General features: G+C 46.8%; 4 non-coding genes across 4 annotated transcripts; 2 read left to right on the forward strand and 2 right to left on the reverse strand.

The window, feature by feature from the left end:
- The first annotated feature begins 8576 nt into the window (after positions 1-8576).
- On the forward strand, positions 8577-8650 carry TRNAN-GUU (transfer RNA asparagine (anticodon GUU)). Its single transcript has one exon. It is a non-coding gene; the product is annotated as a tRNA-Asn (tRNA).
- A 28727-nt stretch (positions 8651-37377) lies between these two features.
- TRNAN-GUU (transfer RNA asparagine (anticodon GUU)) lies at positions 37378-37451 on the forward strand. The gene has a single exon. It is a non-coding gene; the product is annotated as a tRNA-Asn (tRNA).
- Positions 37452-49612: 12161 nt separating this feature from the next.
- On the reverse strand, positions 49613-49686 carry TRNAN-GUU (transfer RNA asparagine (anticodon GUU)). The gene has a single exon. It is a non-coding gene; the product is annotated as a tRNA-Asn (tRNA).
- Positions 49687-60546: 10860 nt separating this feature from the next.
- TRNAN-GUU (transfer RNA asparagine (anticodon GUU)) lies at positions 60547-60620 on the reverse strand. The gene has a single exon. It is a non-coding gene; the product is annotated as a tRNA-Asn (tRNA).
- Between the last annotated feature and the right edge of the window lie 11469 nt (positions 60621-72089).

Here is a 72089-nt window from a genome sequence, read left to right on the forward strand (position 1 = left end):
TCTTAGTTGAAATCAAGAAAAAGAAATTGGCATGGGCTGGACATGTAATGAGGAGGGAAGATAACCGATGGTCATTAAGGGTTACGGACTTGATTCCAAGGGAAGGGAAGCGCAGCAGGAGGCGGCAGAAAGTTAGGTGGGCGGATGAGATTAAGATGTTTGTAGGGACAACATGGCCACAATTAGTGCATGACCGCGGTAGTTGGAGAAGTATGGGAAAGGCCTTTGCTCTGCAGTGGGCATAACCAGGCTGATGATGGCTGCAGCTACGCCGTAGCCTTGGCAACGCATCACGGTACTCTCCGCGCCTAGCTCCGGTGCCGCCGTTAGCGCCGGCTTGGCGCATGCGCTCTCCGCAGCTCGATCGCCGCCTGACCACGTGACTCGTAGCGCGCCTGGCTAAAAGGAGCGACGCACTCGCCTAGTCAGTGCGAGCATAGAATAAAGAACCAATTTTAGAAAAGGGAAACGGTACCGTCTACAGTGGTACGAAAATAAGAAGCGGCAGCGCGTGGAACTTACCGGGGGGCCCGAGAGATTGCGCTGCTTAAACAAAATGCGCAAATGCATTTTTTAGTGCAGTATCCAATAAGGCCGCTTTTTACCGGTGGCGTACACTGGGTGCGTGGCGTGCTCGCCCTGCTGGCTCTGCGGCAAACCTCAGCTGCCGCGTTTTAATTGCCAGGAGACTAAAGAGTCTCTACTGACAGCCACAGAAACAAGCCACAAGTGAGTGAACAGGACGTGCGACTTTATTGGCAGAAGAAAAGCAGTGCACCTACTCTTGGAAGAGCGGAAATAAAAATTCGCATGTTGAGATAGAAATAAAATTTGCCTGTCGAGATACGATGAAACCATTAACGCGAGCTCGTAAACTGCTCACATTCGTCACCGCACATGGCGGTCTGGTAACGAGTAACAACCAGCAGCGCAAGCAGATTGGAGAGTGCCCGATCTGTTTACGTCGACAGTCGCCGTAACATGCATTGCGAAGCAATCTGGTGACGCAGGCATCTGCTGCCGCAGCCAACACAGCGACATGGACTACCCGGCATTTTAACGTTACCACCGTTCCAACCTGCAAGTTTCTTTTTGTTCTTTCGCGTGCCTCTAATCTGTAACTCACACTTGGTGCCCCACCTTCTCTCAATATGGACATGGTTGGATTTGTGGGAATCACCATTTTGCAGCCACTTTTGCAGCCCTTTCCACCCATGTGGATATCAACTTCATACACTTCAGACAATGTAAGCACGTATATGCTAGTCTCTGTTCACGCCAAATCGCGGCCGAAGAAGGCCACAAGCACACTTTCCCCACGGCTGCAGCAAGAAAAGACAAACAGGGAGCACCAATCACGGTACATGTAAACAGTGAGTCTATGTTGCTGTGCAGACTGCAGGAGTAAATGCTTACCTCGAGAGGCTGTTGCCAAATGCAAGTGACCAGGCCACCACACCCGAGAAATGTAAGACGGCAACCATGACCAAGTGGCATAGCATTGAAACGATACCCTGCAATCAAATCACTTCAGCATACCTCGAACATAACGCTCAGTCTATACATTGGCACTATATGCTATACATTGGCTACGATTTACATGACAACAGTGAGCATACACACACACAGGTCGCTTACGGCACATTCAACCGTCCGGTTACAGGCATAGTGCTTGCCTTAGTCGCACATGATAACAAGCGACAACCAGCAGCGCAAGCAGATTGGACACATTGTCCCACAATTTTGCACCGACATTCACCGTTGAAGATGAGCAACTTGCATTGCGAAGCACTCGGGTGACGCAAGCACCTGCTGCTGCAACCAACACAGCGACACGGGCTACCCGGCATTTTAGCGTTGCCTCCTTTCCAACTTGCACGTTTCTTTTAGTTCTTTTGTGTGCCGCTAATGTGTGATTCACACGGGATGCCCCACATTCTCACATTATGGGCATGGTTGGTTTTGTAGGCATCGCCTTTATGCAGCCACTTTTGTAGGCCTTTCCACCCATGTGGATATCAACTTCATACACTTCGGACAATGCAAGCACGTGTGCTAGTCTCCCTTGACACCAAATCATGGCCGAGGAAGGCCACAAGCAAATTTGCGCATGACTGCAGCAGGAAAAGACGGAACGGGCAGCGCCAGTCACGGTTGTTGGGTTTGTGGTAGGGGTTGTGGTAGGGGTTGTGGTAGGGGTTGTGGTCGGGGTTGTAGGGAGGACCTGGCTCTTCATCAGGAACTAGGAGTACAGGATTTAATTACAATATTTACATTAAAACATGAGATACATTTTAACAGTCTAGTATGACTCCCAAATGGAGCACGCAAGACGAAGCACACAGCACACGAGCTCGAAGCACCAAGCACCACCGCTTGTCAAGCACACAGCTGTTTAAAAACACTCTGTCCTCCCTAGATCTATAGGTGAGGGAAAACTGCTGTCCAACCTTCCTCCAATCGGACCATCCACAGTCGCTGGAGACGTAGTCGACCTTCCTTTGAGGGGGAGGGCTCACACACTCACATACGCATTTTGGATTCCCAGAACCCACCAAGTTGAGTGGGTCCTCGTAGACAGTATGTCACGCTTGACCCCAGCCGGCGCCTCTTAATTCCAGAGCTGACTTCTCCGGTAGCCGCCACGAGTGTCAGCAGACTGACGAATTCTGGGGCCCGAGGAAAAACGCACCGCAAGACACCCTTTTCCGAGAAGCTCTCATGCTGCAAATAGACTATGAAGGCGACAGCGAACCAGGTAACAATACACGGTCCGTCAAACGTGGCTTGACTTGCAGGCGCCGTCGACTCGACGAAGGAGGTGCATGGTTGATTAACTTTGCTGTGGTCTCCAGTTCTCCGAAGCAAGTGCATGGTCGGTTAACGTCGCTGGCGTCGCCGGTTCTCTGAAGGAGGTGCATGGTCGGTTAACCTAGCTGGCGTCGCCGGTTCTCTGAAGGACACCACCCCCGCAGAACGATCGAACCTACTGCAGCGGGCCGAGAAAGGTTCGCAGGTCAGTACCCCTGCAGGCCGATCGTAACACGGTGCGTGTAAATTCAGAGTCTATGTCGTTGTGCGGACTGCAAGAGCAGGTGCTTGCCTCGAAAGTCTGTTTCCCACTGCAACTGACCAGGCTCCCACATACAAGAAACGTTACACGGTGACGAGTACCCTGTAGCCCAGCAGCGAAACCAAATTCTGCAATCAATTGCTTCAATGTAGCTTGGCAGATACAAAGGCTATCGAGGAAGAATAGCAATCCTGAATGAGACTAGGAATTAAGTATGGGAATGAGAAAGCTTGCATTCAAGAAAGAAGCCACTATGCTCTGCTACCACTTAAAGCCAAAAACATTAAGAAAAGTTTAATGCTACATAGCACATGGTGCAACGGTTAATGCAAGACACACGGCGAGTTCAGAAAAAATGAAAAAAAAATTTAAGAAAGTAAAGAAAAAATGGATCAGAGATGCATACCATAATTTGGTAATGTAAAGTGCGCACTACCTTGCTGCTTTGAGGAAGTTGTATAGGGATGCTGAATTTTCTATAAACAGTACAAAATTCGCGTAGAATGCTGCAATAATTAAGTTCAACCACAATTTGGCAGAGCATGTGTAACGCCAGCGAAACCTTCACTATCCCTAAACACACATGGTTTGGTGAGTGCCAGTTCCCCGTTGAAAGGAAGTTTGCGCTTCTTTCAAGTGCAAAGAAAGTTTCGGCGTATTTCGTGCAAAAGTGTGGCATTGGAGGGCAATATTAAATCAGTTCACTGCAGTGAGCGCGTTTCATTACCATAAAATGGAGGCAAATAATTCCCCTGCGGAGCGCACTGTGTACATTTCAATGCGTGGCGCCGACCATGTATAGATCGACATTAAGGCGGCGACGGTGTCGCCACCTGTAGCTCCATATCGCGGCGAATTAGGGTTCGAACGAAATCTTCAATACTCCAATCCATACGCCTAATATGCTGAAAATATCTCACGAGCATAGTATACGTTAGAGTGTCGCGCCTTAGTGGTAAAACGACAGAAAACTGTTCATACGTTATCGAACGCCGCTGGTAATTTTGCTTTAATATTTGATTTCACGATCTGAGCGCAGTACCAGAATGGAGCGTGCAGCCATGCTGTATAGCACACCACGGCGTGGCTCCCCTTTTCTGCAACCCAGCAGCGCAGTGCTCCCGGATGCTGCTAAGATTACAGCGGTTCTCTTTGTCTAAAATTAAAGCTTGCAGTCCACACCCGCGCCAAGGTTTTCGCTGACGCGTTATTCGCTCGACTTAGCGGCGCCTGCCGACGCACGAAAGGAGACGGTACACGTCATGCAAAATGCAAAAGAGTACATTCAGCTTCTAGTTCCATAATTATTGAGAGCATTTATAAACCTTATATATATTTACACTGGAGCCAGGCAGCCAGGCTGACACTGGCTCGTGCCAAGGGCACCGACCAACTTCTTCGTCGTTCTCGCGGCGGCTCGTCTCTTGAGCATCGCTCAATCATATCGTAATAATATAAACGAAAAGAAAGGGGGTTAACCGAGGGGCCCGATTTTTATAAGTCATATCATGAGAAGCCAACAAACACTGACACCAAGCACAACATAGGGGAAATTACTTGTGCTTAAGAAATGAAATAAAGTAACGATGAATTAATGGAAATTAAAGTGTATGAAAAAACTACTTGCCATAGGTTGGAACCGAACCCACAACCTTCGAATTTCGCGTGCGATGCTCTACCCTGGGAGTGTTAGCCAGCGCCACCACTCACAGACCTTGACGGCGGACGTGGAACGTCCTTTTTTGCCGCAGGCGTCACGAGAACGTGATCTTTTTGGGTGAAGGCAACTGGTCAATAAACCCACATAAGCTACCTGAAGGCATCAATGTTGCCGGATTCGAGACCCTCGTTATGTAATAAACGGCAAGAAAGGGGGTTAACCGAGGGGCCCGATTTTTATAAGTCATATCATGAGAAGCCAACAAACTTTCATCCACTTTAATTTCCATTAATTCATCGTTACTTTATTTCATTTATTAAGCACAAGTAATTTCCCCTATGTTGTCCCTGGTGTCAGTGTTTGTTGGCTTCTCATGATTATATATATATATATATATATATATATATATATATATATATATATATATATATATATATATATATATATATATATATATATAAGGATAGCAGGGATGTTAAGTCAAGAGCCCCGTTATTTTCTACTCTCGGCTGGGAGAAGGGAGAAGGGGAATAGAAAAAACGGAGAGAAAGAGAGAGAGAGTTGGGGGTAGAGAGATATGCACGAACCGCACTAAAGAGTCAAAGCGCTCGCACAAACCAAACGCTCTCAGAAAGCACAAAAGTGCCTTTAATGCCTTCTGAGCCGATGACCGGTGGGAACGGTGTTCTAGTATTCTCTGTTCACTCAGAAGACGATCATTTACTTTCCTGAATGCGATGGACATATATTGTCTTTGGGCTTCAAAGTGAGGACAGTGGCACAATAGGTGATCAGTGTTCTCCTCGTAGCCACAGAGATCAGGACTGTCAGCCATTCCAATCAGGGGTGAATAACCTTTCGTGAAGGCAACTCCCAACCACAACCGACACAAAAGAGACGCTTCGCGTTGGGGCAGTCCGGCCAGAGGTCTGAGTTGCAGCGAAGGGTTGAGTGTGTGCAGTCTGGTACACCTTGTTCGTGCGGTGTTCCACTCAGCCAACGAGAGTGAGCGTGCTAGAACGCAAACCTGTCTCGCAGCGTCCCTCCTTGAGAATGTAATGGGGACGCAGTGGTCTTCTTGGTCTGACGTTCAAGCTGCCTTATCTGCGTCATCATTTCCTATCATACCACGATGTCTTGCTATGCATTGAAAAGTGATATTATGGCCTTTTTCTCTCAACTGATGGATGAGATCCGCGATTTCGCACGTCAGTTGATCGTGAGTCCCATGTCGGACAAATGACTGTATACATTGTAAGGCCGGCCTTGAATCACATAAGGCTGTTCATTATTCAGGATTCTCTGTATTGATCACATGAAGCGCACCGCGGAGAGCAGCGAGCTCTGCAGCTGTAGACGTAGTGATGCGGGAAGTCTTGAACCGTTGGGTTATTCTGCTTGTTGATATATCTACAGCGCCACTGGAACTGGTCGATGTAGTTCAGTCATCGGTATAGACGTGTGTTCAATCGCTGTTTTTCTCGTACAAGAGAAGTAAAGTAAGTTGCTTGAGGTCGACTTTTCCTGAAGACCTGGGATTGTGAGGTTAACTTCAGTACTGCTCACACACTATGGAGGAATCGACTGTCCTGCAGCAGGTGCGTACCCTGAAGTAAGAGAGGCACGGTGCGCGGAGACAGTTACACTGAATGTCGTGTGGGGCCTTTCTACGGGGAGACTTGCGAGGTGGTGAGTAGGGGTCCGGGCGAAGTGTCTTATGGGCACACGCATTGCTTCCATGGTAATGTAAATTCCGATAGTGCAAGCTTGAGCTATTGCAATAACTTCTGCCGTTGACGCGCTCCGCGGTAGGCTAAGGCATATCCTGAGGTCTTGGGGTTGGATACCTTGAATTGCATTAATTCAGGTCAATTATCCAGGTATTGGAGATGACCGGTAGGCAATACCGCAGGAATCAAATGAAGAAGACCCTGTACAGTTGCAGCATAGAGGATATTGACACTCCTTAGGTCTTTCCTGCTAGGAACCTAAACATATGGCAAATTCCCGTCAGTCGTTTTTACATATAATTCACATGAGCGTTCCAGGAGAAATTTCTGTCAATAACCACCTCCTAAAATACATGGCTGGTGCTGTACAAGATCAGTTGCCCGTGATAGCGTCTCGCGCTATCACGTATGGAGGTATTGGTTTCCTGGTAAATGCCACCACTGCACACTTTTAATTCACATAATACTTGACGTCCTTATTCTCGAAGGCACGATGATGTTAAAGTGCCAGCCTTTTGAATCCGCGCTGGAAGCTGAAGTCGTGTCAAACCCGACGTCCAAATACAAATGTGGTCGGTATAGATGGAGAGCCGCACAGTCCATGGAAGGGTGTCGGCGAGTCTAATGAGTGTTAAATTGGAGAGCGTTGGCCTCAGTACTCCATCCTGAGGGACCCCACGGTTACTGTAATGCTGAGAGATTGGGCTATCCTCGGTAAGTGTGAAAAATGATCTCCTTTGTCGGCAGCTAATATTCCAGAAGTAGGTCAAGCCGCCAAGTCCTACTGCCTCTAACGTGCTGAAGATCGCTACGTGTGTTACGTTTTCATATGTTCCCTTAACATCCAGAAACCTGAGTTGATGGGAAACTAGGGCGACGACCTTGTTATCACAGCGCACGCCTTCAGCGTGTCGTGCTTTTTTCCACTAATGTACATAGCGCACGGTCACATGACCACAATTCAGGGCCCGCAATTCGTTGTCTTTCAAATAAATCCCAACCATGATGTCTTTCCTCTTTCTTTCTGGCGAATGTGTTTCGGATTTTATCGAAAAATCGGAATCGCCACCCACCCCTAGCTATAATACATGCTATTTGAATTTCGAAAAACATTTTTTTGAAGGGCAATATGTAATTTCGGTGATGCTTGCCATTCTGATTGTCATTTACAAATATGTCACTTGTTAGTAACTTGCAAGTAGCGAGTTCTTTATTTCTGCAGTTTTCTACTCAAATACTCTTCGAACTGGAGTTTTCACTATATACAGCTTATAGTTGATTTATTTGCCCGGTTGTCAACAACGTATCCTAATTGCGTTTTGTGAGCAACTTGCACAGCTCTATGCCGCTTTAAAAGAAAAAAACACTTTACTAGTATACTCCGGCGCCGATTGGCGATCACATTTCGCACTAAATCCTGCAGGATAGCTTTTCACCCGCGAATATTCCTATGGGGATTCAGGTTTTCAGCTTTTTGTTTCCCAAAAAGTTTAAGGAATGTAAAGTTCCGTTCGAATGAGGTGTTCCATTTAACGGTGGCGCGTACTGTACATGTCTGAAGCTTTGGCGTACACACGCGACGTTTCCTTCGGCGGTGATAGGAAGCAGATGCTACGGCACCTTATCCAAGGGCATGTTATTTCGTAGCGATTTTTTTCTTTTCCCTGGATTATATCTCTTTTATCGTGCTAAGTGACTACGGTCTCGGTGAAAGCGACCGCGAACATGGAAGAATAAATTTGTTCGCGCCGTTGACAAAGGTCGTTCGAAGAACAAGAGTATCGTCACATCCCATGTCATATCGGTAGGCGTTCGCTCTAGCTGTCATCACGGTATGCATCCTACAGATCCAGAGAGGTGAGGACTCGGTACTCCCATCCCCCCCCCCTATCGCATCCCCCCTTGACGTCCTTGCCCCCCCCCCCCCCGGGGAGTTTCCTCTAGGTCTGCTCCCGCGCCCAATGCTTATCGAGGGTGGAGAGTGCGGAAATATCACGTTGGAGAGTGAACAACAGAACGAATGCGCAGCTGCAAAAAATAAAGCGCGCCTCGCTCGCAAAATGTCAGCATGGCTTTTTGTTGGACTATTATTTATATCCCAGCTTGAACGTCTGCCTCCGTGGCGCAATCGGCTAGCGCGTTCGGCTGTTAACCGAAAGGTTGGAGGTTCGAGCCCTCCCGGGGGCGACAATGAGTTATTTTGTTTAGGTAGCGCTTTTTTTTTTCTTTTTTTTTTACGAGCACTCTTGATGTAGGTTGTCGCATTGCTAACCAAAGATGTTTGAGACAGTCGCCCTGAGAGCTAAGTTGCGATTTCCTTATTTCGGAACGGCAGTTCATACCTCGCCCAAGCTGAGTTGTACAACAATGCATATTGTCACTCTTTGAGAGTTCGCGTTCTGCACGCTTGCTGTATTCCGAAAAAAGAAAAGAACAAGAATTTTATTCACATGATAAAAGCAGCGTTAAAAATAAGTTCGCTAACACCACAACGCTCTGCGTTCACGGAATGCCAAGACCAGGCTTTTTTTATTACCAAGTGCTAATGTTCTTTTCCATTTCTTTCTTTCTTTCTTTTTTTCTCATTTTTCACGAGCACTCTTGGTGTATATCGCCGAGCTCCTAACCAAATATATTTAATACAGTCATCCTACGAGCTGAAGTTGCGATTTCTTTTTCTCTGAACAGCGGCTCATAGATTGTGTTCCACACGCTTGCTGTATTGTGACAATTTCTTTTTTTTTTTCACGTGAGACACGCAGCGTCAAAACAAAGTATTTTTTTATAACACGCGCATACCACAACGACGCTCTGCGTTCACGGAATGCAGAGACCAGGCCTCTTCAATGTATCCCATAAAACACCTGACACCATGGCGAGTACGCAGAGACACCGGCTGACGTCAAGCGCGCGAAAGTTCATTCTAACGGCATACTGATGATGATGACGAAGACATTAAAAACAGCGTGCTGCATGTTGTCGACTAACACGCGGTGTAAGGTATGTGGATGGTAATGCATAAAAAACACACTCCTGTTGTCGTTAGAGGGTGAAAGGCGTAACTAAAGAATAAAAGAAGAATGGGATGAATAGGTATTGGAAGCATAAACACAGAAATTGCAATGGAATGGAAACGACAGGCAGAAAAATAACGCAGGAAACATCGATACTTGTTTATAGTGAACTCTAACTGAGGAAGGAATAACAATCAGAAAACGTGCCGCTCTGTTATATTTTTAGACGTTATAGTGCGCAGCAAGACTATTCATCTGGGTGAATGGAAAACATTCTGCGCATGGCTGCGTGTCTTTTATGCGACGTCACTTGTATCTGCTTTCTATGGCCTCTACACAATTTTATGATCGGTTAATGTGTTTTGGCGCGTTGTTCTGAATACTTAGTACTAACACTAATACAGTTTAATATACATTGATTGATTGATTGATTGATTGATTGATTGATTGATTGATTGATTGATTGATTGATTGATTGATTGATTGATTGATTGATTGATTGATTGATTGATTGATTGCAGTGCCGTATCAGCGTGTAGTGCTGTACTAATGCGTGATTTGTTAATGCCGAATGTGGCCTCGGGGATCGCAACCACGCACCTTAAAGGTGCACCGTTGCACTCTCAGAGGTCATGTGTCGACGCTATTAGCCGCGATATTAACCTGGTGGTGGGAGCATCGTCACTGCATTATGTAATTAGGGGGTCAGATGCGCGAATTTTAAGCTCGCTTCAACGGTAGCGGTGCTTCGCGGTGAGGAATTTGCCGATTTTCTGGTAACGAAACAGTCTGGCAGAAGCAACCTGGTAATATATGCCGTCATCTAAGGTCATATATTTGCAAGAAAAGCACAGAATTTTAGATTACAGGGATTTACGTGCCAAAACCACTTTTTGGTTATGAGGCACGCCGCAGTGATTTAGATCAACTGGGGTTCTGTAATGTGCACCTAAATCTATGTACAGTCTTGGTCAAAAAACTTGAACCCGCTGTGAACGGCAGGGGAGCGGCTGCGCCCGGCTATCGCGGCGCTGGCGCCGAGGATAAAGAGGGCGAGCGAAGCATGTCTCTCAAGCATCCTATGATGACAGCGCTCGTGAAAAACTAGTGCGTCCTTCGTCCTGCCAGCTTCGAGGTCGTCTTGCGGCCGCTGTGCTACGGCGCTTCGTGCGAGTAAATCCGCTCGCCTGGGCAAAGCTGCCCAGATTCCACGTGGAGCATTATACCATAAAAATTCTCCTAATAATTGAAATTTCCTATTACAATTTTATCCTACGCATTCAAAGGCGAGAGCCTTCGCATTATGTTTCTAGATACACATTTTGAATGTGGTTCTGAGTGCAATGTAAACAAAATATAACATATGAACTAACATCTCTCAGTACTGTTTAGCGTTGTTCCAGGTTTTTATGTAATATGCGGGCAATTTACTCATCGTTCGTTTAGAAAAGGCGAGACGCAGTAATTTTAATAACACAGGCTCCCTTCGGAAAGGGCCTGTAACCGGCGTTACAATATTTGAAATACCGCAGTTCTCCACTAAGGAACGACCACACGATTGCGTTTGGCGTTGAAGTTCCTTAAATAAACCTTTAAATAAACTTTTCAGGACTAGAAGACGTTTGCCCTGCCTGAGTAGCCGATTGAGTTCGACCCATTCTCGCGGCATTACGGAAAGTGCCCACTGCCTGTAGCCTTTTTGATATCTTCGTGCCCACTGCCTCAGTGTCGTTAGATCCCACTTTCAAGCACACGTGAGGCCAGTGCAAGTTCATCCCGTTTGCATTGAGCATCACGCGTTTGAATCGTGTAGACCACGGCCACGAGATTATAGGATTCTCGCACAACGAAGGCGTCACACACCGGCGGTGCTGTCGCTGTCACGGGTTCACTCGAAGAAGTATTTTGGATATAGATAACTGAGGTATCGTTCATCTCTACGAGAAAGGGCTTCACAGGTAGTTTTTAAAAATGGGTTATACGTAGGGTCCTTATAACCAGAGACCTTGGCTAGTTCGCAGTCAAACACATGGGCAAGCTGCAATTGTTCGAGGTAACCACAGACCAAATCACGCTCATTGATGCTCAATGCGTTGAAGGCAGCTCCCCCTTGTGATTTCGTCAAGAGATGCAGGTACCACCCCGGAGCTTATGCTTTCTTGATTGATTTGCTACTTGTGACATTCATGATGACAAATAAGAGATGCCATTGTGGCACATTATTTAATATAGCATTCAGCTGCTAAATCTGATCTTAGCTACGATCCTCACAAGGAGCCCGTGTTCGACCATGCGCAGGACTATTCATAGCGTTGTTCCTTTAATCTGGTCCCAAAAAACATTTGCTCTTGATTACGATACTCGGAATTGCGAAATTTGAGCGTATCGCGTTTGACAGCGGTCGCCAGAGGCCCCCGCCCGCTCATCCAGCACACCCTGCAAACGGTATTCTAGCCTGTCGTGTGGCTTCCGTTTCGCCACCGCCGCGTTCGCGCCGCACTCGTCGCACTAGCTTTTCACGAGCGCTGTTATCAAACGACGCTTGAGAGTAAGAGACACGCTTCCCTCGCCCTCTTCTTCCTCGGCGCAAGCGAGCAGCGGCGCGCGCCGACGGTGGCAACGCCGCGATAGCGTAGCGCAGCTACTCTCAGGCCGTTTACAGAGGGTTCAAGTTTTTTAACCAAGACTGTACACGGGTGTTCTTGCGTTTCGCCCCCATCGAAATGCGGCCGTCGGGCCCGGGATTCGATCCCGCGACCTTGTGCTTTGCAGCCAAACACCACAGTCACTGAGCAACCGCGACGGGCCACAGAATTTTCCGACTTCTACTGAAAACAGAGTGAAATGTCACACAGCTGGGTCTTACTCGGCCACACAATCTCTGTTTTACTTGGTACTTTCTAAACGGCGGTCGCATTTCATGCTCCCTAAAAATTTAACATTGGTGTCAAATCACCCACTCGCCAAATGCCACATTTGCATCGAACCTTGAACAAGTAACAAAAAGCAGCATTCCTCTATAAATAAATAAAAGGTAGTGAGGAAAACCGGGACAGAGCCCGGTTGGCTCCCCTACACTGGGCGATGGGAAAACGGAGGGAAAGATTACGAAGAGAAAGTCCGCTGTGGATATCGGTCACGTAGCAACAGTTTTATGTTATCTCTGGCGGTGTGCACTCAGTCTATCACCGACGGTCACTCAATCCGGTGGCTTTCAAACATTGCAGCAGTGCCCTTGTGGCCTTTTGTAGCTGCGATATGCGAGGCCACGGTCCCAAGATCTTGATCAAGGCGAATCGTTCCCTATCCACCTGATTTAAGGCTGTGCAGAAGGGATGTCCTTGATTTTTCAAAGGTGGGCAGTAGCACGGTAGGTGTTCTATAGTCTCCTAGACACCGCAGGCATTGCACTCGACGCTATCAGCCATTCCAATCAAACATGTATATGCGTTGGTGAATGCAACGCCTAGGCGTAAGCTGCACAGCATTGATTCCCCACTTCGCGGAAGCCCAGTTAACAGTCGCAGTTTCATAGATGGGTCGAGAGAATGCAATCGATGCTGGGAGAATTAGGTGTACGCCACATCTCCGATGTCACACAGCTCGCTAACTTGCTTAAGTAATGGGCTGCTCCATTCCTCGATAAAGGCACAGAAACAATCTTTGTTCCTTCGTGGACTTTCCTAGCATGCTTGTCGGCGAGGTCGCTGCCGGAGATACCGCAATGACACGGCACCCACTGAAACACGACATCGTGTCCTTTCGCGATCATATGACAGTACGTTTCTCTTATCTCCAACACGATTTGTTCGCAAGACCCGCGGCGAAGAGCTCTGCAATGAAGATAAAGTAGCAAATCAGCTCGCATCATTTTACCCTATACACAAGTATATCACCGCTCTGGTTTACTTCTTGCATGCAAATCCTCGTTTTTCCATTGCGAAAACACTGTATAGCTTAATTAATTTAAGTAATATGCATCACTCTGTGCCACAACGTATTAGGATTTATTCCCGCAAGGTTTTCCTTCTGTAATCTGAGATTTATTGCCCTGTTGACAGTACAAACGTAGCACAACTGTCTAGCACACAGCTGATATTGCACGCTCTTGCGCTCAATTGGTACGTAAAAGTTTTTATTTCATTCTTTATTTTCATTTTGCTCATATGCCAAAATGAGCAGGCATTGTTATTTATTTATTTATTTATTTATTTATTTATTTATTTATTTATTTATTTATTTACGAAGCTATGCCACACGTAAAACCGAAAAGACGCAGGCGCTTCAGTATAAATCCTGCATCAGCACTCACCACACTGTCATGTAACGCGCGTTCATCTAATATTCATTTCGGCACGCCGTGTTGTTTGAGTGGTTACGAGGTAGTGCGTTTATTTCACACCATCCGCATTTTGATTGGAGTGAAATGTGAAAAAAAAACTTACGTATTCAGACTTATGTATACAAGATCTAGAGCTGTAAGTGATCGAAATTGATCCGGACGAAGGCCCCATTACGCCGTACCATATAGCTTGTGTGTTGACTCAGAAGGTTAAAGCCATAAATTGAATCAATCTAGAGAAATCAAAGAGAAAAACAGTTGCAGACGGTTAGGCTGCACCAACCGCTGAATTTCGTGCGAAAGAACATTTCTTTGAATCAAATTCGAGATTTTCTTGCGCCAAGTTAGGCATTCCTAGGTCGTTGTTTGGCCGGTTGCTAATTACATCCTTTGCAGTCGCGATGTCGTTCTTAAACTGTCGATTTATTGCACACACGATACGCTTAGTCATGCACACTGGGTTGCATAATGCGTACAGGGTTACTCGGTGGACACACGGGGAGGATTGCAAGCTTGTACGAAGACCACTTTGTGGTTTCACGCCGTACTGGCCAGTGTTGTAGAGCAGGCTTCGCACTTACATGAAGGGTATGCGAGGGGAAAGCATGCCGCGTCGCTGTACAGCTGATCTAAGTGAGGTGAGCAGGCTTGGGCGGATATTTTTACCCATTACTCACAGATGTATAGCAGGGGAAATTAGGGGCCCGTTACCTGAACAGACCGCAAGTGGAAGCCGTCAACGTTCAGTGAAATTAGAGACCCCCTCTGAGATGTAGTCATGTGTTAATGACATAATTATTTTTAAGCGGGAGATCAGACGAAAGGAACTATAAAATGAGACATAGTATACAACGGACATGCTGGACGCTATAATGTCAAGCTAAGCTTTGTGTGAAGCGAAGCCATCGCGTGAAGTGCTTAATTTATTGCTATAAAACTAAATGGTACGCGCATAGGTGTGTTTATTGTCATCCAATGCAAAATTAATCTCTTACAAAGCTTTATGTTTATGCATCGCACAGCTGACAACTTGGATGTCATGTAATGTTAGCAAGAGCAGTTTATGCGAATGGAGTCTCTGAGGAGCTTCAGTATCGAAAGCAAGACACTACTTGACTACCTACAAACAAGAGGATTTCCAAACTTGCGCGTGTGGAACAGATAATGTTCCCCAATGGAGCCGAGAATAGCTCGTAAGGGGATCTCACGCCTCCTATTCGAATATCTCCGCGACACTGAAATGTGGTAGCCGATTTCTGAACAGGGATAGATACGAATAGACGGAGCAATTGCCGGTCTAGGCTGCCAGAGGCCAGCACTCGACATTACAGACCACTATCCCATCTTTTGTCGCTTGTCTCATGCCTCACCACGTGCTGAGCGTTCTTTCCAAAAGTCCTTGTTTAACAAAGTTCAATTCATAGATTCCATCTCTTCTTTTGACTGGTCGACGATAAAATCTGAATCAAACGCTGAGCTAGCTTTTGTACGCTTTTCATCTGTAATACAGCAATGTGTACATGATGCAACCACTTTTGTTCGATGTAACAAGAAGTATCCAGCACCCCACAACCCGTGGCTCACAGATGCTTTGCTAGTGTGCATGCGCAAGAAAGAGAATATGTACAAGAAAATTAAACGTCGCCCATTTAACTTCAAATTGCAGAAGCAATATGCTTGCTATAAAAATGTCTTAAACAAATTGTTGAAAGATGCCAAAAAGAAGTATTATGAAATTAAAATTAATGAAGCTGAAGGTATCGCTAAACAGTGGAAGCTCATAAACTCTTTTTTGAACAGAAACTTAAAAGACTCACCAATAAGTGAGATTTCAAGCTCTAGTGGTACGTATCGAAATCCATCAGACATCGCAAATGAATTTAATAATTTCTTTTCCGATGATAATAAGCCCCTTCCTACCAGTCCTATAACAACACCCCAGAGACAACCACAATCTTTTTTTTTAATATCCTACCATTCCGGATGAAATATACAATGTCATACAACAACTAAAGCTAACAAGTGCAGGTCTTCATGAAATACAACCAGTGCACCTAAAATATGTTGCTTATATTGTTGCTGACCCATTTTCTTATGTAATTAACCTTTTATTTAAATGCGATGTATTTCCATCTAAACTTAAGAAAGCCAAAATAGTCCCTGTATTTAAAAAAGGTGATAGAGGGTTGATTTCTAACTATCGCCCTATTGCTATATTACCCGTGTTCAGCAAAATTATAGAGAAATGTTTTGAAAAGCGTCTAACTAAGTATCTAACAAAATTTGACATTCTTTGCACCACGCAGTTTGGTTTTCGTGCAGGTTACTCTACTAATCTTGCGCTTCTTTCATTCACTGATCGAAATAAACACCACATTGACGAAGGTAAATATGCAGGAGCAGTGTTTATTGACCTCACCAAAGCGTTTGATTCAATTCTTCATAATATTTGAATTACTAAATTAAACGCAATCGGTGTTGTGGGACCGGCGCTGGCTTTGTTCGCGATTATTTAACTAATAGACAACAGGCTGTTAGCATTTCTAATCACCTTTCTAACTTCAAATTAATTGATAGGGGAGTTCCTCAGGGGTCTATACTAGGTCCATTACTCTTCACTATCTACATTAATGACTTAACTGCCCATCTTTCACATTGTGAACCTTATCTCTATGCGGACGACACTACGATTCTAACTGCTGACATCGATATTAATAGCCTAATTTCTAAGCTCAATACCGATTTGGAAAACATTATTCGCTGGTGTCGTCACAATTCCTTAGAAATTAACCCTAGTAAAACAGTCTTCATGCTATTTCACCGCACTCAAAAGAAAGTAATAAATATTCCGACCATAGCTATCGATAGTTATCCCATCAAACCTTCTAGTCATTGTCGTTTTTTGGGGGTTGTCCTCGATTCCAACACTACTCATATTTCACACCTAAAGCAAAAAATTGGATATGGTATCCGGATTCTTATAAAAGCACGTCCATACATACTTTAGACTACCAACCTTGCTTTCTCTTTATCATGCATTCATTCACAGTCACTTCACCTATTGCATTGCGACTTGGGGCAACACATATAGCTCTCACCTTGTTCCTTTACAATACGTCCAGAACCAGGCCATCCGCATTATTACTTTCCAGTCACCCCTATGTAGTGCATCTGCTCTTTTGCAAGAGCATCGCATTCTCACAATTCATAAACTATTTCAATTAAACATGGCAATCCTTTTATATAATTCCCTTCACTCAAACATTCCCCAAACAATCTTTAACACTGAACAACTTGCTAATCATAATAATACTCGATTTGCATTAGCTAACAACTTCTTATTACCTAAAATCAGAACTAATTTTGGCAAATTCACTTCTTCGTTCACAGCGATGTCTTACTGGAACTGTATTCCAACGGACATAAAGCTGTCTCCTAGTATAGGCAGCTTTAAAAAGCATTTATTTACATATTTACTTAAGTTGTGAATGCTGTAATGTAATTGAACATGTTCCGATTGCTTCATTATGGGTAAACTGCTATATCTCTTTAACATTTCACATTTCACCACATTTCACCATTTCACCAATATTTCATAATATCTGTCCACTTGTTTCCTTGTGTCAGTTATTGCTGGAACACTGCCTCTGGGCTACATTTCACTTCCCATGTTTTGTTTTGTTTTCAATTCAGTACATGATGTAATTCTGTACAGCGTTATGCCATGTTTTTAGTTTACTTGTTTTCTTGCACTAATACATGTTAACAATTCTACCTCTTTGCTGTATTTGCATTAACCTGAATTATTTTGTTACTTTTATTTGTTCAAAACTCAATTCTGTGTACTATCAAATAATGTTTCGGTTCCTTTGGTGCGTTTGCTGTAACCTAACTTGTTTTGATCTTTCTAATTAGAATAGGAGGTCCCCCTACAGCCTTGAGCTTTGGGACCTCCTTCTGTATATCTTGTTACTATGATTTTATTTTGCGAGTGAATAAATAAATTCTTCTTCTTAAAACTGGCCGACCGACGTCGCTGCAGTGATGTCACGGGACGAAGACGATGCTTGAAGTTTGTCGACGGAAGAATGGCGGGGGCAGGTGCACGGGAGCTGAGATAAGTGCGACGCGAAAGAAAGCGGTGTAAGGTTCGCTATCATGTGACCCGTTTCTGTCTTGCGTCATTGATCCATGATGGGAACAGCGCACGCGCACGCACACGCTATATACGCGACGTGATGCACTCACCAATCGTTGGTACGAGTGAAGCATGGGTGCGATTAAGAAATTAAATTATGGGATTTTACGTGCCAAAACCACTTTCTGATTATGAGGCACGCCGTAGTGAGGGAATACGGAAATTTCGACCACCTGGGCTTCCTTAACGTGCACCTAAATCTCAGTACACGGGTGTTTTGGCATTTCGCCCCCATCGAAACGCGGCCGCCGTGGCCGGGATTCGATCCCGCAACCTCGTGCATAGCAGCCCAACGCAATAGCCACTAAGCAACCACGGCGGGTATGGGTGCGATTCTGGCCAACTTGTAGATTTAAGTCAAAGCATTAGGCTAAGATCTCACGCACACTTCTGTCACGCTACCGCCAACAGTTCGATATGTGATTGCGCCGCCGTTCAAGATGGCGTGCCCGTTAGTACATTCTTCACGATTGGACTACACACTTCATGGAGCAGACGAATGTATGGCCGAAATGCTGAGCCCATTGTTTCTTCTAGAGTATAGAGTTTGGTCGAATGATTGTTCACGTAAAGGATATGTACGACTAAACACAGTTAAAGACCGAACTGCTGCCCTTTATTTATATCCTGTCTGCTGTTGCCTCCGTTTAAGGGGCGACAATGACTGTTTAAATTATGCGTTGTTATATTTATAAATATGTATTTCGGGTCTGTCTAAAGTCATTAAAATATTATGTATTGCATTTTAACTGTGCCATATTCGAATACGATGTTACACTCGCAGCAATATATACCTCGCATGAAAAAAAGAAATATTGTGGCCGAATGGGTAGATCGTGAGGCTGCTGTACTGGGTACTTATCAGGAGTCCGAGGTACATTTGCCAGCTTTGGACAAGTGAATTCTTTCATTTTCTGTTTGCGAGTCATCGCCAAGACACGGTCAGCAAACGCCGGGAAAACTTCTTATGAAGAATGGTCCGCATTAGTGAAACACTGCACGCAAAAATATGGGGACTGAACTCCCAATTCCATCATGTCACGGGTTGTGCTGTACGGTGGCAGATGTGGCTCGTCAATTCGATAAGGCGTATTAGTAATTTTAGCGTAACGCCTTTCCTGGCCGTGGAAGCGGATGGGCAACATGTCTTTAGCTTCATTTTTACTTTTCCGTATTATTTTTCGACATATTAAACATATTACGTATTACATATTTAATTACATATTAAAATTATTAATACGTAAAAACATATTAACTTCCTGGATGCTTTCTTTGGCTTCATTGGGTGTTGGCTACAGGGCGTTGTAATTAACAACAAATCGAGACCTTCGTTTCCCGTTGTTCTTCTCGCCATTCCTTGCGACAGCTCAGTGGCCATGGGGTTCTAGCTCCAGTCGTAGTTTCAGTCGTGACCGCAGCGGCCCCGCATTTCGATTGGGGTCGAAATGCAAAAAAAAAAAAAAGAAATGCACGTGTGCTTCGGTTTAGGTTCGCGCTAAGGAAGCCGATTGGATATAAACAAATCTCATAATGAGATCCTGGTTTTGGCACACAATGACTCACAACTTAATTATTATTTTTTCCATTGCACCGCGATGGCCTTTATTGGTCAGTTGCTCCCAAAAGATGATGCACTACGTGACGTCTGCGGCTGAAAAGAATTTCCGCATCATCCGCTATGGCCGCGAGTGGCGCTGGCTAACATTACCGTAGGGCTACATCCGTAGACCACCCGAGAAAATGGACTGGAGCACAGTCGCCGCCAAGTCACACCTTCGAACGGCTAGGTGGGAAACCGCGAAGGCCTTGATACCACTGGTATCGCTTAACGTGCAGGAGCAAAGCAGGGTCTCGGACAGATGCAGTGGTGGGAAGCTCCGAATTAGTTTCGTTCACCTGGTGTTCTTTGGTGTTCACCTGGTGTTTTTCGAAGACCACCCAATCTGAATGCGGTCGCCGCGGCCAGAAAACGAACCCGCAACCTCGCGCTCGGCAGCAGAGCACTGTATCCGGTGAACCATCCTGGCGATTAGAAATCGTGGTGGTTAAAAATGACCGATCTCTTGACGGTTTTGACCCCCTACGCCCCACAGAGCAGCAGTGTGGTGAAAAACAAAGGCAATGCGACAGTTTGCAAAGTATACATAGAAACAGAATTCAAAATCACAATACCCGCAATCTATTGCTTAATTCTAATTTTACACGTACTCTGTTACATTGTCATGATTTTACCCAATTAACGCAATTCCACAATTTCTTCGGCAATTCCCATTGCACAATTCTAACGCCAACGTAGACAAAAATACAGATAAATAGAATTCATTTAAGTCCCCTACAATGCATTCTTAACAGTTACACAGTTAACAGTTAGGATTTCGTGAAGGCCACCCCTAGCCTTAAGCGATAAAGTAGGGTGGCCTCACTTCGGCGGAGTCGAGTTGGCATACAGAGATGCATCAATGAGGGCAGGTCGTGTTGATGATTGCTGCGGTTGGTCTGGCTGCTTGGTGTGCACCATAGAGAGAGCGTGATCTTCCGTGCAAGCACTTGAAGTCTGCTGGCTGCGTCGGACCGTGAAAGTGGTATGGCCTCTTCCTGTGTGTCTTCAAGAGCTGTCCGAGCGGCTTTATCGGCGTCTTCATTTCCTATGACGCCGCAGTGACTTGGCAGCCACTGAAACGTCACGTGATGTCCTTTCTCATGTGATGTATGGAGTAGGCATCTAATATCGAGCACGAGCTGTTCGAATGGCCCGCGACGCAGAACTGATAGCACAGATTGTAGGGCTGGCTTTAAGTAACTGAAAATTGACCATTGTCGAGGTGGTTCCCGATTGACGAAACAAAGTGCAGCGCGAAGAGCAGCTAGTTCCGCAGATGTAGATGTCGTTGGGTGGTCAGTCCTAAAGCTGATGGTAATACCTCTTGCTAGGACGACCACAGCACCGGACGAACACTGGATGTTTGTGGAACCATCAGTATACATATGTGCATTGTCCGCGTACCTCTCGTGCAGAAGAAGCAGAGACAGTTGTTTCAGCACAGGCGACGACAAATCAGACTTTTTCCCGATTCCTGGTACGCTGAGATGGACTGTGGGGCTGACAAGGCACCAAGGGGGTATCGATGGTTTAGATGCAGCGGTGAGGCCCGAGGGAAGTTTGTCGTTGTGCTTGACGATAGTTTTAGAGAATGATGCTTGGTGCCTGTCTGAAGGTAGTGTTGCAAGGTGGTGATAGGGGGCACGTGCAAAATGTCTGATATGCGTTCTCAGGGCTTCCACCGTGATGTGAGTTTGCATTGGATGGTCCCGAACAATCGCAATAGTTGCCTCAGTTGACGTTCATCTGGGCAAACCAAGACAAACTCTGAGTGCTTGAGCTTGTGCTGCCTGCAGAGCACGAATATTTGTCTTGCAGGTGTTGTTCAGTACAGGTAGACTGTATCTTAAAGAAACCGAGAAAAAGAGCTCTGTAGAGTCTCAGCATTGCGTCTACTGACATCCCCCACGTCTTTCCTGTCAAGTATATAAACAACTGGGAAGCTGCTGTCAGGCGCCGTTTCATGTAGGCCACGTGCGGGCTCCAACTCAAGTCTCCGTCGATAATTACGCCAATAAATCTGTGGGTTCTGACATAGGGAATGGTCCGCCCATTGCTTGAGATGACATAAGGCGTCATTGGTTTGCGAGTAAATGCCACTAGGGCGCATTTTTCTGGCGATATGCTCAGACCTTGTTCAGACAAGTAGCTCGCTGTCAAAGTAGCCGCTCTTTGAAGCCGTGCACGTATCTGAGGACGTGTGACTGCCGAAGTCCAGACACAGATGTTGTCTGCTTATATTGAAATTTTGGTGGTAGTTGGCAAGTGTTCAGCATGTCCAATAAGAGCGAGGTTGAATAGCGTCGGGCTGAGAGCACAGCCTTGAGGAACGCCCCTGCTGGTATAGCGTCGCGTAGTGGGGCCATCGTCAGTTAACACATAGAATGACCTTGCAGATAGGTAACTTGCAATCCACAAAAATACTCGACCATCTAGGCCAACCGTCACAAGAACGTCGAGAATCGCCTCATGTAATACGTTATCGTATGCCCCTTTCACATCTAAAAATAAAGCTGCAGATAAACGTTTACGGGACCTTTCGTGATGGACATACCAAACGAGATCAACTACATTTTCGATGGAAGAGCGGTCACGTCGGAAACCAGCCATGGAATTCGAATAAATCTTGTAGTATTCAAGGTACCATTGCAGGCGGCCAAGGATCATCCGTTCCATTATCTTTCCTACACAGCTGGCCAACGCTATTGGGCGGTTAGAGGTTAGCTCTAGCGGGGATTTGCCCTGCTTCAAGATTGGCACCACTCGGCTCACTTTCCATTCGTCAGGAACATTCGTCAGGACCCCCGCAAGCCGCTGTCTCACATTTGGAAAACGGTGCAAGGTCTGCGTTGCCTTCCGGAACAGCGTTTTCCATTCAAGGCGCTCGCGCTTTTCCAAGGGCGGCAAGACATCGATGTCGCAGAAGACTTTTGAGCGCGGATGGCAGACCAAGCGACACGTCCAGATCCTCCAGCCCGAGATGACGTCCCCCATTCCCGTGATTGCCGCATGGATCTTCCTTTTTCAATGGAGGAGCTCGAGGCGGCACTAGCTCTCTGCAGGCGCTCATCATCTCCGGGTCCAGGTGGTATATCATACCGAGCCTTGTGCTATCTCGGAGAATCCGCACGGATAGCACTACTGAGTCCCTACAACGGCCCTAAAATGCTTCCCTGTGGTACACCAGATAAGATTGGCTCAAAATCTGATAAGAGTTTCATTTAAACACACCATTTGTTTACGGTACTTTAGGTAAGACTATTAAAGCACGACTCATGCCCCTAATGCCATAGTGACTGAGTTTCTGAGATAATAGAAAGTGGTCAGTCAAATCAAATGCTTTGGATAAGTCTATATATATCCCGAGAACAAGAAGCTTTTCTTCAAAGGCGTTTTTGTTTAGTCAATGTCATCTCAGTCGATCTCTGTTTTCTAAATCCAAACTGGTAGTCAGAAAGAACAGAATGCTTACTTAGAAAGTTAGTCAACTGGCAATAAATAATGTTTTCTAATGCTTCAGACAGTACTGGAAGAATCAATATTGGTCTGTAATTGGAAAAGTCCGAAACAGAACCACTTTTATGTGTGACAACAACCTTTGCGATTTGCATTTCTTTTGGGAAGACGCCGGTACCCAAACAAAGGTAATAAATGTATACTAGTGTCGGGGCTAATAAGTCTATTACAAATTAAAATGGTTGGATTTAAAAACCGTCTTTATCCTTATATTTACTCGACCGGAGGTTGGAAAACACTAATATTATTTCTGATTCAGTAGTTGGAAACATAAATAAGGTTTCGTGAACGCTTCGTGCCGCACAGGCACAACCGACAGGGACACCTGGTGCGACACACAGCGATTTTGTAACATTAATTAAAAGCTATTAAACTCGTTGGAAAGTTCCTTTCCGCACAGAACTTCGCCTTCTTCTTCAATGGAAGCAATAGGACGGCGTGACCGGAAAGAAGCGATTTAGTTGGCCCCATTGCTCTCGGGCACTGTGTCTCGAAACGGGCTCGAAAAGATTGCTAAAGTATTCCAATTTCGACTTCTTCAGTTTTCGGTTTAACTGATTACGGTATTTTTATATGCGTCTAATTTTGGAGGGTCTGGAGATTTAATGAACTGCGTAATAACTTGTCTTTTAATTTAATTTGACGGATTAGTTCTGCCGTTATCCATGGTTTTTTTTTGCATTTTCTTGCGTGCCTCAGAGGAAAGGAAGTGTCGTAAATAGCCTTCAGTTTGGATAGAAAAGCATCTTAATCTGTGTCAGGATCATTTATTGATAAGACGTATTCCCAGTCAGTGTCGGACCTCGCGTTCCGAGAGTTGCTCAAGGTGTTCAGATCAATGCGGCGATACTTGAAATCATGTGGTCTACGAGCGCTATCTGGTCTAGCGTTGTTAACGAAAGCGAAGATTGGGAGGTGATGACTGATGTCACAGGCGACGGTCCGTGCATCTACGTTAGACTTATCTGCATTTGTCATGATAACGTCGATACACGTTGCCGTGGAGCACGTTATGCGCGTCGGGGCTTCGATAACGTTGAAAAACCCATAGGCATCAATTAAGACCACAAGTTCCTTTCCCGGCTTCGATAGGTATTTCATATATATATATATATTCACATCGCCCGACAGATAAAGCAATCTTCCATTAGAAGACGCGTAATCGAAAAGAACTTCTAGCGTTTAAAAAAAGTGCGTGGTCTTGCATTATTATTATTATTATTATTATTATTATTATTATTATTATTATTATTATTATTATTATTATTATTATTATTATTATTATTATTGGAAATAGCACAAGTTGACCATGAACGACGACATTAAAGTCAAGTAAATCTTTAAGTAAAGTATTTTTACAGCAAGCAACTATATTTGAAACCACTATAACGATTTCGTTGGTCCTCTCATAACGTTACGGCTTCTTTTCTCCCTAGAATTCAACGGTGCTGACTGCAGTTGTATTAACTTCATAACACAACACTGCTTGATGTGCTACATAATTGCATTTTCGTTATTGCCATTGCCGCGGCTCGTGAATTTACATACTGTGTTCTAAACCACCTTGTAATCCTATTTTATAATTACACTTGCTGGACCTCTGAACAGGTCGCCCAATTTAGTGAATAAATATACTGCAAGCAAGGTACTGCAGAGAATAGAAAAATGAATGCTACCCTCGTGCGTCTGGCAGCCACTTTTCTTTCTCACTGCACTGAAAAGGATTTTCTCTCAATGAGCTTCTGCCCTTGTTAAATAGCCTTCACAAGGGAGCCGGGGTTTCTTCTTTTGCATCATTTGTCTGCGTGTTCTTTGTAATGACCAAGCGAATAAAGAAACGTTGTCTCAGAACAGTACACCGTTCTTGGCGTGCAGGGGGTTCTGCCAGCCCCGCAGCCAGCAGTGCTGTTATCCTTCTTCCTTCGTAGCAAGATGGCGTCCAAAACGATCGGACCAAGCCTGCTGACGGGAAACCCGCAGATTAACAGACGGCGAATGTGTGGCACAGGCTTGTGCGCATATCAGGCAACCAACGGGGCGCCGTTTGCCGTGTATGGAAACGCGCTAAGTACCACTAGCTTCCTCCTAGGCTGTCACCGGGTGAGGAAGCCACGCAGCGGGAATTTCGCCGATCAACGCCCTCGCTCGCTATGCAGCTGCAGGTAGTCATTTCGGTGTAACTCGCGGTTGGCGTAACTTATTGCGGCAATGCGCCAGTGTGACTGCGACGGCGCTGCTTTGCGGTCCTCACGACGAGAGTTTCGACTTCAAAGAAAAAGTCACGCTGATCACATGCTGGCATCTATATGCGAAACGAAGGTTAAGTAAGGGGGTTAATTAAATGATTTGCAACAACTGATGATGCGTATAATTTGATTTTGGCAGGGGTATTCCGAGAAAACTACGAAACCTATCGGGCGATCTTTAGGGATTCTGTACCCGTTGTGTCACAGTGAGACATACCCATTCCGGAGCAAAGACAAAGGACAGGCACACCCGATGTGGCACACACCGAGCGGCTACATCAAAGAAAGTAAAAGAAATCAAAGAATTCCTCAAATATAAATTCACCGTGCTGTTAACAGATCAGTGTGCTTTGGATGTATCTGTGAGCCGACATTATATATTCAAATTTTTTATTAACATGAAAATAAAAGAGAGAGATGTAGCCACCCTACAATGGTGACATCTACTCCTTTTCTCATAACAGAAATAACAATATATAAAAAATGCAGTATTGAAATGAAAAGAAACGACGTCACAGGGTCAGAAATCCACAGCACATAGCCCTATACATCCATGAACATATACATGTAAAAGGCAAATAGCACCACATGGAGTTTGTAAACAAAGTCGCAAAGTCGCACAAGGGGGCTCCCATGTAGACTGGGACGAGCATGCGAACAGATGAGGAATTACAGATTCAAGTTTTATGCAGGAATCGTACGTAGGGGGACATTCTGAAGCATTGGCCAAGAACCCAGTGGCGTATACTGAGTGGCTACATCAAAGAAAATAAGGTAAATCAAAGAATCGATTTAATATATTTCACCATTCCGTTAAGAGATCGGTGTGCCTGTCAGTGAGCACTATACGCGCAAGTTTTATGGAACAAGTTTTTTTTTGCATCCAGAACACAGCTGGACAAATGTGGCCGGCATACAAGATGTACATCATTCACCTTGTAGTTATGGTTCCCTATATGTATATGTCAGTGAAGAGGTGTAGCCCACCAACCCCTCCTTAAGTTTACGGTTAATAAGAATTTTATTTATTTATTTATTTATTTATTTATTTATTTATTTATTTATTTATTTATTTATTTTACTGTCGATTCCACTGTGATTTCGAAAAACCCCAACTTTTATGTTCACGGACACTGATTGTGTAACAAGTGGTGCTCTCAGGCACGTTGGCGCTTAACTTCTGACTGCCGGTACTAAATCTGTAGATGATTTTCGTGGTATTAAAGCAAATGGGTTTTTTTTTTTGCTTCTTTCGCCAATTTTTCTGATCGGTTAGTGGTAGGACTCGGCAAGAAAAACGTTCGCTCGCTCGGGCTTGCATGAAAGTTACCGTCGAAGGTTTCTGCACAGTTTTTATTCCGCTATTTGTCAATGGGCTACTTCGAAGCTTACGGCCATGTTGCTTAGGCTCTCGCCAGGCAAGGAAAAGCAACAAACTTTGCATTTCAGAAGTTGTGATTGCACGGACCAGAACTTTGCCATAGGTTGAGTCGAGCCAATAGCTGCAGTCAACTCCTAACGACGATAAGGCGAGCACGATACTCCACGAGCCGTAGACAAGCCCTATAGACTCGGTTATAGCATTCGCCGAGTCAGGGACGTTATAGAGTGTGAACAGACAATATTAGCCCTTCCACGTTCCTTCCTATGACGTTCAAACAGATCATTTAGACTATCTCACTTCCTTCTTTTTTTCGTTGGAAAACCACGTTTTATCAAGGTAGGATGCCGTGTAGAAGTGCTTCCGAATAATTTGCACTATCTGGTGCATTTATTTTAACGTGGTGTTAGCGTGCCAGCGTTGGGTCTTGAACCCACTACATTAACCCACGTTAACGTGTCCTGACAACACGGGAACACAGAACTACCGCGTACTGCCGGACATCCGTCAATGTTTCTACTTGGGACCCACTCCGAGAAATATGCATACCGTCCACCACAGGCATCGACGATAAGCACGAGTGAAACACCTGCATGAAAAATTATGCTCTGTGGTAATCAATGTAAGCGAAGCTTTCTGTGCTGGTTGCTTTGATTGGCGATAATTAGCGGTGATGTTGACAGCGAAAGCTTAATTTCATCAACGTTTAGTCTGATGCGAGAGTGGCAAATTGATGTTAAACGTTACCTTGAGTACACCGAACATACAGGGAGAGGTGTTTGCTTGAAACTTTGTTATGCACCACATTTTATAACCTATGAGAGGGTTGAGCACTCTCATTGCCTCACATGGCACATTGCATTGTGGAAGAAGTATTAAACTTGAATTGGACTATGGGACTGTATGTGCCGAAACCACAATCGGATTATGGGGCACGCCATAGTGGTGGACTCCAGATTAATTTTGACACCGTGGTGTTCGTTAACGTGTTGCGAAATCTAGCTGCACGTGCGTTTTATATTTCGCCCCGTCGAAATGCGGCTGCCGCGGTAGGGATGAAATCCGCACCCTCTAGGAATGCCATAGCCGAAAAGCTGCCGCGGCGTGCACAGAATTGTTGGTTTGACGGTTGGCCGCTTCCGTAGTGTCGCCTGGACCACACGGTGCACTTTAATTAATGCGGCTCTGCTTCTGCACTCCCTGCGTAAGTTGTCAGCTTGATATATTTGCAAGGTGTTTATTTTTCGGAAAGAGCAGAAACGTACTGTACCGTATTTTGACCTTAAAATTATTCAGTTTCCCCGCTACCGCTGTCGTGTCTATAGTAGTAGCGTTTCCTTGCCTTCTCACGTCACTTGTTCCCACTCCCCCTTGTTTGGGCACTGCCTCTTCTCCCCCTTCCTCTCTAGAATTCTATCTGCGTTCCCTCTGGATTCGCACGTTAGTAGAGCTAGGTAAGCGCTGCAATTCCTGCAGTGTTTCTGAGGGGCGTCACGAGTAATTACAGCTGTCAAGAAGCTAGTTGGCGACGCCTAGAGAGCTCCAGAGGGCATTGTGCACATTCGACGCGGTGGGGTCCAAACGAGTTTCTCGCGTCGCCTTGCTCCTGTCTTGTACGCGGTGTGCCAGACAACAGCAGCAACAGCAGCAGCAGTGGGAAAGTTGAAGGAAGAGGCAAATAACGCTTTGCTTTAAAAGCTTTGCTTCAAAACACGCCATTTTCTCCTGCACGAGGTTGATGGACGCGGCCACGTATCCAGACAGGGACGCTCACGCCGTCAGCGTGGGGAACTCAAAGCTGCCGGAGATCGACGCGATGACGATGTTGAGACACCACTGGCGCGAAAGAGGCGGCCATCGCGTTGGCCATTGGCAGAAAGCCTGGTGAATATCTCTGCTCACCGACTCACAAGCGGGAGAGAGAGAGAGAGAGAGAGAGCAAATGGTAAGGAAAGGTAGGAAGGTTAACTAGGACTGAGCCCGGTTGGCTACCCTACACTGGGGAAAGGGAAAAGGGGACGGAAAGATTAAAAGAAGAAGAGAAAGTCCACCGGGGATATCGTTCAGTCACTCAGTCCGGATCAAAGTCGCTGACTCAATCCAGTAGCCTTCAAATATCGCAGCAGAGCTTTTGTGGCCTTTTGTAGCTGCGATATGCGAGGCCATGGTCCCAAGATCTTCTTCAAGGTGAACGGTGTTCTATCTAGCTGATTGAGAGCTGTGCAGAGGTCATGTCTTTCGTTTTGAAAAGATGGGCAGTAACACAGTAGATGTTCTATAGTTTCCTCGGCACCGCAGGCATTACAGTCGGCGCTATCAGTCATTCCAATCAAAAACGTATATGCATTGGTGAATGCGACGCCCAAGCGTAAGCGGCACAGCATTGTTTCTTCATTTCGCAGAAGTCCTGGTAACAGCCGCAGTTGCATAGAGGGGTCGAGGGAATGCAATCGTTCTTGGGTGAATTCAGGTGTGTGCCACTTCTGTAATGTCATAGGGTGCGCTACCTTGCTTAGGTGTTGGGCTGCGTCGGTCCGCGATAAAGGTAGAGAAACAAGGGTTGCTCCTTCGTGCGCTTTCCTGGCAGCTTCGTCAGCGAGGTCGTTGCCGGTGATACCGCAATCGCTAGGCAGCCACTGAAACACGACGTCGTGTCCTTTCGCTATCATATGATGGTGCACTTCTCGTATCTCCGACACTAGTTGTTCACATGACCCGCGACGAAGAGATTACAGAAGACATTGTAAGGCCGCCTTCGAGTCGCAGAATATTGCCCACCGATTAGCGAGTTGGTTGTTAATGTAATCAACGGCACCTCGGAGGGCAACAAGCTCCGATCCGGTCGATGTTGTCATGTGAGAAATCTTGTATTGGACGCTAATTGATCGTGATGGTATAACCACTCCGCCGGTGGAGCTGGTCTGAGTGGAAGAGCCATCCGTATATATGTGGACTCGGTCAAAGTAGAAAGTGTTCAAACAATCCAGAGCTGCTTGCTTCAGGGCAAAGGTAGGCAGGTCGGTCTTCTTTCTTATACCTGGAACCGTGAGACGCACTCGAGGTTGTTCTAAACACCACAAAGCTGAGGTTGAACGTGCTGAGGGTGTGAAGCCCGAGTGGTAGACAGGCACGATGGATGCTGACCTCGTTGGAGAAGGACGCCTGTGGTCGTCGTTCTGGCAGGCAGGCAAGAGAGCTTGACTGCGTGCGTGAAACATGACGAACATGGGCCCTAAGCGTGTCGATGCCAATGTAAGTCGTGATCGGATGGTCTCGAGCCATTATAATGGTTCCTGCTGTTGAGGCGCTCCGCGGAAGTCCTAGGCAAACACGTAGTGCCTGTGCTTGCACGCTCTGTAGTTCTCGAAGATTTGACTTGCATGTTTTAGCAAGCACGGGAGAACTATAACGTAGCAATCCGATAAAAAGTGCTCGATATAACTGCAGCATGGAGCCCACTGACGTTCCCCATGTTTTCCCGGCGATAAACCTGAAGACATGAACAATAGAAGTGAGCTTCTTCTTCAAGTGGGCAACATGAGGGCTCCAAGAGAGGTCCCGGTCCACAGTGAAACCCAAAAACCGATGATTTCTCTTGTAGGAGATAGGCTGGCCATTAATGCATACTGGATAACGAGACATTGGTTTTCGTGTAAAAGCGACTAACGCACATTTTTCTGTTGAGATGGTAAGGCCTTGTGTGTGAAGATAGTGAGATGCCTGTGTTGCTGCTTTCTGCAGCCTTGCGCTAACCTGCAGACGAGTGACCGCTGACAACCAGATGCAAATATCGTCGGCGTAGATTGAGACACTTACTGTTTCCGGTAGGGATTCGGCCAGCCCAAGAAGCGCGAGGTTGAAAAGAATAGGGCTTAGAACCCCACCTTGGGGAACTCCTCGGTATATGTAGTGGTCGGTAGTCGGACCATCTTCCATACGTACGAATAAGGACCTTTGTGTCAAGTAGTTTATGATCCATCAATATACTCGCCCTCCTAGTTCAAGTGTCAAAAGTGCATCTAGAATGGGTTGATGGGAAACGTTGTCGTAAGCGCCTTTCACGTCCAGAAAGAGCGCTACTGATAATCGTTTCCAAGATTTTTGCTGTTCTACAGATGACACTAAATCGATGACACTGTCAATCGATGAACGGCCTCGTCGAAATCGCGCCATAGAATCAGGGTAAATCTTGTGGTGTTCTAGGTACCATTCGAGACGCATGAGGATCATGCGTTCCATGAGTTTCCCGACGCAGCTGGCAAGTGCTATAGGCCGATACGATGCCAGTTCGAGCGGCGACTTTCCTGCTTTTAGTAGCGGTACCAGGCGGCTGCGTTTCCACTCCTGTGGGACGACACCATCTTGCCATGAACTATTAAAAAGACTGAGGAGCTCTCTTCGTGCTTCTCGGCCTAGGTGGCGCAAAGCAGTATATGTTATGCCATCGGGCCCTGGTGAAGACGAACACCTACAGAGCGCCATAGCAGCTTCTAACTCTTCCATAGAGAATGGAGCCATCATACTGGTATCTCGTGGACAGGGGACGTCGCTTAAAGCCATGTCAGGGACTAAAACTGTGCCGCCGGCGATTAGCGCGCAAAATTCCTCTGCAACGTCTATTTCACGGCGGGTTTGATAGAGAGCAAGGGCGTTAAAAGGGTGTCGTTGTTGGGGTCTTGAGCAAAGACCCCGTAGGGTACGCCACACACAGGACAATGGCTTGCGGGGGTCCAATGACTCGCAAAAGCATTTCCATATTTGGACCGCTAGCTTATCCATTCGGCGTCTTATCTTCTTTTGCATGCGCCGAGCTTCTCTGAGGTCAACAATTGACTTTGTGCGCCTGTACCTCCTTTCAGCACGGCGACGTATTGTACGAAACCTTTCCAATTCAATGTCATTCTCTGTACGCTTTTTCGAATGTGTGAAGCAACGCGTGCAGTCTTGCATTGCGTCTGCAATGATGTCTTCTAATCTGCCTGCGTGCGGTGGCGCTCTCCTCCCTACAATGACTACCCTGCCGTCATCAATCACAATTAGCTGAACCCCCGTTCCCGAAACTCTCGCTGGGAGCCTAATGGCCCGTGCGTGGTCTCGAGCCCACGTTCACCGAGCCTCTCAGTGAGACAACCGTGAAGGGGACAGACTCGAACCGATCCCCAAAAAGTATCACGCAATCCTCCCAACACCTCAGACTTCGAAGAGGGCATGCCCATGTCTTGTGATCACAGGGGGCAGGGTGTTTTTTCCAGCTGCACTTACAGCTTTTCTTCTCTGCCTGCCGCAATCTGTTGGAAATAAAGATATATTCAATTCAATTCGCCCCGCCCAACGCATCGCTCACGCGTGATGAGGCGGTGTACAAGCAACCAGGCAATTACGGACAATGATCACTCGACGTATCCCACACAACAGCATCGGCCACGCTTTACCATACCGCATGCCCCCCCCCCCCCCCCATGCCAAGCTATCCCACTCAATACTATGCAACCCACACCTGAGCGCACAACACTGAGATCCTTCGCTGTCCAACGGCGACTCCCGGAACCAGCTCACTGCCACGGATAGTGTGGATTACGCCGCGCGGCCTCTCCTGAGCCCTAGATTATTACACGTGCGTGTACGGCGTGCACATCTTTAAAGAGCTTTTCTTCCGTGGTTATTGCATGGTCGTAAAAGCTGGTCATCATCTTTTTTTTTTTTTTGACGATGTACAGAAGCATTTAGCCTTGTGCTGTCGTCTTTGCGCTGTCGTAAGATCAGTCACTGCACAAGTTGAGCGAGCCATTATGTGACCGTCCCATCTTCCCTTCGCCACCATCATACCAATTTTATTGTTGCTTCGTGTTTCGAGTAAAAGGGCGTGAAGCATTTTTCTCGGTTTTAAAGAAATCAGCTGGTTGAAACAATTCGTGAATGCCGCGCTTTAAACACTTGTTCTCCTGTGTTGATCACTCCGCAATCACTATGATACCACGCAACATAAATGAGGGGGCATGAATATCATTCTGCGGTAACAAAACAAAAAAGAAGAAGCAAAAGAAAAGGAAAGAAGAAAAGGGAGAAAAGCACAATTGTTAGAAAGCACCATGTATTGCCTCATGCACTTCACTTGCACATTATATTACGATAACAGAATGTTGATAATTGCGACAATTGCATAAATCTCACTTAGTGGTTGTACGCGGTGGTGTGATGTTTTCTTTTATTGTTTAGCTCCGATGCTACGAAGGCATCGATAACCACGGCGGCGAAACCAAGAAAACCCTAGCGGCCGCATTTCAATGGGGTGAAATGTGAAAACACCCGTGGGGCGGGGAGGGGGGTGTACTTAGGTTTAAGTGAACGTTAAAGAACCCGAAGGTGGTCCAACTTTCCGAAGTCCCCCACTACGGCGTGCCTCATAATCAGGTTGTGGTGTTGGCACGTAAGACCCCATAATTAAATTTTTACATTAGGATAACTGCACCTTGATAATTGCGACAATTGCATAAATCTCGTTTATTGGTAATACGCGGCATTCAGAGGTTTCCTTCTATTGTTTAGCTCCGATGTCACTAGCGCGAGTTTAATTTCCCTCGCTAATAAACCGTGGGTGTTTGTGCTTTGACACGCTGCTGCAAAAGGAAAGCGAAAATGGCGTATTTATCAGGGTCACCTGTGACAGCCGTCTCCAGATGCAAGGCATCACCACATTGAGTTGAAAGCCGGTTACTATGATGATATTTCGCTCTTCAGTGTAAGGTTGGTTGCTAGACGGAAAATAGCAGCCATTACTAACGGAAATAAAAACTCAATAATTTTACCCTCTCGAATAATTGCAACTTGGCTCGCAACCATGCAGGGGCAGCTTTGTGCTTAAATTACGCTCTTTTAGTGTACTGCACTGAAAATATTCTCGTCTGAAGCACCCCGGTGATCCTGTTAACGTGCTCTCAATCACAGCGGCCTATCTAGTTTAATTGAACTCAAGAACTGTTGGCGTTTAAATGCGAATTAAAAGAAAGTAAAGCAAAAATGGAACGGAGATGCATGCCTTAAATTGGTAATGTAAAGTGCACATTACCTTGCCGCTTTAACTAAGTTGTACAGCGATGCTGACTTTTGTATAACTAGGGCAATATTCGCAGAGAATGCCGAAATCATCAAGTTCATGAACAGTTTCAGCAGGGCAGGTAGAATGCCAAACATGCACTATCCACAAACATACGTTGTTTCACCGAGTGCCAGTCCCCCGTTGAATGGCAGTTTGTGCTTCTTTCAAGTAAAAAGAAAGTTTCGGCGCATGGCGTGTGAAAATGAGGCCATCGGAGGGTAACACAAAATCAGTTCACTGCAGTGAGCGCATTTAATCACTACAAAATCCAGCCAAATACTTCCCATGGAAGTGCACCGTGTAAATTTCAATGCGTGGCGCTGACCGCCTATATACATCCACACTAACGCAGCGATGGTGTCGCCACCTGTAGCTCAATATCGCGGCGAATTGGGGTTCGACGACTTCTTCAACAGCCCCATCCATGCGCCTAACATGCAGAAAAAATGTCTTACAAGCATAGTATACGTTGTAGTGTCGCACTTTACTTGTAGTTTACAGGTTATAGTGTCGCGCAGAAAGTGTTAATACGGTATCGGACGCTGCTGGCATGGAGGAAAGGGGAAAAAAAGCTAGTAGGGAGCGTCACGTGACAGTTTTAAAGCTTAGTCATAAAAAAATTGATAGGAATGGAATGATGGGAAACAGGCCCTCACGTTATGGCCAAGCGGTAGATTTAGTCGGCTTGCTTTGGTTCGGTCTGCTGCTGAGGTTTTGGAATATGCGCACATAGTACCGTGGCAAACCGCGCGCCGAGGTTGAGCGAAGGAATTCAAGTATAGTGAAGCAGTCGAGTCTGCATTCTTTCAGTCATGGAACGCACCGGACCACAACGCGGCTCCAAGGCAGTATCGAACGAAGGCGTCGGGTAAGTAACCGGCATTGTGACCATTAACAGGCGACGGCCACCTCAAGGGCGACTGGTCGCGTTACGGGACGGTTTAAGGAAAACGAGGAAACCTTTCGCCCTGCAAACGTATGAAGGCAATCAAGCCGTCCTTTCGGCGTCGGTTCGACGCATTTGGGGGCATCTTCTGGGAAATAATATCATGTCTTTCGCCCCTGCATACATGTGCAGGTGATCAAGCGAGCGTCCAGGGCCCGCAGCGACTGCTTTTCCGTGTGAAAAAAATTAGTCCCGTCCTGTGGCCAACGATCGACGGGCGAGCCGGGGGATCTCGACAATATTTGAGACCGTGCCGTCCCACTGTTTACGGCAGACTGCCCCGGTCGGCGCTGTCGTTCTGATCAATGCCTTCTGCCTCTCAACACACCGCCGAGAACTCAATACGCACGTCTCAACAGCGTAAGGACGTCCCACACAATCTTACAAAATAGTGCGCGTCAATCTCAAGGAAAGGCGACGACTTCGGCGTTCAGAGTGCGGGGTATGCTTTCTTTCACAGCGAAAGACACGCAGCAGAACATTTTACTTAGTAAACACGCGAAAAATAACTATCCCGCGAAAGATATCGCCTCATCATAGATAGGTGAAAGACAGCGGAACAAACACTACCAAGAAAACACGCACCGGGGTTTCAGGTACACAACAGCTGATTTGACCAAACAATGGACCAGGCTCGGGCCGGCATACTCTGGATGGTTTTCGAGGTGAGAGCGCCGACTAACTGTGACGTAGTAAGCGCAAGTGAGGCTTTGCTAATGATGTTGTCATGGATCTGGTTCCGTGGTCTTTCTTCACGTGACAAGGCAACGCATTTGAAGCGAAGAACGACGCCCGCGATAGCAGACACCCACGCGTTATACTTCTTACGTGCCTCTGCAGGCAGGCGCCACTGAGCCACTAATCGTTACCACTTACCAAACAAACAAGAATAATCCGGCAACAATGTGGGCCTGTTCCTAAACAGAAAGCGCCGCGCACAGGGCCCCGGCGAGCAGGAGGGACAGTGTTAGAAGAAGTTGGCTTGCCGAGGCTAGCGGAAACACGTGACGCTTCTCCTAGTCTTTTTCTTTTCGTTTCTTCCTTTCTTTTTTGTTTTTGTTTTAATTTCGCTTTAATATGTGGCTTCACGAGTTGAGCGCGGTACCAGAATGGAGCGTGGAATGAACGCAGCAGCGCATTACGGACAAGCATACAGACAAGCATGCAGTCGACGTCCGTGCCAAGGTTTTCGCAGGTGCGTCACTCTCTCGACTCAGCGACGACTGACGACGAACGAAAGGAGGCCGTACACGTTATGCAATAGAGTAGAGCCAACTTCTAGTTCCATAATTACTGAGGATAGTTTTGAATTTTTCTTTAGATACCTGGCGTTTATGAGAAGGTAGTTGGATGACTTTGTTATCACGACGAACGCTTCAGCGCCTCGCGCTTTTGTCCGCTAATGTATATAGGGCACGGTCACATGATCACAATTTAAGGCTCGTAATTCGTATTCTTGCGAATAAATCCCAACCGTAATATTTTTCTTTTCTTTCTGGAGAGCGTGTTTCGGATTTTATCGAAGTAATATGAATCAGCCCTCACCCCTAGCTATAATACATGCTATCTGAATTTCAAAAAACAACTTTTTTTGAAGCCAAATATTGTAATTCGGTGATATTGGCCTTTCTGATTGTCATTTACAAATATGTGACTTGTTAGTAACTTGTAACTAACGACTTGTTTATTTCTGTAGTTTCCTACTCAAATACTTTTCGAACTGGAGTGTTCATTACGCCGCATAGTTAAATTTCTTTGCCTGGTTGTCAGCAACGCATGCTAATTGCGTTTTGTGAGCAACGTGTACAGCCGTGCGCCGCTCTTACAGAAAACACTTTGCTAATATACTCCGGCGCTGATTGCCGATCACGTTTCGCACTAAATCCTGCAAGATAACTTCATCAGCGAATGTTTGTATAGGGCTTCAGATCAGCCACTTTCTTTCCCGGAAAAGTTTAACGAATGTAAAGTTCCCTTCAAATGAGGTGCTCCATTTAACAGTGGTCCTTACTGTAACTGTATGGCCTCAACCAACTGCCTACTTTAGCGCGCACGCGCGACGTTTCCTTCGGTGGCGATATGAAGCAGATGCTGCGGCACGTTATCCAAGGGCATGTTACCTCGTAGCGCTTTTTTTTCTTTTCCATCGATCACATTTCGTCCTGCTGCGGTCTTGGTGGTAGAGGCAGCCAGGTGATGTGCGAACGTGGAATAATAAAACTGCTCTAGCCATCGACAAAGGTCGTTGGAAAAACAAGGGAATCATTACTCGCCATGTTGTCTAGGCCGGCGATAGCTCTAGCTGTCATCACGGTATACGTCCTACGGATACAGAGATGAGAGAACTCGGTCCCCCCTACCCTCCCATTCCCACCTCGACGTCCTTGCCCCCTGGAGGTCCCTCTAGGTCTGCTCCTGCGCCCAATGCATATCGAGGCTGGAGAGAGCGGAATTATCACGTTGGAGAGTGAACAGAAGAACGCGTGTGCAGCTGCAAAAATAAAGCGCGCCTCGCTCGCAAAATGTCAGCATGGCGTTTTGCTCGACTATTATTCATACCCAAAGTTGAACGTCTGCCTCCGTGGCGCAATCGGCTAGCGCGTTCGGCTGTTAACCGAAAGGTTGGAGGTTCGAGCCCTCCCGGGGGCGACGGTTGATGCCTTTTTTAATTAAGTTCCGGTCTTTTTTTTTTTTTTTTTTACGAGCACTATTGATGTAGATCGTTGCGCTGCTAACCAAAGGTTTTTGAAACAGTCGCCCTGCGAGATGAAGTTGCGATTTCATTTTCTCGGAACGTCGGCTGATATCTCACCCAAGCTGAGTTGTAAAACAATCAGATTGTCACTCTTTGCGAGTTAGTGTTCTGCACGCTTTCTGTATTCCGAAAAAAAAAAGAATTTTTTTCACGTGAGACACGCAGCGTTAAAAAGAAACATATTTTTGCTAACACTACAACGCTCTGCGTTCTCGGAATGTCGAGAAGGTGTCTCTCATAAAACACCTGACGCCATGGCGAGTACGCAGAGACACGGGCTGACGTCAGGGTCGCGAAAGTTCATAGTAACGGCATACTGATGACGAAGACATTAAAAACAGCGTGCTGCATGTTGTCGACTAAGACGCGGTGTAAGATTTCTGGATGGTAACGTATAAGAAACACACTCCTGTTGTGGTTATAGCGTGAAAGACGTAAACTAAAGAATAAAAGAAGAATGGGCTGAATAGGTGTTGGATGTGCACAGAGAAATTGCAATGGAATTAGAATGACACTCAGAAAAATAACACAGGAAACAGCGATACCTGTTTATAGTGAGCACTAGCTGAGGAAGGACTAAAATTCAAAAAACGTGCCGCTCTGTTATATTTTTACACGTTATAGTGTACAGCAAGACTATTCATCTGGATGAATAGAGAACATTCTGCGCATGGCTGTCTCTCTTTTATGTGACGTCACTTGTATCTCCTTTCTATAGCTTGTACACAATTTTATAATCGGTTGATATATTTTGACGCATTATTCTAAATCTTTAGTACCAAAAGGTATACAGTTTAAGATTGATTGATTGATTGATTGATTGCTCGATTGCTTGATTGATTGATTTAAGTGCTCCATCAGCGTGTAGCGCTGTACTAATGCGTGATTAGTTGATGCCGAATGCGGCCTCGGAGATCGCAACCACGCACCTTAAAGGTGCGCCGTTGCACTCTCAGAGGCCACGTGCCGACACTATTAGCCGCGAGATTAACCTGGAGGTGGCAGCATCGTCACTGCATTATGTAATTGTGGGGGTCAAAAGCGCGCTTTTTAATCGCGCTTCCAGGGTAGTGGCGCTTCGCTGTGAGCTGTTTCTGCCGATTATCTGGTAACGAAACAGTCTGGCAGAAGCAACCTGGTAATGTATGCCGTCCTCTAAGGTCACACATCTGCAAGAAAAGCACAGAATTTTAGATTATGGGGTTTTGCGAACCAAAACCACTTGCTGATATGAGGCACGCCGCAGTGGGGGACTCGGCAAAAATTTAGACCTCCTGGGGTTCTTTAACGTGCACCTAAGTCTAAGTGCACGGGTGTTCTTGCGTTGCACCCCCATCAAAATGCGGCTGTCGTGGCCAGGATTCGATCCCGCAACCGCGTGCTTAGCAGCCTAACACCACAGCCACTGAGCAACCACGGCGGGTCACAGGATTTTCCGACTCCGAGAGAAAATAGGGCGCAATGTCATGCAGCAGGGGCCTACTCAGCCACACAATCTCTGTTTTGACAGTTTCTTAATCCTTTCAAAACGGCGGTCGTATTTCATACTGGCGAAAAATTTAAGGTAGGAGTTATATCACCCACCTGCCTAATGCCACATTTCCATCTAATATTGCACTAGCAACAAAAACCAGCATTCCTGTATGATATATAGAGGAAGAAAATTAATGAAAGGTAATGAGATTAACCAGGAGTGGGCCCGGTTGGCTACTCTACACTGGGGAATTGGAAAAAGGGAGTGAAAGATTACGAAGAGAAAGTCCAATGTAAATATCGGTGACGTAGAAACAGTTTTGTGCTCTATATCATTGACGGTCACTCAGTCCGTATCACAGACGGCCACTCAATCCGGCAGCTTTCAAAAATTACATTAGCGCTCTTGCGGCCTTTTGTATCTGCGATATGCGAGGCCACGGTCCCAAGACCTTGTTCAAGGTAAATGGTTTTCTATCGAACAAATTTAGAGCTGTGCACAGGTCATGACTTTCACTTTCAAAAGATGGGCAGTAGCACAGGAGGTGTTCTATAGTCTCCTAGACACCGCAGGCATTTCACGCAGCGCTATCAGCCATGGTAATCAAACTGGTGTACAGTCGCGATCAATTTGAAGGTGATCGCGCGAGCATCGACCGGCGGGCCTTCCAAGCAGCATAGCGCCCGATTTTGGAACTGCGAAGATAAAAATTGCGCTGCCTTCTTCCCCTGTTATGCTCTTCCAAGCTGCAACCATAACCCCCAAGACACACTAGCTACATTTTTGTGTTTGTTTCCCTTTCATGGCAATGATCTGTGTGCGTCGCTTCCTCATGTATATCTTGGCTAACAATGACGCCTCTGTGCAAAAGCTCATAACGCAATCGAAATGAATTGGCAGGTTACGCCCTGAACGTTGACGGGAGTGACAGCTTTTCAGGGAACACCAAAAGAGAGAGAGGGGAGCTTTCTGATGTTTCCCTCTCGACCGACGGTGATGACGTAACGTGGCGCTGCTCCTAGTTTTGGTCGCCGCTCGAGCAATCACCTTCAAATTGAACGCGACTGTACGCTTCGGTGGATGCAACGCCTAGGCGTAAGCTGCAGAGCATTGTTTCCTCACTTCGCAGAAGCACAGGGAACAGCCGCAGTTGCATAGATAAGGCGATATATATATATATATATATATATATATATATATATATATATATATATATATATATATATATATATATATATATATATATATATATATATGAGAGAAAGGCAGGGAGGTTAAGTAGAGTTAGAGCCTCTGGTTTGCTACCATACACTAGGGTGAGGGAAAGGGGAAATAAAGACGGAAAGAAATACGGGGACAAAAAGAGAGGCGTGAAATAAAAGGACATGATCATTATAGCCTTTCTAATAGGCCACTGCCACGTAATAACATCACCAAAGCCTTGACCGACTTTCGGTGCGACGAATGTTCATGTCGGCATTCCAAGACTGTCTGTTGCGAAAGTGGCCTGTCATCAAGGCGTGCCAACACGGTCGCTAGCGACAGCCGGTGCGCGCTGTATCGACGACAGTGGCAAAGTACGTGTTCTATAGTCTCCTCGCCGCCGCAGTGACTGCAAGCCACCCTCTCGTCCATACCGACTAGGAAGGCAAAGACCTTGGAAAGCGTCACGAAGCCAGTCGGCAAAGTACTGTTTCGAGTCGATAGAATCTAGATGGGGGTCGAAGTCGAAGGGACGGGTCCAGTCGGTGCAGACGTGTGTGCTTCAAGCTTCGTGTGTTCCATAAAGATCTTATGGCTTCATTTGCAAGCACATGTGTTTTCATTGCTGCGTCTGTTGTTGAGAATGACATGGAGTCTTGCAATCCCTCCTCATGCACAGATCGTGCTGCTGCATCGATATGTTCCTTGCCCATTATGCCACAGTCGTTTGGAATCCACTGTAACGCGATGTCGTGTCTTTGCTCAACGAGGGGGTGAAGCAGCAGTCTGATTTCTAGAACTAGTTGTTCGTGGGGTCCGCGGCGTAAGGCAGAAACGGAACAATGAAGAGCAGCCTTGGAGTCACTGAACACGCTCCATTTTTTGGGCAGTTCATCAGAATTTACGCAAAGTGGCCAACGAATAACAGCGAGCTCCGCGGCAGTCGATGTAATCTGGTGAGATAGGCGAATCTTTACGGTGGAGGTTTTTGCAGGAACAATCACCGATCTTGCAGACCCATTCTCCGTCGTTGAAGCGTCAGTATATAGATGATGATGCTCGTTGTATGTCGCGTACAGCAAGAGCAGTGAAAGATGCTTCAGTGCTGGAGACGAGGGTGGTGCTTTTGTTCGTATTCCTGGTACCATTAGTCGAACTTTTGCTCGAACCAAGCACCATGGGAGAAACGGAACTCTCGCTGGAGCTGTATAACGTGATGGGAGGTATGCACAATGGGACAGGATTGTCTGTCAAAAGGAGGCACGTGGCCGATCCTCTTGTAGTAAGGCTAGATGGTGGGCAGGGGCTCGACCACAGTGTCTTAAGTGTGTTCTGAGCACTTCCACGACTATATGGGTCTTGGCTGCGAAGTCGTGAGCAATCGCAGTTGTTTCAGCTGTTGACGAGCATCGCGACAATCCAAGACACACTCTAAGTCCCTGAGCCTGGACACTTTCGAGTGTACGGATTGTAGTTCTGCAGATATTGGTCAGCATAGGCAAGCTGTATCGAAAATACCCCAGAAAGAGCGTCCTGTATAGTTGCATCACTGCATGTACTGACGTACCCCAGGCTTTTCCTCCAAGAAACTTGAATACATTCGAAACATCCGTTAGGCGCTTCTTTAAGTAGGCCGCGTGAGGACTCCAGCCGAGGTCACCATCGATGATTACGCCTAAGAATTGGTGCGTCCTCACATAAGGTATGCTTTGACCGTCAATAGAGACATAGTATGATCTCATTGGCTTTCGGCTAAAAGCGACCAATGCGCATTTTTCTGGCGATATCTTCAGGCCTTGTTCATTTAGTGACGTCGACTTTAACAGCGCAGCTTTTTGAAGCCTTGCGCGTACCTGTGGCCGTGTCACACCAGATGCCCAGACGCACATGTCGTCGGCATACATTGATACTTTGACCGTGGTCTGCAGTCGTTCCACGAGACCAATGAGTACAAAGTTGAAGAGCGTGGGACTCAAGACACCGCCTTGCGGAACTCCATGGTGCGTGTAATACTATTGCGAGGTTGGGCCAGCATCAGTGTTAACAAATAGACTCCGCGCCAATGTAAATAACTGCGTGTCCAACGATATATTGCAGCAGCGCTCTTGTAGAGTTTCATAGCTGCGATATGTGAGGCCACTGTCCCAAGATCTTGCTCAAGGCGAATGGTTGTCAATCCAACGATACGAATAATAGATTGGACTATTTTTAAATCTCAGATTGAGGACGCTTGTCAGAAAGGCCTCTCTTGTGGACTTCAACAAGCCATCAAGAAAACGGCACAGACGGCCACGCGCACTCTCACGTGTTCTCCAAGGTATTCTGAATTCGACCTGGAATTGGAGTGGCTTCATGCGATTCGCCGTCGTGCTGAAAGAAGATACTGACGCACTAAGTCAATTCAGGATCTAAGGACAGCCCTGCGAATGCAAAAGAAGATACAACGCCGTATTGATAAACTATAGAGGCACAGCGGGGGTCGAAATTTTGAGTCCCAAGATACCTGCAAACCGCTATCTTAAATATGAAGAACTGTGCGAAGTCTACGTTCTGTTCCGGAACAACGATTTCCGTTTAAGGCCCTAACGCTATTCCAGCGCCGACAAGACATTGATGTGGCGGAAGACTTCTGTGCTATTGCTGCGGGTCAGCCAACATGAACAGGTTTGCTTACATTAACCATATTCCAGACTAGAGAGATTCACGCATGGATCTGCCATACACAACGCAAGAGCTTGACGCGGCGCTCACCCTATGTAATCGGTTGTCGTCGCCTGGTCCGGATGACATATCTTACCGTATACTATGTCACATTGGTTAATGGGCACGAAATGCACTCCCTAATATCTATAACGAGTCCTGGCAGGATGGCAAGGTTCCACAAGATTGGAAGATCAGCCGCCTCGTACCGCCTCTTTAAAGGGCCGCTGAAACGGTTCGGACAAATTTTGTAGACGCGTAGGGTACAGCTTAAGTAGAACATTCGCACCACAATTTAAGTGAAGCGTTACGTATTAATGGAGCTACAAGCGATTAGAAGTTACCCTCCTCCCCATCTACGCTTTTCCTCCTCAACTCGTTCGCCGAGCGAGCGGGGCTACGCTCCGCCTTCACTGGTCCTGCGTCACGATGAGACGTCACATCGTCCACTTCCGGTTGTTTTGGAGCCCGCCCCCGCCCGCGCGAGGCCTCTCCGCTAGCCGCTTGGCTGTCGACCCCAAGCGAGAGCTATCGAAGCAGCGTGCGTTGCGAGCATTCTGTCGTAGCGCCGAACGTGTCTGGTATTCCGTTAACCACAGGCAAGCTGGTCATTTCGGCAAATCAATGGAGGCATAAACTGAAGCTGATGAAGGAACTTTGGCGTAGACGTGCGTGAGCGGCCTGATCGGTCTACACGGTCGAGACACTTGTTGGCGCAGCGCTTAACCAGCCAAAGAAAGCGCTAATATTGCTCTAAGTGTAAAACATTTTAAACATTTATAAAAACAACGTGTCGATGATTACACTCCTGCGAAAAATACGCACCAGCAGCAAAGAAGAATACGCTTCGTTGCTGCTACTGTGTATGGTTGCGCTCTATGCCACCAGGTGGCTGCACCGTGCAGACCATTCACATTTGCCCTTCTGCTCATCTCGGCTCATCCCGTTACGGCACAGTAAAGCGGCCAGACCCTGTCCCCTTGCGCTTACGTTTGCCCAAATACCGGACTCGCGAAACGCTGTTGCGTTAGTAATCTTCCGGTGTAAAGTGACGGCCACAAACGCGCAAATCCTGGCGCCGATCAGATAGCGGTAGACCGATGCGCAGCAACCAGTTCGCTCGTACCATGGCTCGTACGCTGCCTTGCAGAGGGACACGATGCGCTACGTTTGCAGTCCACAAGGCAACAAAGTCGAATCATAGTGCTCGCGAAAAGACTGAGACCAACTGTGACCGCGGAGCTCTCGTCAAAATGGAGTACGTTGTAACACAAGCAGACGATACTTGCTGTGTGCCGGAAGTGCTTAAGTGTACTGAAAAATTGTTCTTGTGCATTCTCTTTATGCTACTTTCTTTTCATAAAAACAAATTAACTAACATTCCAACTATTACGAAGATCATTTGTTTACCATAAAGTTGGAAAAGTTATCGATCACGCGCCCTGGTCAGCCAATCGGATAGCTCGACCCACTGACGTCATATGGGTGATTTTGGTCATATGGGTAGGGGCGGCTTAAAATTCCGCCGAGCAGTGCGCTGCGATCGGCAGCGATGTGCATTTTTAAAACCTTATAATAAATTACACGCTTTACGCAGAGCACTTAGATGTGTCAATTAATGATCAGAAGGACCTACTCTAACGACTCAGTACGTTTGTAGAAAATCGTCAAAAGCGTTTCAGGGTCCCTTTAAGCCTGGCAAATCCCCCTTAGAGATCACTTCATATCGACCAATGGCGCTGGCAAGTTGCGTTGGGAAGGTTATGGAGCGAATGATCCTCGCCAGACTTGAGTGGTACCTCTAACACTACAAAATCTACCCAGACGACATGGCTGGCTTTGGGCGTCACCGATATTCTATCGAGAACGTTACCGATCTGGTAACCTATGTTCAACATGAACACACGTGCAAGACATTATCTGTCGCAATGTTCTTAGATATAAAGGGAGCCTAAGACAACTTTCTTCATGATGCCATACTTGATGCAGTGGGATCGGTGGGCCTAGGCGGTCAGTGATAAGGCGAGAGAATGCAATTGATGCTGGGTGAATTCAGGTGCGTGTCACATCTCCGATGTCACACGGTGCTCGCTTCAGTTTTGGGCTGCTTCATGCCTCAATAAAGCTACAGAAACAAGGTTTGTCCTTTCGTGGGCTTTCATAGCAGCTTGGTAGGTGAAGTCGCTGCCAGAGATGCCGCAATGACCTGGCAGCCACTGAAACACGACGTCGTGTCCTTTCGCGATCATATGATGGTACGTTTCTCCTATCTTGAACACTTGTTGTTCACATCACCTGCGACGAAGGGCTCTACAATGAAGTAAAGTAGCAAATCTCTTCGCACCATTTTACCCTATACACAAGTAAATCACCGCTCTGGTTTACTTCTTGTATGCAAATCGTCGTTTTTCCATTGCGAAAACACTGCATAGCTCAATTAATTTAAGCAAGATACGTCACTCTGTGCCACAACGTATTATTATTTATTCCCGCAAGGTTTTCCTTGTGTAATGTGAGATTTATTACCGCGTTAATAGTACGAGCATACCACAACTCTCAAGCACAAATCTGATATTGTGCGGTCTTGCGCTCAACTGGTACGTAAAAGTTCTTTTTTTTATTTTTGATTTTCATTTTGCTCATATGCCGAAATGAGCAGGCATTGTTTTTATTTATATATCTGCGAAGCTATAGTAACGACCGCGATATTTCGTCAAGCTCACAATGCCACACGTAAGACCGAAGAGACGCAGGCGTTTTAGTATAAGTGCTGTATCAGCACTTGTCATACTGTCATGTCACACGCGTCCATGTAATACCCTTCATTTCTGCCCGCCATGTTGTTTCAGTGGTTACGAGGTAGTGGGTTTAATTCACACCGTCCGGATTTTGATTGGAGTGAAATGTGAACAAAAAATTTATGTATTCAGACTTATGTATACAAGATCTACAGCTGTAAGTGATCGAAATTGATCCGAACGAAGCCTCCATTACGCCGTCCCATATTGCCTGTGTGTTAACACACAGAAGGTTAAACGCCATAAAATGATTCAGATTCAATCTAGAGAAATGAAAGAAAAAAAGTTACAGACGGTTAGGCTGCACCAACCGCGGAAAATCGTGCGAAAGCACATTTCCTTGGATCAAATTAGCCATTTTCTTGCTCCAAGTTAGGCATTGCTAGGCCGTTGTTTGGTCGGTTGCATATGAAATCCTTTGCAGTGACTCGTTCTTCAACTGTCGATTTATTGCACACACGATACGCTTAGTCATGCACACTGGTTTGCATAATGCGTACAGGGCTACTCAGTGGACAGAGGAGGAGGATTGCAGGCTTCCACAACGACCGTTTTGTGATTTCACGCCGTACTGGCCAGTGTTGTAGAGCAGGCTTCGCCCTTGCAGGAAGGGTATGCTAGGGAATATCATGCGCGTCGCTGTACAGCTGATCTGAGTGAGGTGAACAGGCTTGGGCGGATATTTTTACCCTTTGCTCACATCCTACAAATAAGCTTTAGTTTGTGCGAGTGAAGTCTCACACCTTCTGCACCCCCTAAACGAAGAGAATTTTTGAACGCAGGGAAAGGCCAAAGCCAAGAACGCATACATGGGCCCGTAACGCAGTCCAAGTCCTTCTCCTGTCACATTCTGTCACAACAGATCGCGTAAAGCCAAACGGGTTGTCAATCAAGTACCGCTTGAAGATGGCCGTCGCAGCCGTTACAAAAGACGTCCCTCGGCCTTCCGATGCGTTTATGCAACGTCCGCAGCTAGTCGCGCATGTCGCGGTTCATCCGTTTCGTCAGCGCGCTTGGCACGTTTGTGCAATCTGTCATTCTCCCATCGCCTCTGTCGTTCTTGGGCAGTTTCTATGACACGTTTCAACGGCGTGAATTGTCTTCTTTGTTGCTGCAGTCGCAATCGCTTGGCCGCATCACCTTTGTCTGTTGACTCGCACTTCCTCTTTCGCTGAGCTCGTTGTTTTTCACTGCGCTTGGCCCGACGAGTCACTTTGGACACTTTCGACGACGATCACAATTTGTGATTTGTACACAAAAAGTAAAGCAGATTGGTGATTGTGTATAACGTATAATGGTGCGAGGTGATTTGCTACTTTACCTTGCAGGGCTCTTCGTAGCGCGTCCTGTGAATAAATCGTGTCGGACATGGGAGAAACGTACCAACATATGATTGCGAAAGGACATGACGTCGTGTTTCAGTGGCTGCCATTGCTGTATCTCCGACAACGGCCTCGCCGACGAAGCTGCTTGGGAAGCCCACGAATAGAGAAACCTTGTCTCTGTACCTTTATTAAGGACTGACGCAGCCCAACACTTAAGCAAGCAGGTGCGCCGTATGACATCGGAGTAGTGGAACACACCTGGACCCGCCGTGGTTGCTCAGTGGCTATGGTGTTGGGCTGCTGAGCACGAGGTCGCGGGATCGAATCACGGCCACGGCGGCCGCATTTCGATGGGGGCGAGAACACCCGTGTGCTTAGATTTAGGTGCACGTTAAAGAATTGACGTAGTAGTTCTGCGGAAACCCGCAAGGTGGAGAGAAGCAATGAATAAAGGGAAAATCGGACATCCTCAGATGGTAGAGCGGCTGCCCCGGAAAGGCGGTGGTCCCAGGTTCGAGTCCCGGACCAGGACGAATTTTTCTTCAACTATGAGGCTTTTCTTTCGAGGAACCCGTATGGGTTTCCTTTGTAGCAATTGCTACGAACGGGTGGATGTCCGATTTTCCCTTTATTCACGTTAAAGAATTCCACGTGGTCAAAATTTCCGGAGTCCTCTACTACGGCGCGCATCATAATCAGAAAGTGGTTTTGGCACGTAAAACCTTTTTTTTTTCTTGAACAAACCTGAATTCCCCCCGCGTCGATTGCATTCTCTCGACCCATCTATGAAACTGCGACTGTTAACTGGGCTTCCGCAAAGGGAGAAAACAATGCTGTGCAGCTTACGCCTAGGCGTTGCATCCACCAATGCATATACATGTTTTATTGGAATGGCTGATAGCGCCGGGTGCTATGGCTGCGGTGTCTAGGAGACTATAGAACACCTACTGTAATACTGCCCATCTTCGCAAAATGGAATACGTCCCCTCTGCACAGTCCCAAATCAGTTCGATAGAAAACCATTCGCCTTGAACAAGATATTGGGACCGTGGCTTCGCATATCGCAGCTATAAAAGGCCTCAAGAGCACTCATGCAATTTTTCAAAGCTACCGGATTGAGTGGCCGTCCGTAAAGCGGACTGAGTTACCACCAGTCATATAGAGCACAAAACTGTTGCTACGTCGCCGATATTCACAGCGGACTTTCTCTTCATTTCGTAATCTTTCACTCCCTTTTCCCATCCCCTGGAGTAGAGTAGCCAATCGGGCTCGGCTCTCGGTAATGTGACTACTTTTCATTCATTTTCTTCCTCTCTCTATTATACAGGAATGCTGGTGTTTGTTACTAGTGCGAGATTAGATGTAAATGTGGCATTAGACACGTGGGTGAGTTAACACCAATGGAAAATTTTTCGGCAGCATGAAATAGGACCGCCGTTTAGAAAGCACTAAGCAATTGTCAAAACAGAGATTGTGTGGCCGAGTAGACGCTTGCCGTATGTCATTTTGCTCTATCTTCACATTGAGCTATAACAAATCACGCATTTGCACAGTACTACACGCTGATGGCGCTGCACAATAAATAAATAAATTAATTAATTAATTAATTAATTAATTAATTAATTAATATTTAACTGCATAAGTATTGGTACTAAGCATTTAGAACAATGCGTCAAAATATATCAACCGATTATGGGATTGTATACAAGCCATAGAAAGGCGATACAAGTGACGTAACATAAGATAGACAAAGGCTTGCGTAGAATGTTTCTATTGATGTAGACGATTATTCTTGTTGTATATTATAGCGGTGTAAAATGTAATAGAACGGCACATGTTTTCTGAATTTTAGTCCTTCCTCAGCTAGTACTCACTATAAACAGGTATCGCTGTTTTCATTATATTTCTGCCTATCATTCACATTCTTTTGCAGTTTCTCTGTTTAGACTTCCAGAACCTATTTAAGCCATTCTTCTTTCAATCTTTAGTTTGCGGCTTTCACTCTATAGCAGTAATAGGTGTGTTATATTTTTTTTGTATACGTCACCATCTACATATTTAACCGGGTGTTAGTCGACAATATACGGCTTGCTGTTTTAACACTTCTGTCATCGCTATGCCGTTAGTATGAACTTTCGAAAATCTCGGGCCAGCCGGTGTCTCTGCGTACTCGCCATGGCGTCAGGTGTTTTATGAGAGACAACGAAGAGGCATCTTCTTGACATTTCGAGAACGCAAAGCGTATAGTGTTAGCAAAAACAATTTTTTTTTCTTTTCAATGCCGCGTGTCTTACGTGAAAGAAATTGTTCTTTTTTGGCGGGGAATACAGAAAGCGTGCAGAACACTAACTCGCAAAGAGTGACAATCTGATTGTTGTACAACTCAGCTTGGGCGAGATATGAGCTGCTGTTCCGAGAAAGTGAAATCACAACTTCATCTCGCAGGGCGACTGTTTCAAACATCTTTGGTTAGCAGCGCAACGATCTAAATCAAGAGTGGTCGTAAAAAAAGAAAAAGAAAATATTACCACAGCGTAATTAAAAGAATTCGTCGTCGCCCCCGGGAGGGCTCGAACCTCCAACCTTTCGGTTAACAGCCGAACGCGCTAGCCGATTGCGCCACGGAGGCAGACATTCAAGCTCGGATACAAATAACAGTCGAGCAAAGCGCCGTGCTGATATTTTGGAAGCGAAGTGCGCTTTATTTTTCCAGCTGCGTATTCGTTCTCTTGTTCACTCTCCAACGTGATATTTCCGCTCTCTCCATCCTCGTTATCTATTGGGCGCAGGAGCAGACCTCAAGGAACCTGCAGGGGGGCAAGCACGTCAACGAAGGATGGTGGGGGGGGGGGGGGGGGGGGGCACTCACCAGTCGTTGGTAGGAGGAGAGGATGCGTGCGATTGTGAAATCGCATGCATACGTACTGTGTATGCGATCGCCTTGATGAAATCATACTTTTAAAATAGGACTCAATATGTACGTATTGATAACGTCCAATCTTCTTTCTTGTCAATTAAAAACGGGGTGCCACAAGGGAGTGTTTCGGGCGCACTATTATTTAACCTATATGATAATGACTTATATTGATGCTACAGTTAATTCCTTTGTGCATGCAAATGATAGCACTTTACTCTTTAGGTGTAATTAGGTGTAATGCAAACTGTCTGAGTGGTCACAGTCCAAGGCGATCAGAATTTATCCGGCTCAGACGAAAGCTGTTCCTTTTTGTGCTAGAAATAAAAGTTTTAAACTGGAACACTGGATAACTTATTTAGAATAATATATTGAGCTAGTTAACGAACACAAAATACTTGGTATACTTTTTTCATTTCATTTAAATTGGCACGCTCATATTAATCAACTTCGTAGTAACAGTTCTGCAGTAGCCGGGTGCTGGCTCTCAGTAGAGCTCTCGTGCCGGTAAAAATCAAACTACAAATTTGTCACGCATTGCTTACCTCTCTGTATAATTATTGTAGTTTAGTACGGGGGACCCCAACACAAACTAACATGAATAAGCTAATTCCATTACAAAAGGCGCTCCGACGGACATTGCCAATACCGATTCCCGATCGAAGACAAAAGCTGGGACACAGAAATACCAATTTATATGGGTAGATTGATACTACGAATATCATGTTTTGCATATATATTATTTTGCAAGGGAAGAGTTAAGAAATTGGCTTACATCAACAGCGACCCTGCAGCGCCATAAAATACCAGTACATCTGAGAGACCCTGTTCCTTAGTATGTACCAGGATTTCGCGCTGAATACAAATTATAATCCATTAGACAGAATTTGCCGAAAATCTTTAATAATTATGTTCACACCACTTGTTTCTCTTGCAGGCAATTGAAGATGTATTTTGTTCACTTATAAACAAACATATTCATATTCATGTGTAGCGATTCTAATTCGATCAACACCTTTTATTTACTTTCTTAACCTTATCGGATATACTTGAATGTTGTCTGTTTCTGATTTGCATGACAGTTATTTTGTGAAAAGGCTTATATAAGATAAATGTTAAAATTGATTTTGTTTAAATTTGGTGCGTGTTAAGTTGATTTAGTTTGTTTAGTGTTTACGTTACAAAGTACTGCCTATTATCGCGCTGTCATCTACAACAACGCCTCCTGGGTCTAGTCGGGCTGCTTACGGCAGCTTTTAGCCCAGCAGGACGTTTCTAGTGCATACCAGAAGAGTTTATAAAGTTGAAGTTGACGTTGAAGCTGCAAATCATTCAATTAACCGCTTTACTTGAGCTTCCGTCGCATAGATTTCAACATGTGACCTGCGTGAGTTTTTCTTTGAAGACAAAACTGTCGTCGTGAGGATCGCAATGCGGCGCCATCACAGTCACACTGGAGCATTGGCGCAACTTAGGCAAAAATGGTACAATGCATTTGTATCGCGAGCGAGGTCGTTGATCGGCCAAATTCCCGCGGCGTGGCTTTTTTACCCGGTGACGGCCAGGATGAAGCTGTTGGTACTTAGCGCGTTTCCATCCACAGCAAAAAGCGCCATGTTGGTGATCGAATTCGGCGGCCTGTTGAGAGGCCGAGCAAGTGCAATTGTAAAATATGATTACAAGTTAACACCACGTGGTTTAGAACAGAGTATGTCATTTCACGAGCCGCGGCAATGGTAATAACGAAAAGGCAATTTTATAGCATATCAAGCAGTGTTGTGTTACAAAGCAAATACAACTGCAGTCACCACCGTTGAATTACTGGGAGAAAAGCCGTAACGTTATGAGAGGACCAACGAAATCGAATTCATTATAGTGGTTTCAAATGCAGTTGCTAGCTGTAAAATACCTTGTAAACGCGCGTCAGCACGTAGCAGGCCGCTCCCACGTCGGTACAGAAAGGCCGAGCCTCTCTGCTGCGACGTGGGCCCGGTGGAGAGCTGTGCTTCAATATCGGGGCTGCTTAGGGCCGCCTCCCATTTGGACGACGTGACACCGTCGCCGTCACGTAACGTGAGGCACTCCCAGAGGATGTGTTCTAAGTTAGCTACGTCTGAACGTAGCTCGCAAATATTGGTCGATTGTATCTCTCGATAGATTCTGTGTAACAGTGCGGGGTTAGGTTATGACCCGACCTGGAGTAACCTGAGCGTTAAAGCCTGTCGTCTGCCTAGTTTCCTACGCGGAAGACGATATCGTCTCCGTCCCATGAAAAATGTTTGGTAAGTTCGTTATACGTGAGGGAGGGTCCCGATTGGTTCATAACCTCAGCGCCGCGCCAAGCGGTCGCTACGCGGTCGACGACTCCTCGCGCAGCCCTATGGGCCGACCCGTTGAGCTTTGGCGTGGCGCATTCGATCTGCCCCATGTGAGCGGGGAACCAGATAATCGTGTGCGGCTTGATGTTCTTGTCCCGCAGAATCCGCAGGGCCTGCTCCGAAACGGTGCCTTTGGCGAACGCTCGGACAGTCGTCCTCAAGTCGCTGCAGATCGTGGTCCTTCTGTATTCCAGCAGGGTCACGGCTATCGCCACCTGCTCCGCCACCTCGGCCGACTTCGTTCGAACCGACGCACAGTTCGTGATTTTTCCATCGTGATCGATGCCCACCGCTACGAACGCCGTTCGGCGTCGACGAAACAGCAATCCCGAGCCCGTTCCCGAGCCTCGACCAGGAGAGCCTTGGCCCTAGCTCGCATCCGACCCACGTTAAGTTCCGGATGAACGTTGCGTGTAATTGGAGCGACAACGATGCGTTTCCGTTGTTCCGAGACTCGATTTCCGCCCGAGGAACCCCCCAGCTCCCGCAGGATGCTTCTACCCGCTTGGGTGACGAACAACCTAGCGTATTGGGCCCTCTCCTGCACTTCCGCAATCTCTCCGAGCGTATTGTGCATACCGACACGCATCTGTCTCTCCGAGCTTGTGTACATGGAGAGCCCGAGGGCCCTCTTGATAGTCTTTCTGATCAATGAGTTCAGCTTGTCCCTCTCCGACCTTTGCGAATTGCGCATGGCCGCCACGTAGGTAAAATGACACATCACAAAGGCTTGCATCAGTTTCACGAGATTGTCCTCTCCAAGACGCTGTTGCCGGTTGGCAACTCTCCGTATGAGTCTGATGGCATTATCCGTTTTCTTGGCTAGTTTAGGCGCCGTTAGGTTATTCCAGCCGTTCGATTCAATCGTCATACCCAGGACACACGTTCACCTGAGGCCACGAATCCCTTGCTCAGTATTGTGCAGTAACAAAACCGGCAAGAGATCGGTCATTTTTCACCACCAGAGTTTACAACCACGAGGATGGTTCACTGGCTACAGTGTTCTGCTGACGAGCACAAAGTTGCAAGTTGTTTCCTCAATGCGGCGACCGCATTTTGCATGATTAGGTGGTCTTCAAAAACGCTTCCCCTCCGAGGTCAACCCCAGGTCAACGTAATTAATTCGGAGCCTTCAACCCCTGCACCTGTCAGAGACCCCGTTATGCTTTTGCACGTTAAACGATACCAGTGATCAAAGCAGTGCATCCTGGGAATCAAGGCCTTCGCGGTTTCCCACAGAGCCGTTCGGAGGTGTGACTTGGCGGCGACTGTCTTCCACTTCATTTTCTCGGGTAGTCTACGAATGTGGCCCTAGCGGATGATGCGAAAATTCTTTTCAGCCGCAAGCGTCACGCAGTACGTCATCTTTTAGGAGCAACTGACCAATAAACCCTCGCATGCTGCCTCCATCGCCTCGCGGCTGCCAAATTAGAGGCCCTCGCTGTGAAATGGGAAATAATAATAATGAAATTCTTAGTTTCTGCCTACCAAAACCACGGTCTGATTACGAGATAGTGGGGGACGCCGAATTTGGTTCGATCACCTGGGCTCGTTTAACGTGAAACTAAATCGAAGTACACGCGCGCATTTGGTCCCCGGTGCACATGCGGCGCCGCTGCGGTCAAGACTGAAACCACGACCTGGAGCGCAGACCCTCTATCCACTGAACTGTCGCGGGGAATGGCAAGAAGAATCAAGGGGAACCGAAGGGCTCGATTTGTTGTTAATCACAACGCCGTGCTTCCAACATGCAATGAAGGCAAAGAAATCATGCGGGAAGTTAACTATTACGTTTTTACGTTGGCATGTAGAAAAAAAAGTAATACCGAAAAGTAAACTGAAAGGACAGGCATGTTCCACATCCGCGTCCAGGACCCGGAGAGGCATTACGCTAAAGTTGCTATACGACTTATCGAGTTGACGAGCCGTATATGCCGAAACGGATGAACTGCGACATGTCCGACTAGCTACGGACGTTGTATGCCAGCACCGCAAGGCCGCTGAACGTCTGTTCATAGAGACAGACGAAAACAGACAACAGGAAATACGTCACGCTGGTATTAATTCCGTCCGTTACCTGCCGCGAGCACCGGAAAAATAGAATGCGAAATGAAGTTAACAGACATTTTTTTTATTTTTTATTCTTTCCCGCAAAAACTAAGAACTTTTGCGAATAAATTATACTTTGCAACTTATTTTTCTTGCGCCACCTAGCTTCAGGCTAACGGCACGCCAGACGCGCCAGATGCATGCGTATGCGCCAAACACGCCACCGAATCGCCTGCGCGATTGTGAAGTTTGCCTGTTTGGTGACCCGTCTCTTTCTTTCTTTCTTTTTTTCTGGTGTAGCCTGGTTTGTTGGGCTCTCGGCGTATTCTTGCGTTCCTTCTGCACTACGACACAGCACCTCTGTGCTATTGGTCTACGGCAAGGTGAGAAATCTTGTTAGATATTCTGCGACCCATCTGAAGCAATTTTCGCTTTTACGGCACGCAACCGAGACTTGTGACTTAAATATCTAACTAAATATAGCGCGGCCGTCCTGGCGTAGTTAATATGAGTTAATGACTCGTGCTGGGAGATGTTTGCGATGCTTTATATGGGCCCCAACATTTTTGTAATCTATTTCGGTAGTATTTGGGCACGCTCGCCGCACCCAGTGATGTGACGCGTTTAGCGAAAAACAGCTTGGCCGTGGTGACAAAGTTAGTTTGGCGCGTACTGTATCTTATAGTCGGACAAGTTGGTGACGTTTTTAATGGCGCCACAACAGCATATACCTTCTTTGGGTACTGACGCTTGTTAAAACGCGACAAGCAATCGCCAAGAGTGGGTAACACGGGAGTGTGTTGCTTCCCCCGGCAGAACGCGCACAAGATAACGCCGAGGAGCTCAAAAACCAGGAACTCGTAACTCAAAAATTCTGTCTTCTGAAGGTCTGAAAACAGGCTTCGCAGCGACGCATTTGTCTTGAGAGCGAGTACAAGACATTCTGCGAACGTTGAGCATGGTCTGGCTGAGAGCCTGCGCTGTGGCCAGCTCTGTATGCGTAGCGTACCATTGCGTCGGCTGAGGCCAAGTTGTTTTAGAAACGCGCAGTTGCCCATGTATTCCTGCCCTTAAAGTGCAGGAAATAATGCCCGGGATTGGAGGATTGCTTGGAAATCATGTTTCATTCATATTTTACGGTATTGTTTGGGATGAGTCATGAGTCGGGTATATTCTACGCCATATATGTAAAAGCCAATTGCTCTTGTTTGAAATGCCGTCCATTCACCACTTTCGCACGTTTCGCCTCTACACGCAGCATTTCTATAAGCTATTAATAATAAAACAACACACGCTTGCAATTAGCTTTCTTTTTTCAGCTCACGCCGCCCGGTGGAGCTTCCTACGGGAACTACTGCTGCTCACCTGGTGCCGCAACGTTCGATGAACGCACAAAATGCCCGGAACGAGCATTTATATAGAGCGAAATAAACATTTCCTCATTTCACAAGGTGTCTTTCGTCTACTTTATGAAATTGCACGTTGCTCAGATTCGATGGACGCTTGTAAGGATCGTTAGCAATCATTTTTACTAAAAAATAAAACGATCACGCACCAAGACCGCGCGGTTGAGCGTTGTAGAAGCGAAAGCAAATGCCGCGCCAATCAGCCCAGCCGGCGTATCGCGCGCCAGCTGGCGTTTAAAACGCGCGAAACCCACAACCGTAACCGGAAGTTTGGTTCAGGTATCAATGCTGGCGGCTTGGTGCTCTACAATCAATTCGGCCGCTGGGCACTATGGGAGTGTCAGCTCTTGTTCAATGTCTTTTCTCGACGGTCCGTCTTTGACAGCCATCGAGAAAAAGACATTCTTTGACAGCGGCTGCGACGGCCATCTTCAAGCGGGACTTGATTGACAACCCCTTTGGCTTTGCGTATTCTGCGTGTGACACACTGCGACACATGAAGAACTTGAACTTCGTCATGGGCCCCATGTACGCCACTTTGGTTTTGGCCCTACCCGACGTTGAAGTATTATCTTCGGTTAAGGTGGGCAAAAAGTGCAATTCTTCGCTCGCCCAAACTAAAGTCTTTGTAGTCTGTGAGTAAAGGGTAAAAAATATCCGCCCAAGCCAGCCCACGTCCGTCAGATGATTTGTTTCCCCTCGCATACCCTTCATTCAAGTGTGAAGGCTGCTCCACAGCACGTCCCAGTAAGGCGCGAAACTACAAGCGATCTTTGTGCAAGCCTGCAATCCTCCTCCTCCTTTGTCCACCGAGTAACCCTGAACGCATTATGCAACCCAGTGTGCATGACTATGCGTATCATCTGTGCAATAAAACAAGAGTTTGAGAACGACATCGCGACAGTAAAGCATTTAATTAGCAACCAGCCGAACAACGGCCTAGCAATGCCTAACTTGGAGCAAGAAAATGGCTAATTTGATCCAAGAAAATGTGCTGTAGCATATTATTCCCTGGTTTTCGTAGCCAAACCATCTGTAATTTTTCTTCCATTTCTCTAAATTGAATAAAATTATGGCGTTTAATCTTCCGAATCAACAGACACGCTATATGGAACGGCGTAAAACGGGCTCCGTCAGGATAATTTCGATCACTTAGAGCTATTGATCGCGCACTTAAGTCTAAATACATAAGCTTCTTTTTTACATTTCTCCACTCAATATCGCACCCACTGCCTCGTAACCACTGAAATAACATGGCGGGCAAAAAAATCAAGAGCATTGCATGAACGCGCGTGACACTATATTCTGCAAAGTGCCGATACAGGATTTATACTGAAGCGCCTGCATCTCTTTGGTGTTGCGTGTGGCATTGTGAGCTTGACGAAAGATGGCGGTCATTGTTATAACGTGGTAAATAAATAAATAAAAACAGTGCCAGCTCAATTTGGCAGATGAGCAAAATGAAAAGAAAAAAGGAAAAATATGGTTTACGTGCCGATTGACCGCATAACCGTGCAATATCAGCTTTGTGCTAGACAGTAGTCCTATGCTTGTCCTGTTAATGTCTTAATAAATGTCACATTTTAAAAAGAAAAAAAAATTGAGGGAATATGAATACGTTGTTGCACAGAGTGATGTATCTTAAATGAATTCAGCTGTACAGTGTTTTCGCAATGGAAAAAGGAGGATTTGTACACAAAAAGTAAAGCAGATTGGTGATTGTGTATAACGTATAATGGTGCGAGGTGATTTGCTACTTTACCTTGCACGGCTCTTCGTAGCGCGCCCTGTGAACAAATCGTGTCGGACATTGGAGAAACGTTCCACCATATGATTGCGAAAGGAAATGACGTCGTGTTTCAGTGGCTGCCATTGCTCTATCTCCGGCAACGACCTCGCCGACGAAGCTGCTTGGAAAGCCCACGAATAGAGAAACCTTGTCTCTGTACCCTTATTAAGGACTGACGCAGCCCGACACTTAAGCAAGCAGGCGCGCCGTATGACATCGGAGTAGTGGAACACACCTTGACCCGCCGTGGTTGCTGAGCGGCTATGGTGTTGGGCTGCTGAGCACGAGGTCGCGGGATCGAATCACGGCCACGGCGGCCGCATTTCGATGGGGGCGAGAACACCCGTGTGCTTAGATTTAGGTGCACGTTAAAGAATTCCACGTGGTCAAAATTTCCGGAGTCCTCTACTACGGCGTGCCTCATAATCAGAAAGTGGTTTTGGCACGTAAAACCCAATTTTTTTTTCTTGAACACACCTGAATTCCCCCAGCGTCGATTGCATTCTCTCGACCCATCTATGAAACTGCGACTGTTAACTGGGCTCCCACAAAGTGAGAAAACAATGCTGTGCAGCTTACGCGGCGTTGCATTCACCAATGCCTATACATGTTTAATTGGAATGGCTGATAGCGCCGGGTGCTATGGCTGCGGTGTCTAGGAGATCATAGAACACCTACTGTAATACTGCCCATCTTCGGAAAATGGAAGACATCCCCTCTGCACAGTCCCAAATCAGTTCGATAGAAAACCATTCGCCTTGAACAAGATATTGGGACCGTGGCTTCGCATATCGCAGCTATAAAAGGCCTCAAGAGCGCTGATGCAATTTTTCAAAGCTACCGGATTGAGTGCCGTCTGTAAAACGGACTGAGTTACCGCCAGTCATATAGAGCACAAAACTGTTGCTACGTCGCCGATATTCACAGCGGACTTTCTCTTCTTTTCGTAATCTTTCACTCCCTTTTTCCCATCCCCTAGAGTAGAGTAGCCAATCGGGCTCGGCTCTCGGTAATGTGACTACTTTTCATTCATTTTCTTCCTCTCTCTATTATACAGGAATGCTGGTGTTTGTTACTAGTGCGAGATTAGATGTAAATGTGGCATTAAACACGTGGGTGAGTTAACACCAATGTAAAATTTTTCGGCAGTATGAAATAGGACCGCCGTTTAGAAAGCACTAAGCAATTGTCAAAACAGAGATTGTGTGGGCGAGTAGACGCTTGCCGTATGTCATTTTGCTCTATCTTCGCATTGGGCTATAACAAATCACGCATTTGCACAGTACTACACGCTGATGGCACTGCACAATAAATAAATAAATAAATAAATAAATAAATATTTAACTGCATTAGTATTGGTACTAAGCATTTAGAACAATGCGTCAAAATATATCAACCGATTATGGGATTTGTTGCGTTTCGCCTGCGACGCGCGGTTTTGCCGGCGCGACTGCGGCGGGGCGGCAGACATTTTGGCCCGTTCGGCGTCGCCGCAACGCTCCCCGCCAGGCGTTTCCAGGCGTTTCCAGGCATGTTCCGATGCCACGTGTCTTCATGTGCGTGTGTGAGTGTATGTGCCATTGTGCCCGAACGGCGGCGATGCGACAGCAGGGGGTCACCCTCTCCTTCCAGTCATTGTGCCCGACCAGAGGCGCTACGAGAGCCGAAGTTACCTTCTCCTCCCAGTCTTTGTGCCCGACCGGCGGCGCTACGACAGTGTGCGTCACCATTAGCCCATTGTACAATCACGTGCTCGTCTATTGAGGGGTTCCTTCTTGCCCTCAACTGCGAGAGTATAAAAACAGCTGCCCCCGGACGCCAAAAGGAGGGCTCCGATTTCTTCTGTTGAGTAAAGTGCTCTCCCGTCTCTCTACTTCGGTCAACCTGACCGCCAACTCTTTGCGATGTTAAAATAAACAAGTTGTTTTGTTGTTACCAGTCGACTCATGCTTTGCCGGGACCTTCGGATGCTTCCAGTTGTACCCCAGGCCGCCAGGCCAACGCTACCCTTGGGGCTTGCGACCCAGGTACAACCACGGGCGTCAGCGCCGAGTTCCCAACAACCGATGCCATCGGTGGGATCCAAACAGATTGTATACAAGCCATAGAAAGGCGATACAAGTGACGTAACATAAAATAGACAAAAGCTTGCGTAGAATGTTTCTATTGATGTAGACGATTATTCTTGTTGTATATTATAGCGGTGTAAAATGTAATAAATGGCCCATGTTTTCTGAATTTTAGTCCTTCCTCAGCTAGTACTCACTATAAACAGGTATCGCTGTTTTCATTTTGTTTCTGCCTATCATTCACATTCTTTTGCAGTTTCTCTGTTCAGACTTCCAGAACCTATTTAAGCCATTCTTCTTTCAATCTTTAGTTTGCGGCTTTCACTCTATAGCAGTAATAGGTGTGTGTGTTTTTTTTTCTTTTGTATACGTCACCATCTGCATATTTAACCGCGTGTTAGTCGAGAATATACGGCTTGCTGTTTTAACACTTCTGTCATCGCTATGCCGCTAGTATGAACTTTCGCAAATATCGGGTCAGCCGGTGGCTCTGCGTACTCGCCATGGCGTCAGGTGTTTTATGAGAAACAGCGAAGAGGCATCTTCTTGACATTTCGAGAATGCAAAGCGTATAGTGTTAGTAAAAACAATTTTTTTTCTTTTTAATGCCACGTGTCTTACGTGAAAGAAATTATTCTTTTTTTTTTGGAATACAGAAAGCGTGCAGAACACTAACTCGCAAAGAGTGACAATCTGATTGTTGTACAACTCAGCTTGGGCGAGATATGAGCTGCTGTTCCGAGAAAATGAAATCACAACTTCATCTCGCAGGGCGACTGTTTCAAACATCTTTGGTTAGCAGCGCAACGATCTACATTAAGAGTGGTCGTAAAAAAAAAAGAAAAAGAAACTATTACCACAACCTAATCAAAAGAATTCGTCGTCGGCCCCGGGAGGGCTCGAACCTCCAACCTTTCGGTTAACAGCCGAACGCGCTAGCCGATTGCGCCACGGAGGCTGACGTTCGAGCTCGGATATAAATAACAGTCGAGCATAGCGCCGGGCTGATATTTTGTAAGCGAAGTGCGCTTTATTTTTCCAGCTGCGTATTCGTTCTCTTGTACACTTTCCAACGTGATATTTCCGCTCTCTCCATCCTCGTTATCTATTGGGCGCAGGATCAGACCTCGCGGAACCTGCAGGGGGGCAAGCACGTCAACGAAGGATGGGGGGGGGGGGGGACCGAGCCCTCCCCTCTTTTGATCCATAGGACGTATACCGTGATGACAGCTATAGCTAAAGCCCCTGCATCTACGCGCCTGGTCGGCGGAAACATGTATGGAGGGGCTTTAGCTATAGCTATCGCCGGCCTACATGACATGGCGAGTAACGATTGCCTTGTTTTGCCAACGACCTTTGTCGATGGCCAGAGCAGTTTTATTATTCCATGTTCGCACATCACCTCGCTGCCTCTACCACCAAGACCGCAGCAGGACGAAATGTGATCGATGGAAAAGAAAAAAGCGCTACGAAATAACATGCCCTTGGATAGCGTGCCGCAGCGTCTCCTTCATATCGCCACCGAAGCAAACGTCGCGCGTGCACGTTAAAGTAGGCAGTTGGTTGACGTCATACAGTTACAGTAAGGACCACTCTTAAATGGAGCACCCCATTCGAACGGAACTTTACATTTCTTTTTTGGGAAACAATGTAGCGGACCTGAAGCGTTATGCAAACATTCGCTCAAGAAAAGTTATCGTGCAGGATTTAGTGCGAAATGTGATCGGCAATCGGCGCCGGAGTATACTAGTAAAGTGTTTTTTTTTTTTTGAGAGCGGCGCACGGCTGTACAAGTTGCTCACAAAACGCAATTGGCATGCGTTGCTGACAACCAGGCAAAGAAAATTAACTAAGCGGCGTATTGAACACTCCAGTTCGAAAAGTATTTGAGTAGGAAACTACATAATTAAACAAGTCGTTAGTTGGAAGTTACTAACAAGTTACATATTTGTAAATGAGAAACAGAATGGCCAGCATCACCAAAATTACCATGTTTGGCTTCAAAAAAAAAAAAGAAATTCAAATAGCATGTATTATAGGTAGGGGTGGGTGGCGATTCAGACTACGTCGATAAAATCCGAAACACATTCGGCGGAAAGAAAGAGAAAAGACATCATGGTTGGGATTTATTTGAAAGACAACGAATTGCGGGCCCTGAATTGTGGTCATGTGACCGTGCGCAAGTACATTAGTGGAAAAAAGCACGACACGCTAAAGGCGTGTGCTGTGATAACAGTCGTCGCCCTAGTTTCCCATCAACTCAGGTTTCTGGATGTTAAGGGAACATATGAAAATGTAACACACGTAGCGATCTTCAGCACGTTAGAGGCAGTAGGACTTTGCGGCATGATCTACTTCTGCATTAGTAGCTGCCTACAAAGGAGATCATTTTGCATACTTACCGAGGATGGCCCATCCTCCCAGCATCCTCCCGGACAGCTTATCTCGTAAGAACAAGTCACAGATTTAGGCGGGTGGTCATTGACATAAATCTCTCGTGGACCCCTCATGTGAATTATGTTACAAAACGCCTGACAGTAATTTGCCATATGTTTAGGTTCCTAGCAGGAAAGACCTGGGGAGTGTAAATACCCTCTATGCTGCAACTGTACAGGGTCTTCTTCATTTCATTCCTGCGGTATAGCCTACCGGTCATCTCCGACACCTGCAGAACTAACCTGAATGCAATCCAAGGTATCCAAGCCCAAGGCAGCAGGATATACCTTGGTCTACAGCAGAGCGCGTCATCGACATAGGTTATTGCGATCGCTCAAGATTACACTATGAGACGACCATTACCATGGAAGCAATGCGTGCTCACATATGACACTTCACACCGACGCCTACCTACCACCTCGCAAGGCTCCCTTCAGAAAAGCTGCACACGACATTCAGTGTAACTGTCTCCGCGCACCGTGCCTCTCTTACTTCAGAGCACGCACCTGCTGCAGGACATTCGATTCCTCCATGGTGTGTGAGCCGTACTCTTGTAAACCTCACAATCCCAGGACTACAGAAAAAGTGGAACTTGCCGTCATCAGCTCTCAAGCAACTTACTTTACTCCTCTTGTACGGGATATACAGCGACTGAACACACGTCTATACTAATGACTCAACTACAAGAACCTGTTCCAGTGGCGCTGTAGGTATGCCAACAACGAGAACCCAACGGTTCAAGACTTCCATATCACTGCGTCTACCGCTGCAGAGCTCGCGGCTCTCCGTGGTGCGCTTCATGTGACCACAAAAAGAGTCCTGAAAAATGCGCAGTCTTCTGCAATTCAAGGCCGGCCTTACAATGTATACAGTCATTTCTCCGACATGGAACTCACGATCAACTGACGGGCGCATTCGCTGAACTCATCCATCATTTCAGCGAAAAAGGCCGCGAAATCACTTTTCAGTAGATATCAGGCCATTGCGGTATCGTAGGAAATGATGACGTGGGTAAGGAGGCTCTAACGTCAAACCAAGAAGACCGCTGCATCCCCATTCATCTGTCAAGGACAGACGCTGCGAGACCGCTTAGCGTTCAAGCACGCACACTCTCGTTAGCTGAGTGTGCCCACTAACTTCGGCGTGGTCAGTGAAACCTGTGCGGAAGTGTGTGTGCAAACCTCCCCCCAAAAGGCGGGTCGGCTACGATTACTTCGAACGCTCCGAATTGGTAGCAGGTTGAACTGCCGTTTTTCCCTTACCTAGGGATCTAGGGAGGATAGAGTGTTTATAAGCAGCTGCTGTGCGGCTGCTGAGAGTGCATTCCTCTTTTAGTCATGTTACACTGATGAACTGTAACGTTCTAATGTAGATACTGTAAATAAATCCTGTATTCCTCGTTCTCGATGAGAAGCAGTCTTTCCCTTCAACAACGTCCTCAGCGTGGATAAGTTCGACGACGGCATGGGCCAGCTACCATCTACATCATGCCCGACCCCAACCGTCACAAGCCAAGTTCGCGCCTGCCGCTTCGAAAAAGTGTATGTGTTCATGCTGTGCGCGCTTTTAGCGCGTTGAAGTTGACTTTTTTTCGATCGTGCTCTCAGTTTCATGTAGTTTCGTCTTGCGGCGAAAGTGTACGAAAGTGTAGCTGGCCTGTGACATAAAAGCGACTTTATTCATGCTATGTTTTGTGCTCCACCAGAAGTCAGCACATTCTCGACGTTTTTGCAAGGCTCAGTATGACTTACGGATGCAGTCGTTTAGCTTCGAATGTACGCCCGCATGTATTGATTTGGTTTGTGGTGATTAACGTTTTTAACGTCCCGAAGCGACTAAACCTATGAGGGAGGTCGTAGTGGATGGCTCCAGATAACTTTATTGAGGTCGCCTGGGGATGTTTAACGTGCACTTTGATCGTTGTTGTACGTAGGCTGGTAAATTCCTCGTTGGCGTTTCGTGATTCTCGCGCGGGCGCGGTAGCGCTGCCCCAGAATTTGGCGCCTCTGTGTGATTGCGTTTCTTTATTAAATTTTATTTACTAGTTGTAACAACGTGTCAATATTTCGTATTACTGACGGCGCCTCCAGGGTACCAAAGCGGCAACGGGAACACTTGTAATGTCACCTGCTCTCCAGAGACCTCTGTTAGCCGTTACATGTGCCCTCCTGGAGCAGTACTTGTGAAAAAAAATCTATCGTCGCGATTACCGAAGCACCCCGCAACGAAAAAAGCACCCCGCGACTGCTACAACATACCGCGCCCGTGCGAGGAGAATTATGGAACACCAACGAGGAATCTCTTCACGGGCCTCTCGCATTTCGCCTCAATCCCGGCTGCTGCCTGACGTGTCCTCAATATTGGAGACATGAGCAGCGGCTACTCGCACGTTTGGTGTGCAGGATTACAATGGCCGAGAAAGGCCTCAAAGGACCGCAGGACCGCTGATAAGGATTAACATTTTTACTGCTTAACGTCAACATTTTTATGCGTCCGATTAAGTAAATGGGTATCGCATGCGTCATATTCACTGTATGTGAGCCTACGAAACCACGTACACATACTTTCACGCTGCCAAAACCTGAAACTCTGGTAATTACGCGCGTGTGTGAGCACAGCGCGGGCTTGCGTCGTGTTTCAGCAACACGAACTCTCAACGTGCGCGCGCCTTACGCCTTGAATAATGGTCCTTTTCTCTATTTCTTCCGCAATTTCATCACGACATTCTTAAGGCCAGTTACCGACTGACGAAGCAAGATCTCGATTGAAAAAGCAGCTCCGCAGGGCTCGAACGAACTTTTCCGCAGATTTCCTCCCGTAGCGTGTTAGCCGTCGTCTGCTACGGCAGGGCCAGCACCGGCGGCGCCACCATCGAGGCCACGCCGAGCGGAGGAGGAGGGAAGTGGTTGGCGCTACTTTCGCCTCAGTGTGGAATATTGCCAGTATCTATACTTGCCAGTATCTATAGCATCGACAAGTTGATAGACCAAACCGTCATAACATTAGTCGTGCAGCAGACTCGGGCGAGCGTCTCAGTGCGCGTTTTCAGAACATCGCAGATAGGGCGCCGTAGCAGAAATCTTCCTCGCGTCTGTGCTTGCTGCATACCCGAGTTATTGCCGATGACTGTTTGCCGGTTTTATGTTTCGCGAGCCAAGCTTCACGCACGTTGTCCTGCGGCTACGTGTGAATAAGGCTGACACCGAGCTCTGTTGCGTACGTACGGCACTGCTGCCCCGAGCAGTAGCCTACCTTGTTGCGCGCCTTCAAAGGCAGCCACTACCTATTGTAGTGCTTTCAAGCTTTGTAAAGGAGACACTCGAAGCGGGAAAATCTCGCCACTAAATGAGGACCGCAGCGTACGAGGGAATTTAAACTCTCGTTTTCAGCTCGCTTCGGCGCTCCCGAAGCAGCCGACGCGGCCGCTATGTCCACGTGATCCCTAATAGCACGTCACGCCGACGGTGGCGCCAGCTTTTCCAGTGGTGGAGCTCGAGGCCAATACGTGCTTGACGCCACGCATTGAATTCTACACGGGGTGCTTCGCTGGGAACTATTTGGCTGCATTTTATGGTAATAAAACGCGCTCACGGCAGTGAATTGATTTTATATGGCGCTCCAATGCATGATTTTACACAAAATGGGCTGAAACTTTCTTTTTACTTCAAAGAAGCTCAAACTACCATTCAATGGGGGACTGGCACTCAGCCAAACAATACGTGTTTGGCGACAGCGCATGTTTCGCTGGCGGTCCACTTGCTCTGGTAAAACTGGCGTTGAATTTCATGATTACGGCATTCTCTGCGAATGTTGCACTGATTATGTAAAAGTCAGCATCCCTGTACAATTTAGGGAAAGCAACTAGGTAATGTGCACTTTACATTACCAATTTAAGGCATGCACCTCCGTTCCGTTTTTTCTTTACTTTTTTTTAATTCGCTGTTAAACGTGAAGAGGTATTGAGTTCAATTAAGCAAGATAGGTCGCTGTGATTGACAGCACGCTAACACGATCGCCAGGGTTCTTCAGACGATAATATTTTCAGTGCAGCACACTAAAACAGCGTAGTTTAAGCAGTGAGAACTGGCCTTGCATAGTTGCGCACAAAGTTGTAATTATTCGAGAGGCTAAAATCGTTAAGTTGTCTTATTTGCGCTAATAATGGCTGCTGTTTTCCGTCCGCCTACCAACTCCACACTGAAGAGCGAAATGATATCATAACTGGCCTTCAACTCAATGTGCTGACGCCTTGCGTCTGGAGACTGATGTCACACATGATCCTCACTAATACCTAATTGAAGCTTTGCTTTTGTAGCAGCGAGTCGAAGCACAAGGGGAATTAAACTCGCCCTCGTGACATCAGAGCTAAATAACAAAAGAAAACCTCAGACCGCCACGTGTAACCACTAAGCAAGAATCATGCGATTGCCGCCATTATTATCATGCTGTTGCTGTAATATTAAGTGCAAGTTAACTGCATGACGCAATAATGAGTGCTTTCTAGCAATTCTGACCTTCTCTCTCTCTCTCTCTCTCTCTATATATATATATATATATATATATATATATATATATATATATATATTACATTTCCTCATTGATGTTGCTTCGTTACAAAAATTGCGGAGTGATGAACGCATCGGTACAAGTGGGTAAAGCGCGGCATTTGCGTAACGATTCAACTACCTGATTTCTTTAAAACTGGGGAAAATTCTTAGTGTCATTTTACTCGAAAAGACAAAGCGACAGTAAAATTGGTGCGACTGTGGAGAACGGAGGGTGGGATGATCACACATCGGCGCGCTCAACTGGGGCAGAGACTAATCTTACTACAGCGCAAAGATGACAGTGCAAGGCTAAACGCTTCTGTACATCGTCAAAAAAATGCAGACCAGCTTTTACGGCCATGGTACAACCACAGAAGAAAAAGGTCTTTGTAAAGACGTGCACGCCTAGCCGCACGTATAATAATGTAAGGCGTAGCAGACGAGGCGTGGCGTAACCTACACCATTCGTGGTTCTGCCAGTGTCCGCCTGGTGGCGACTCTGCTCGATCACGCGGCCAATGGAGGCTATTGTCAGCGACAACGTAAGAACACCGTGGCATATGTGCCGCTGTATAACTCAAAAGGTAACGTTCATAGATGTACCAACCAATTGCGTTTACTCATTTTAATCACGTCCAAAACTTGATTTTCTTCCCTGTGTTACCCGATACAGAAGAGGGTGGTAACTCGCTACGAAAGACTTTGTCTTTAAAAGAGAAATGTATCTGTTCGCTTAGACAAGGTTGCTGAGCGCGCGTTTTGGGAACGCGCTGGCTGAGCGAGATGCTGCCAGCACGCGGCAAGCGCGGGGTCTGGCAACCATCGGCAACGCGGCACACCATCAGTTTCGTTGCGTGAGCGGGTGGCCATAGGCGCGCGTAGCGTGCCTCGGTGGCCGAGAAGAAGCCTGCGCAGCGGAGGACTTGTCCGACTGCCACAGCTGCCGCCATCTGTGTGTCTGCCTACGTACGCACAGGCGGCGGCAAAATTTCCAAAGCAAAAAATAGGGGCGGAATGAAAGCGAGCAAAGGCGGTGTGGGCCTAATGTCCGCGAAAGTGGATGGATAGATGTAAGGATGCTATGAGCGTCGCCTTTAGAACGGAGGGTGTGCGTTGCGCCACCGGGCTCTCGATAATATATTGCCATATGTCCTGCCCATAACAAGCCTGCCTTATGTAGGTCAATCAAGCCGAATCACACACTGAATGACTAAAGGCAAGGCGTAAAGGCAAGGCACGTCCTACCTATGTTGTGCAGGTGGATGACCGAGGTTACACAGAATTTTGAACAAAGGTACGAACTTATTTATTGTCCTGATGTGTGGTCGAATTCACGATATTGGCGCGCAGACACATTCGCGTATCGTCTCTGTTAACAAACGTGTCCGTGACGTAAGACAATCAATGGCTCATACCGCTCTTAAGCAATGGCTCATGCCCCCGTAAACGCGGCCTGCCCATTTCGACGACAGAAGAGAAGTTCTACGCCGAAATGATGAGCGGCCACGGAACACACACTGGCTGCGGAAGCACCGGGTTAACACTTCCAACGCGAGTTGCCACTTCTTGTCGTCCGTCACGGCAGCGATCGTTGTAATGTCGTTGTCGAACCATAGTGTGTCACAGACGTTGCACGTTAAGCCAAAATGACGATTCCGGTTTTCTTGTGCTTCTCTTTATCTTTTATCCCGCTTCTCCACGTGTGCGGCCAACTTCCCATAGACGTCGCCGCGCTACCATTGCAGGACAATGACCCTTTCGACTACTCTCGAACAATCCCTTTGTCACCCGGCTAATCTAATGTTGCTTACAAATAACGACGAATTAACTTTTTCGTTGGCCGAAGCGGTGTCATTTGCCGAAAATTGCTTTGCTCTTCCATACAGCGGTCACCATACCCTTTAATTGGCAGTCGCGATCCGCTTGTGTTTTGTTTTTTTCGTTAGCCACTTTCTCCTTCCGAATCACTACCCTGACTCGTTATCGCGGTAGCTTTAAACGAAAAGCAGGGCAATCTATATCCGTCACTTACGCTTGCGCTGCAGTGTTTATATTTTTGCTAGTATTTGCTGCCGAAAACGACCACCAGCCTAAAAAGAAAGGGAAAGAGAACCTTCGCTGCCAAGCGACGAATCCCGGTACTAGTTTATTATGGTCAGAAGAGTGCGCCGACAGGCTGCGGCTCAGGTGTCCTGGACTGAGGACTGCGCCGACGACCGAGACCCCCTGGAGGGGAGCGCCCGGGTGGAATCTTGCACGCCAATGAAGTCCATCTTCAAAAATAGATTGCGCCGCTCGTGATATGGCTCGTGATTCACCGCACGCAGTCGTGCTCACTAAGCAGGTGGAAGTTGGCAGATTTTAGCAGCCACTGCGTGCAGCAGAGGAATAGCAAAATCTGCGGGAGGTGTACAAGCATCCCTTTAATAATATACTGCACGGCACGTCACGGAAATCCCATAAACAAGGACGAAAATCATGTACAGCATTTGCCCGGAGACGGCGGCAGGTTGTCGGACGAAGGATGGCCTGCCTGACACACTCTTGCTGTCTGCGGTGAAAGCGCTGTGTTACTGATTGCATGAGACTTCGTGAGTGCCGGAGATGTATATGCAGGGAGCGATCGAGCAATCCATACTTGGAAGGGGCGCTAGCCGCGCTGATGTACTTTAGAACAATTCGGGTAAGCTCTATCAGAGACACATAAGCACTACGGGGTACTTGAAGCGTCTTGCGCATGCTGAAGAGGATGTATGAGCGCTAGGGTACAGGCATGACGTAACCAAATACACAAGTTACATTCATTAACGAATACAATGTTTACATGGCCTCATTACGTTACAGCTAGGCGGGGGCGGGGTCGCGATGGGCCAGTTTGTTTAGCAGGGAAAAAATTAGAAACATTTTGATGTGAGAAAAGCAGAGACGTCGACCGCAGGAGCTTTGACTGGCATGCTACTCATTCTGGGTAGGAGAAAGGGGATTGAAGAGGTGTTTTTCAGAAATGAGGACAATGAAACTTGGCGCGGCGGCGGCTCTCGTTATCAGCGCAGTATGCCGCCTCAGTCAAAGGCGTCCGTCATCGATGCAGAGTTGCATCGGCTGGCCGCAGCCGAAAGTGCGGAAGCCCGCAAAACGCAAGGCTGAGAGCGGATGCATGCTCTTCGAAAACGTCAGACAGGAGATGGCGTGGCAGTTAAGGAAACTGAGTGCAAAAGTAAGAAGCCACGATAACATACCTCAGAGCCAACGCTCGCAGTGAAATACCACAAGCTGTTTTTAATGCAGCTTCTTTTCCCTCGTCCTAACCACTTATGTGAAACTCCATGTATGTGGTAAATAAATGAGCTTGAACTAGAACTTGGCGCAGCGACGAGCACATTCGGTAGTAGGAATGAATGACAATGTTTTATTTTAGATTATTTACACTGACTCCAGATACGGAAGCCCCCTCCGTGTAGAAGCATATTAAGCATCTGAGTTCACATCAGGACACGTCAGCCCTCCTCCACAAACCAAAGGTCTCCGCTTTAAGAACAATAGTCCTCCATAGAAGACTAGACTAGGGAATCTGATGACTGTATCTCGGCCAATCCCAATCATCGAATCGGTTGAAATATCCCTCCCATGCTGACGCACTGTTCTGCCGGACTTCGTCTCCTACGTCGCACCCTCGCCCAGCACACGAGGCAACCACGTCACAATATATATATATATTATATATATATATATATATATATATATATATATATATATATATATATATATATATATATATATATATATATATATATATATATATATATAGTGAACGCGCAACACATGCCTGACTTTCAACGTCATCATCTCCACGTATCTGGTAGTAGCACGAGCTCGGCTGGAATAAAACGGTTCCTTACAAGTGGTGGACGGTTCTTTTCGTTCCCCAAGACCTCTCGCACGTTCTCACTGGAGCTCTGCTCGGGTCGCCGCATAACATCACCGGCCATGCTTGCTTCATCGAACCCCGGCACGTCCGAGGCTGCTGCTCCACTGCAGCCTTCGCCTTCCGTCGTGACCGTCAACAGCGGCCAGCGCGACCCTCAAGTCTTCGCTGGTCTATGTGGGGATGACGTAGATGACTGGTTCCAAAACTACGACCTCGTAAGTGACTTCAACAAGTGGGACAGTTCACAAAAGTTACGGACCGTCCCATTCTACCTGTCCGATGTAGCGAAAACCTGGTTTTGAAACCATGAGCCCGGTCTTCCTGACTGGGCGACGTTCACGCAACAGCTTCAGCAGATTTTTGGTGCCCCAGCTGTTCGCGCTGAGGCCGCGAAGAAGAAGCTTGGAGAGCGCATCCAACTCGCCGGTGAATCGTACGCCTCATACATTGAGGATGGGCATGCATTGTACAAACGTGTGCACGCCCCCATGTCCCAGACCGACCGAATACGCCACGTTATTAAAGGCATAAACACCGTCGCCTTCAATCCCCTTGCTACGCAAAATCCTGCCACCATCTAGGATGTGATAACTACTTGCCAGCGACTTGAGGAGTTGCAGTGCCTTCGGCTATGCACCGATACCTCCGACCTTCGTCTCCCTTCGACCATGGACTTGCGCACGCTTATCCGCGACATCGTCCGTGAAGAGCTCCACGGGTGGTCCTCTTCCTGCGCTCCGCAAAGTACCGTCCCTTCTCCACCAACCGGCTTGCGCGACATCATTCCGCAAGAGATCACGTCGGCATCGCGTCTGCCGTGCTCCGACGGCCCCTGCACTCATCAGGTACCAACGTTTACCGACGTTGCGGCGCTTTCTCCAGCCATCACCGCCCCTTCGCCTACACCAGGAGACCACCTCCCAGTGGCTTCGTTGTCACTGCCAGTGCGTGTACAGCGTTACTATGCTCCGCGTCCTGCCAGGCTCATTTACTACTACTGTGGCTATCGAGGGCACATCTCCCGATTTTGTCGAAGGCGTCAACAGGATGAGCAACGTGGCTACGCTCCCGAGGGACGTACAAGCGTCCATCCAGCATTGGGCTATCAGCGCACGTCTTACAGCTCCTCTTATCGCCGGTCACCTTCTCCTTCCTACCATACTCATATGCCTGTGAATTCTCGTGATTCTCGCCGCAGGTCGCCGTCTCCACGTCATCGTTCGGTGTCGCCTCTCTGACCCGCTTCTAATGTCACGAACGCCCTTTCAGAATACTCCCCGATACAGTTTAGTAGGGGAAATTGTATCCACTGGACAGCCTACGATTCCTTTGGAGAAACCGCCCAATTTGTTGTCAGTGTTTGTAGAAGGTGTATACATCGAAGCTCTCGTTGATACAGGCGCAGCCATTTCGATTATTCCTGCTGACTTTTGCTCCCGCTTCCGAAAAGTGACCACGCCTTACTCGGGCCATTCTCTTCGCGCAACGAGCAACACTATTATCCGTCCGATCGCGC

This window comes from Dermacentor variabilis, chromosome 1 (genome assembly GCF_050947875.1).
Source record: "Dermacentor variabilis isolate Ectoservices chromosome 1, ASM5094787v1, whole genome shotgun sequence".
NCBI lineage: Eukaryota > Metazoa > Arthropoda > Arachnida > Ixodida > Ixodidae > Dermacentor > Dermacentor variabilis.